This window comes from Aristolochia californica, unplaced genomic scaffold (genome assembly GCF_029961685.1).
Source record: "Aristolochia californica isolate CCGP_79_NKW_82.1479 unplaced genomic scaffold, dmAriCali1.0.hap1 SCAF_5, whole genome shotgun sequence".
NCBI lineage: Eukaryota > Viridiplantae > Streptophyta > Magnoliopsida > Piperales > Aristolochiaceae > Aristolochia > Aristolochia californica.
The window spans coordinates 39,492,974-39,563,850 of NW_027182214.1; the positions used below are offsets into that span (position 1 = coordinate 39,492,974).

The 70,877-nt window shown below is 39.6% G+C and overlaps 5 protein-coding genes and 3 non-coding genes across 15 annotated transcripts; 3 read left to right on the plus strand and 5 right to left on the minus strand.

Annotated features, from left to right (window-relative positions):
- The first annotated feature begins 10,788 nt into the window (after positions 1-10,788).
- LOC137966019 (laccase-7-like) lies at positions 10,789-13,907 on the plus strand. Its single transcript, XM_068812458.1, has 6 exons — positions 10,789-10,872; positions 11,480-11,631; positions 12,065-12,309; positions 12,392-12,517; positions 12,634-13,578; positions 13,682-13,907. The coding sequence occupies exons 1-6, from the start codon at positions 10,789-10,791 to the stop codon at positions 13,810-13,812; spliced, it is 1,683 nt and encodes a 560-aa protein (XP_068668559.1). The 3' UTR covers positions 13,813-13,907.
- Positions 13,908-25,918: 12,011 nt separating this feature from the next.
- Positions 25,919-28,012, plus strand: LOC137966028 (fructose-1,6-bisphosphatase, chloroplastic). Its single transcript, XM_068812470.1, has 4 exons — positions 25,919-26,656; positions 26,903-27,130; positions 27,230-27,736; positions 27,860-28,012. The coding sequence occupies exons 1-4, from the start codon at positions 26,231-26,233 to the stop codon at positions 27,929-27,931; spliced, it is 1,233 nt and encodes a 410-aa protein (XP_068668571.1). The 5' UTR covers positions 25,919-26,230; the 3' UTR covers positions 27,932-28,012.
- On the minus strand, positions 27,975-31,460 carry LOC137966027 (uncharacterized). Of its 3 annotated transcripts, none has more exons than XM_068812469.1 (7): positions 31,250-31,460; positions 30,925-31,174; positions 30,045-30,248; positions 29,337-29,964; positions 29,145-29,242; positions 28,987-29,046; positions 27,975-28,853 (listed from the first exon to the last, which is right to left on the minus strand). In XM_068812469.1, exons 1-7 carry the CDS (start codon positions 31,424-31,426, stop codon positions 28,819-28,821), a joined length of 1,452 nt encoding a protein of 483 aa, XP_068668570.1. In that variant the 5' UTR covers positions 31,427-31,460; the 3' UTR covers positions 27,975-28,818. The 3 variants fall into 3 exon arrangements, with proteins under 3 accessions (XP_068668570.1, XP_068668568.1, XP_068668567.1); XM_068812467.1 differs by having other exon boundaries at positions 29,337-29,958; positions 30,045-30,257; XM_068812466.1 differs by having other exon boundaries at positions 30,045-30,257.
- Positions 31,461-32,193: 733 nt separating this feature from the next.
- On the plus strand, positions 32,194-33,240 carry LOC137965322 (lectin-like protein At1g53070). Its single transcript, XM_068811634.1, has one exon. It carries the CDS (start codon positions 32,194-32,196, stop codon positions 33,238-33,240), a length of 1,047 nt encoding a protein of 348 aa, XP_068667735.1.
- A 2,169-nt stretch (positions 33,241-35,409) lies between these two features.
- Positions 35,410-35,500, minus strand: LOC137966772 (small nucleolar RNA snoR27). Its single transcript, XR_011116263.1, has one exon. It is a non-coding gene; the product is annotated as a small nucleolar RNA snoR27 (small nucleolar RNA).
- A 36-nt stretch (positions 35,501-35,536) lies between these two features.
- On the minus strand, positions 35,537-35,622 carry LOC137966771 (small nucleolar RNA snoR26). The gene has a single exon (XR_011116262.1). It is a non-coding gene; the product is annotated as a small nucleolar RNA snoR26 (small nucleolar RNA).
- Positions 35,623-35,921: 299 nt separating this feature from the next.
- LOC137966770 (small nucleolar RNA snoR26) lies at positions 35,922-36,012 on the minus strand. The gene has a single exon (XR_011116261.1). It is a non-coding gene; the product is annotated as a small nucleolar RNA snoR26 (small nucleolar RNA).
- A 2,277-nt stretch (positions 36,013-38,289) lies between these two features.
- Positions 38,290-54,718, minus strand: LOC137965577 (uncharacterized). 6 transcript variants are annotated; one of them, XR_011116104.1, is made up of 8 exons: positions 54,552-54,718; positions 53,052-53,316; positions 52,742-52,957; positions 48,796-52,653; positions 48,301-48,488; positions 48,022-48,180; positions 47,879-47,952; positions 38,290-39,451 (listed from the first exon to the last, which is right to left on the minus strand). XR_011116104.1 is itself a non-coding variant. In XM_068811844.1 (6 exons), the coding sequence occupies exons 2-6, from the start codon at positions 53,262-53,264 to the stop codon at positions 48,108-48,110; spliced, it is 4,548 nt and encodes a 1,515-aa protein (XP_068667945.1). In that variant the 5' UTR covers positions 53,265-53,311; positions 54,552-54,718; the 3' UTR covers positions 47,845-48,107. The 6 variants fall into 6 exon arrangements, 2 of the variants coding, with proteins under 2 accessions (XP_068667945.1, XP_068667944.1); XR_011116105.1 differs by lacking the exon at positions 47,879-47,952; XR_011116102.1 differs by having other exon boundaries at positions 47,879-48,180.
- Between the last annotated feature and the right edge of the window lie 16,159 nt (positions 54,719-70,877).

Genomic DNA, 70,877 nt, shown 5'->3' on the forward strand with positions numbered 1-70,877 from the left:
TATGTAAGGAGATATTTATATTGGACTCAGAAAGGGTCATACGACAGAATGAAACAACTCAAATGGTCATAATGGATTCTAGAACGAAGTTTTATGCCAAATTGGATATCAAATTAAAGCTTTTTGAGTTTAGTTTCTTGAATAATAAACCATTAAAATTTCCTTTTTCTCTCCTATTATCTCTCCACGTATTGACGTGAATTGAGTTTACTTTACTCTTAGAATCTTAGTTTTTTAGCCAAATTTCTCGTATAATCATAGAGTTTTGGTCAAACTTAATCATTCAATGACGTGTTCGTTCAAGGTATGATATATCCTGCTTCGATGTTGTTTTCAAGTTGTGTTGTTGTTACTTGGTTGTGTATCTTCTGCATTGTCAACTCCGAAAAAATATGGTCACCCCAAAAAATTTATACTTGATTAAATTTATTAAGTTCTATTGTTGAAGTCACCCCTATTTTTTCAAAAAAAAAAAAAAAAAAAGAGTCTCATTCTAGATTCGTTTGGAAGTATGAGTGTTGCATAGTCGCCTCCTTTTTGTTAAAATTATTTTCCTCTAGTATTTATTTAGTTTATCATCTTGTATTTTTCTCACTTCTGAGCAATGCTCCCACTACCTAAAAAGTGTTGATTTTTTAGGACTCCATGAAGAAAGGGAGACAATGCATGTTGGAGAGAAAACAGGAGGAAGAATGAGGTTATGGACTTGTGTCCTAACCTCCACAGAAGCTCTATTTATAGATGAATAAAAGTAGAATATTATAATTATACATTTGAAACTTAAACCAATTACATCAATGCCATTTTTATGAGACAATTCTTTATTTACCATCAAGCCATCACTCTTGGACGTGGGCCTTCCTTGGTCTATGGGCTTGAGCCCATCTTCCACCTTTCTTGGACATGTGAGTCTTCCTTGGTCGTATGGGCGTGGACCTATCTTCTAACACACCTCTCTTGGACGTGTGGGTCTTCCTTGGTCATGTGGGCTTGAGCCCATCTTCCAACACTCCCCCTCAAGTTGGGGGTGAGAGAACATTATATACACCCAACTTGCTACAAATGGTAGATAGGATCTTCTTGTATAAAATGACAGTCGACTATATTTTCCAACTTTCCCCCTCAAACTGGTGATCTCTTCGTTCTTTACCAAGAGACCCAATTGGCATAATATAAGAGTGAGAGAAGAAAAATCACTCCTAGTCGGGTGACAAAGCTCCATACTCCAGGCAAATGGTCATAGTCTGAAATACTCTCCGCTCAATTTCAAAGGCAAAAAGTAGCCCAACTGTGAGGCACAATGTTTACTCACTTTCTGAGGGTAACTCTAAATATACCTCTTGGGTGAATAACAGACATGACTCACATAGGATATTGGGTACACTCATATCCTTTGTAGGTAGTGGGTTTATAGGCATTGCTCGAAAGTGATTTTAACAAATAATAAGAGTGTAATGGGGAAGCATCAGAAGATAATATGTTAAGGCCACCATGTGCTTTCTTCTTCATCAAAATAACCAATGTTGAAAACTGTCAGCAACTGAGGAGTCATTCGTCAATAATAATGTCTCAGTTAAAGAGACACAATAACAGCAGGGGAAATGGTCCTGGGCCAAAATAACACGTACCAAAGAATGAAAGACCTTAATAAGGACACAAAATAATCCACACAGAGTCCATCCTTGAATAAGGAACCGAGTAATAAGCTTTCAAAAAGTCTAAGATAATAATCCCACCAGAGCCAAGGGACCCTAGTCAAACTGAGGTAAGAGAACAAGTTGAGTCTAGTCAAGAATAAAAAAAAATATAGTTGAGTCACTGAAGGAATTGGTATAGGATTTGGGACCCAAACTAGTATAACAGAAGCATCAAGCCAATGGACCGAGTCAAACTAACTCGGACCGAGTTGACAAGGGTGAACCGGAGTGGAACAGAACAAAATCATTGGGTTGACTCGACTAATTAAATACCCGCTCGCAAAACCATGGTAGATTAGACCATATGCAGTAATAACAACACCTTTCTTCTCTCCCAGCGAGATAAAACAAAAACTTGGCAAAGTCTCACAACTGGGTCATCTTCTCTAGCAACAGCAATGGAGTTGTCGTTAGGGAAATAACTAGTGAACAAAAACTCGAAGATAAGAGTAGTAAGGATCTTCCAAAAAAATTACCAAGATCATTGAGATCAATTAACGATGGTACTCTTTTGTCGATGCCTTGGAAGAGATTCAAAATAATGACAAAGCTCGCGTTGCTGAGATTGGCAAGATGACAGCCAAACCAGTAGAGAGACAACAAAGCGGGAAACAACAGGAGAGAACTAGGATAGAAACAGTACAATGCAGCAGCAGCTTGGATTGACGACTTTCCTGATTAATATCCAAAATAATAGCAAGGTGTTTTCAAGATTTACAACAAGTGAAATATTGCCAGCTCTGCTTGATCTTCCTTGACTGAAACAAAAACTTCCAAACAAGAAAGAAATCAATTGTCAATATTGCAATAGATTGACGATAACTCTTCTCAATCAATGAAAGTCTTTATCCCAAGATCTTAGTAGTTTTTTTTTGTGCCCAACTTCATCAAGTCATGAGTTTTGAAGAGAGACGTAAGATAAAAATAATGGAGATGAAAACAACAACGAAGGCTGAGGTGCCAAATCAATGACAATGCCAGCTAGAAGATTTGTAGCTAAACGAGATCACTTATCATTTTATTGGAAGATTGGCCACACATGCAAGTGTGTGGAAGATGGGCTCAAGCCCCCAGACCAAGGAGAAGGGCAACAGGCCCACACAATGGTAGCATGATGGTAAATAAAGAGTCATCTCATAAAGATGCCACTAAATTAATTAGATTATGATTTATGTCTCTTATTTACTCTTACTAAGGTGAAGAGTATGCCTGTAATATTAGTACTTTTGATATCTATAAATACAATTTAAGGGGAAGGGTTTGGACAAGTCCATTATCCTTATCTTCGACCTCTTTTTCTCCAAAATCGTCACTCATCCTCTGCTCCTCCTAAAACTCTTGGCAACTCTTCTTCTTCTTCTCACCCTTTAATCTTCTTCTACTGTGATTACATATCATAGAATCCTAAGTTTCAATATTAATTATTAATTTAGGAGTAAGAAGAAGAAAGCACATGGTGGCCCTAGAATATCATCTTCCGGTGATTACTTTTTACCCCTTTAATTAGCAGTTTTACTCCTACCATTTGAGAGTCGTTATCCTGTGTTGGAACACCGTGATGGGGGAGTTTATTACTACACTTTTGAGCAATGCCTATAGACCCACTATCTACAAAGGATAAGAGTGTGCCCGACATCCAACATGAGTCAAGTCTATTATTCACCCAAGAGGTATTTTTTTTAGCTACCCTGAGAAAGCGGGTAGACTATGTGCTCCACAACATGAGTCAAGTCTATTATTCACCCAAACTATGCTATAAATCATGATTGATCTACCCAAGTGAACTGATCTATCAATATTGTCTAGGCAAAGCAAAATTATGTTGATTGATCGATCAACCTCTAGAGATTGATCGATCATACAAAATTTTGTCAATCAGGGACATAAAACATGATCAATCATAGAAAAGTCATAGATCTATCATACTTGTTATGCATTGCCTGTAGGAATTTTGAATGATCGATCATACCAAAAACATTGATCGATGAACTTAAAATGTTAGACTCAATGGGAAGATATTGATTGATCAAACCATAGATTAATAAGTCACTTTCTAACAGAAATATAGTCATCACACATGAGTGATCGATTAGTCATTTTACACTGATCGGTCAATGTACAATCAACTTGTTGCAAAAAGGCAAAAGATGGCTAGTTTGTCTTGGGGAACTTATAAATGTCCCACCAAACCTCTCATTTAGAAGTTAATGATATTTTATTAGTATACCTATAACTATTCATTAGGATTCTCTTGAAATTCCTTTCTAAGTTCTATTTTGAGAAAGAGAGAGCCTATTTTTTAAAACTTTGATATTCCTTTCTGAAGTCCAACTCCTTGTATTCATATTAGTCAAGTTTCTATCTACTCCATTGTGCATCAAAGGCTCGAAGCTTGGTAATCTCAAATAGAAGGTTATCACTCCACGTTTTAAAGGGTGTAAGTTTAACTTTTTTTTGTAATTTTTTTTCTAATAAATAGAAAAACCTGCTAGAGCTAAAATCTAGCTAATTGCTTGGAGAGATTAAGTTAAACTCATGTATATGAACATACATGTGGCTTGAAGGAGAGTCAGAACCTCTTTGTTGTAATTCCAAGCTAATTGAGCTATTATTAGAGGAATTTCCCAAGCACGAGTTCTTGGGTTGTGAATATTAATAGGGAAATATTCATAAAAAAAATATTTGGTGTAGAATTTTGGTGTGTGAATTTTGTCTCTTTTTTCATGTTTGTTTTCTTTATTTTTCACACACTTTTAGTTTAAAATTGCAAAAACTCAATTCACCCCACCCCATCTTGAGAAGCCACCTGGGCTAACAAAAAGCTAACAAAACAATTTAGTTTTTTTGCTAGTTGGGTTACAAAAAGAAAACACTATGGGAATGGAGGAACAAAGAAAACATTTAAAATGGGAGAGATGAGGATATAGTAGAAGTATTAGTACCATGAACCCTTATTTGGGTCCTATCTATAATGGATACAAATCGGTCCACAGTACAAGAATATGGAGAGGACAAGTTTCTAATTTACCAGTAAGGTGTTCAGATGCTCCGAAAATCAATCATCCAATACCCTAAACCCTTGTTTGGGGGTCCTATCTGCAATAGATACAAATTGGTCCATAGCACAAGGAGACGGAGATGATAAGTTTCTAATTTTACCAATAAGGTGTTTAAAAGCTCCATAAAGAGATTTTCCAACAGCTAACTAGGCTACACAAGCCTAGACCCACACATATTTTTTCAGCAACTCACAAGGCGTTCCAGCCTAGACTCACAAAGGTATTTCTAGCACCACCTACCTACACTAGATCTTACGACTCATTCAGTGTAAATACAACTCTCAACTTCTACTCCTCAGCCACAACAACTTCTCACAAACAATTTCAGGTGAGGATGTCTTGCCTACTCAAGGCTTCACCAAAATGCAAGGATTATGTATTTATAATATAGTCCAATGTAAATGGCCTTTTAATAGGCATATTTATAACAATATAAGCACATGCAAATAGGTACACAAATCATAAGTACCTACCCAATGTAATAGGAGCTCTAAATAATCTTTAACGACTTGATTTTTAAATAAGATTACCTCATATAGTCCTTAATGTTTTGATTTGAAAATATAAGTAGCTCAAGATGACTTGATTTAAAAGAACGGGCAAAATTTAAATTTGAGATTAGTTTTTTTTAACTTGAGGAATGGACACATCGCAGCTCAATGTAATATTTGATTTCAAAATATGGCCCATGAGTAATCTAAACTTTTATAAATGATTTCAAAGTGTTATGACACTAGTTTGGAGTATTCGACCAAGTATTATAAATATATCTCAAAGTATACACTTGTGAATACTTGGATTTGAAATTTTATCCTCAACTTTAAATAATACTTTGTAAAAGCTTTTTCAAATGTACTAATGAATCAGAATACTAGCATATAAGTATAAGATGCTATTAATATTGATTTCAAGTGGGTGTCAAACATGCATCAACTCAAAATACATTTGCTGAATCAGTATAATATTAAAACATGTGACACATGTTTAGCAAACTCAAATCTAAGTATTCAATAGAGATTTGAATAGACAAGTATTAAACTACTTAGCTCAATAAAGAAAACTATCTGATTTTGCTTCCTTTTAAGCCTTGGAGGAGGCAGAAACTTTCCAAAACGTCCACGAGGGCTAGAGAGTCTTATTTTTCACTATGACAAGGAGATGGTTTCGTTTTTTATGATTTTGGGTTAAATTGCATGATTTTCAATGTTAAAAAGATTAGTCGTTATAAATGGATAAGGCTATCTTGTTATTTTATAAAAGTAGGTAAAAATTAGGTAAAAAAATTATGAAAAAATAAATCAGAAATCATATTTGTATTGTTGAACATTTTGGTAGGTTGTTTACAAGATTTAGAGACCGGCCGGTTTTGGATCTAAGTCTACCATTTTAAAATTTTGAATTCTGTAGAGAGTGGTCTACTTATTTCCATGAGGTAGACTCTTTTTTGGTTCACACAACTTGATTCTATGAGCACATGTAGTAGACTATTCTCGTGTGGTTAATTGGTTCTTTTTTTCTACCGACTTTTTGTGCTAGTCGTAGTGGTCAATTACTTCTCTTCTACTATTTCTTCGTGTGGTCGACTACTTTGTAAAATGTTGTTGAATGATTTTCTTTACTATTTCTTCAAGTGATCGACTAGTTTCCTAGTGGTCAACTGCTTTTGTTCACTATATCTCATGTATTAGTTTACTTTTCAAAATGTGGTCGACTTGTTTCTTTTTGTGTATCTTATGTAGTAAATTGTTTTTCAAAAAATGGTTAACTACTTCCTTCTCTATATCTCAAAGTAGTTGAGTCCTCGCTTCTTTCTTTTATGATGAGGGATCAACTCTATCCTTGGGGGTCGGCTCTTTTTACTCCTTTTTCATCGTGTGATCAACTCCTTCTTTTATATTTTTTTTAGTTTAGGCTTCGTCTTTCTCGATGCGCTTGACTTCTATTCGTGAACTCTACTCTTTTACTCTTCTTGCTTCTCTAGGGTGGTTGTTTGTTTCTTTTTTTTCTTTTTTTGATATGTCAAATAGTGTTGTTAGGACTTTTAATAATGTTCTTCTTAACATGAGCTACTTGTTCCCTTTTTATATATGGGGTCTTTCAGAAATTTCCTTTAAGGGCTTTACCAAGCTGCATAACATATTTCATATATGTTATTAGTAACTTGGCATTTGTTATCATCAAAATTATCACAATAAGGATCCTGAGACCAACGTCGACACAGCCCATATAGTCCTCCATACTTGATCTAGCCACCTTTCATTAACTTCTACTTCTACATTTTACAAAGATTCTAGCTTGCAAGATGTGGTGTGCTGTGAAAAAACTTAACAACTTGATCTCATTGCTCTTAAAGACCTCTTAGTTATTGCAAGCACTATTCAGATTATTTAGTAGATGTGAGTTTGCAGATTGGTTGATGTTAATTTACAATCTTTAGTCTGTTAGTCTTATTTATATGGGCAATGACTACTCTGAAGAAATAGAATTTAGTCTAGTACATCTGCGAATCAAGTAACTGAGGTACATAATGGTGGAGACGACTTACCTCTGTTCCTTTTGAAAGCGTATTAAGAGTGATGAATTTAGCTCTGTCATCTGGTTTTACAACTGATGAAATGGGTTCTACTTTCTGCTAATGAGAAATGACACACAGGAGTAATTGTTTCGAAGGTCAAAGTTAAACAATTGCATCTCGTGTTTTCAGAGAAGTTATGAAAATATTTGAGAAAATTAGATTGGTTAGCAACGTCTAGAAGGGGGTAGTGAACAAGGATTAACGACACAAAAAGCGATCTCTTCATTTCTTTCCTTTGTCCACCAAATCTATACCTAACGTAGCAGATACCATAGATTCCGTGCAATTCTTTCCGTATACAGTGTTCAAATAGCAGAAGAAACTGATCCTCCGCGCGTGAATTTAAGTGTTTCCTCCATTCCCGTCCCCACGCATCATGCCAGATAATTTCTTCTCTTTCCAAGTAGCTTTTCAAAGGATTCAACCGTCCATCAAGCTTGGACACCTACCGCCGTTCGTATTATGAAAATAAGTAGCAGAAGGGACGAAAACATCAACCTCTTCCATACGATCTTTTTGAGTTTAATCGCTTGCTTCAACCAATAACCTACATCAATCTTCCACGTGGAAAGTTTCTGAGTCAGTTCTCATTATTTGATTAGAAGTTGGTAGATGAGATGTTGAACGAGAGTGATAACGATGTTAACTAATTAACATGTCGATACAGATAGACAACCTCTGCTTGTTTTTTCTTTCCTCGTCTTCATGCGCTTTCGTTCTGATATCTGGGGTATAAAAGCCGTTATCTCTCTTCAGAAAATGAGATTTAGGAACGTAATCTGACGTCCACTGGGTTTTTCTCTTTTGATGCCGTCGCGGACATTAGAAGGACGGACTGCCATGTGCAGTTGTAAACTTATAGAAGAGGGGAAGTCAAGACAGAGGAGATATCTCCACAATGTTACGTAGGGAAGGAAGTCAAATCTGGATCCCGTCTTTGCTCAAAGATGAATCTTCTATTGTTCTGAAATGCCTTTATTTTATTCTGGCATTCTTCGTCCATCCAAGTGAAAGTTTTCTGGGGAGATACGGAAACGGATTCTGGGCTTGAAGAAAGGGAACATATGTTTAAAGTATATCAACTCGGGAAGATTAAGAAAACGCGCAAGCAATGTGCTTTCTTTGTTAAAGAACGCCGACTTCAGCGTGTTCAACTCGTGACAGTGAATCTCCTCTCTTTTTCTTTTTAAAATCATAAAAAAGCTAACTAACATATGTTTAAATATTTTGGTTTCAGATCCTGTGAAATCTATTTGCTGCATCTGATTGTAGTTCAAAGTCTTGTTGGCCGATTTGGTAATCTGCAGTTGCATCTTTAAAAAAACACAAAAAAATGAAGAAGTCTCTTGACCCAAGCAAAAGAATTCTATTAACCAAATACGCTAACGTAAAATATATACTTTTTTTAATATAGGCAATTCAATCAAGCTCAACAGTCATTTTCCATGGCGAAATGGTCACAAAACACTGCCTAAGTGCAAGCATGGAGCCTACTATAAGTTAAAATTTTATTGGTCCATGAAAAATATAGAGAGAGAGAGAGAGAGAGAGTCAAATGTTTCAAGCACATTAAGTTCAACTCATATGCATTAATACTGAGAAAATTGTTTGAATTTGATGTTAATTAGAGACTCCAAAAGAAAATAATATCGTAAGTTCAAGTGGCACTTTCGAAGAACTTTCAGCTTTCTGAGTTTCTTCTTCTCATCCTAAACTGAAGTTCTGCCATAAACATATAGGCTTCAAAACGAAGAAGACTTCTGTTAACGTAACTAGGAAGACGAGGTCTGCTAATCCCTTGCAGGTGTACAAGTTACAGCTATCAAAGTGGAATACATTTAATTTCAAAAAGTTGACCGCGATTTTAACGTTCTGAATAGTTTTCTTTCCCTTGCAGAGTATAAACTCTGTTCCAACTCTGTCAACAATTAAAATTAGGATCCAATCCATCTCATCCTAATCCCTTTACTGCTATCTGTTGCAAGGAAGAACTCGACTTAACGAAAAGTTGATGATAACGAAAGCGACGACAAAAGCATCTTTTTTTTTTTTATAGTTTTGCTCCCTTGGGCTTACGTTAGCTTCAAAAGGGTGGTGTCGTCAAGATTCACCGGCGAAGAAAGATCTTACGAGTTTGTGCATAGCATTTAATCTCAAAGATGGGTACCTAATCCTCCACTTTTGACTCGGTTACTACCTTTGGGTTTTCAGAAAAATCAACCCGTGGAAAACCGTCGTCTGGTTGTAGTAGAAAGTAAGAAGGAAGAGAGAAGAACTGTTAGCAGGTAGAGCCAGTCAAGAGACCAGGAAGAACAATCTGGTTTTGTTTTTGTTACATCTGAAAGACTACATTATCTTGCGTCTCAAACTCTTCTAGAAAACAGAAAGCAATATTTTCGATCTCAAACATTTCCACTCGTTTCTGAAGCGGTCATGGTTACAATGGCCGACTTCCAAATTTTACCTACTCCGTGGAAGATAATGAAGGAGGAGATTTAAGCATAAAAAAGAAGAGCAGGCTTGATTCACAAGGCACCATGGGTTGAATGTATCAATCAAATAAAAACTATAATCTATACCAAACGCTTAACGACCAAGCTAACTGAAGAAAACCGACTAAGAAGGAAAGAGCAACAAGCATCCGATCAAGGCACACGGCTTTGACGCAGAAAACGATCAGGACCACTCAAACCGAGATCAATTAAATTAGCAAAAGCCGAGGTATTTCATCAACCGTTAATTCGGTCTAAGAAATCACAAGTTTCAGGAAACAGATGAAAATGGGAATACGTTGTCTCGCCGGTCAAATGAAGGATGAGTGAAGCTGAGGTTGGACAACTAATCTCACATGGTGTCGAGTAACGAATCAACTCACATGACTGCATTCAAACAGTCTTCAAGCACTAAATGAAACTATCTTGACCTAGCTGTAATGGGATAACAGCTGAGAATGGTCTATCAACCAAGATACAGAGTCCAATTACGTATCAAAACTCGCTAAAAAAGCCGTGGCCGGACCAGGATATTAGCACATTAACCTCATGGTAATAGTTTTTTTCTCATTATCTGAAACGGTGGATTTTCAATCGTAGAAAGCAGTTCGCACTTTTGTTTGTTCCAGCAAATCTCAACCCAGGCTGGGCCCTGGGGCGATTTGGTGACAGTTTGGTCGCGGCGTGTTGCTTGCAAAGCTGGATTTCTTAGGCGTTTATCTATTTTCCTTGCGACGACTATTGAGCCATTTCATCTATTTAATTGACTATCCAATTACGCGACCTGGAGGAGCTCCCAGTCTATAAATACGGGTATTATGCGTCTCATCAGTCAAGGACACGAGCTCATAGCATCACACAAACGTTTTGGACATAGCCCGTGGCCATCTCACAGAATACGGGAATCTCTCTTTCCTTCCTTTGTATTGATTGTCTTCGTTTCTCCTTTCGAGCTCGCCATCGACATGGCTCGTTCATTCCTCCTGCTTCTGTGCGCATTAGCGCTAACGTCAATGGCTTCCGCAGCAGTCGTCAAGCACACCTTCCATGTAATTGAAAACTTCCTTCTCTCTCTCTCTCTCGCGATTTTTACATTGAAAGTTTAGGCCCTGCACTTAGAATGGCTGAGATGCCATAAGAAGATGGTGCAGTTTCGGTCAGTAACCGAAGCTGGCGATCTCCATTCTCGTATTTCTCATATGCAGCCTGATCGTTAATCAGACTGCTATGTAAGAGATATCAGGTGACTTGGAATCAACAGTTGAGATTGTAGAAAACAATGTCTAATGATTACGATTTTTTTCAACTTCTCAATGTGAACCGGGGAGGACCCATTTAGCTTTTTTCGCACACACTGGATCAGAAATGGTCGTAAAGGTGTTAGGAGGTAGCCTGCCATTGGAGGGTAAGGTTGGAGGAATCTTGAAAGAGCAAGTAATGTCTTCTTTGTTCAGGATTTGAGTGTTCTTCTGTAATACTGTTCCTATCTTGAACAAGTTAGGTCGGTTTTCTCATTCATCGAGCATTTCCACAAGATGAATAAAGTTATAGGCCAAGCATATACCAACCAGTCAGCTGTGAAACTTCCATAGCTGATAAATTTAGCATGTTCTGACTGATCGTTTAGGCTTATCTTTATTTGCTATTGCTTCTCAGGTTGGGAATCACACAGTTAAACCATTGTGCAAGGAGCTAGTAGTGGTTGCAGTGAACAAGAAGCTCCCTGGTCCTACAATTCGCGTCCATGAAGGCGACACACTCGTCGTCGATGTTTTCAATGACTCACCTTACAATATCACCATTCACTGGTAATCTAGCCGTTCATTACTTGTTTTCCATATTCTTCCTCTGCTATAGCTACAGATTTCATGGAACCACTTCCATTTTTTCTCACATTGAATTATATATAACACCATCTTTCCAAAAGGTTTCCTATTGTTAAGGGTTGTTGCCCCATCCATTGTTGTGGGCGTTGCTACGTTCACTACAGTGAGGATTAGAGCTCTGATACCATAAAGAATAATCGGAGGAAGAAATAAGTAATTTGCGATACTTTTCATTGATGTGGAATAAAGTATTTATAAACGAATATAAAGATTTACGACTCTTCAGCTACGTGTCATAGCTGGATAGAAGATTTATAGTTTGAGTTAGAGTCTGTCTCGAACTCGATCAACTCGTATCCTTATCTCTATCGATTTAATTTCATAAAAAACTAATACATCGTTTGATGATTTTTAGGCATGGAATATTTCAGCTACTGAGTGGGTGGGCAGATGGACCGAGTCTTGTGACCCAGTGTCCGATTCGCCCCGGCAACAAGTATACTTACAGGTTCAACATCACTGGTCAGGAGGGTACACTTTGGTGGCACGCCCATTTTTCAGTGCTCCGAGCTACAGTCTACGGTGCCCTCATCATCCGCCCAAGAAACTCTATGCCTTATCCATTCCCAAAACCATACAGAGAAGTCCCCATTTTATTAGGTATCTACTGCTTCTCTCTGAATCCTATCCCTTTTCTTGCTTCTCTTCACTGAAGCACAACGATTGTTCCTCCTTTGAGCAGGTGAATGGTGGGATGCCAACGTGGTAGATGTAGAGAACGAGGCCCTCGCATCTGGGGGAGGTCCAAACATCACCGATGCCTACACTATAAACGGGAAACCTGGTCGTCTCTACTCATGTTCCAAAGGTGCATAAAACAATTCTTTATTACAGTATCAGATTGATTTTAGACAGGTTCGCGTTGGAAAATTTTACCGATATCAGATTTGCTGATGTTTTTCTTTTGCTATATACCAAAATCAGACACGTTCAAGATGAAGGTGACCCCTGGGAAAACTTATCTCCTCCGAATCATCAACGCTGCCCTCAATAACCAGTTATTCTTCAAAGTTGCCGGACACAACTTCACCGTCGTCGCCGCTGATGCCGCCTACACCAACCCCTACCACACCGATGTTGTCGTTATTGCTCCCGGTCAGACCACTGATGTTCTCCTCACAGCTGATCAGGCGCCGGCATCGTACTACATGGCGGCACACCCGTACATTTCTGCTCCTATCGCACCATTCGACAATACCACCACCGTTGGCATCATCCAGTACGAAAATGCCTCCTCATCAGCGCCCATCATGCCTGTCCTGCCGGCCTTCACTGATACTCCAACAGCCCACAAGTTCTACACTAATCTCACCGGGTTGGTCCGTAGCCGGGGTTACAAAGTCATCCCTCACGGTATAGATGAGCGAATGTTTATCACTTTCGGTCTGGGACTCGACCAATGTCCTGCCAACGCCAATTGCGGCGGCCCCAACAACACACGATTAACAGCCAACATGAACAACATCTCCTTCCAGTTCCCGACCAGGTTGTCGTTGCTTCAGGCACACTTCAGTGGAGTCAACGGCATCTTCACGGAGGATTTCCCCGATAATCCACCGATTGTCTATGACTACACAAACGCAACGGTGGCTGCTGCTTTCTTGGCGTCACAGAAGGGGACGCGGTTGAAGAGGCTGGCTTACAACGCTACAGTGGAGATTGTTCTGCAGAACACGGCTGTGGTCAGCACGGAGAACCACCCCATTCATCTACATGGCTTCAATTTCTTTGTTGTGGCGCAAGGTTTCGGTAATTTCAATAGAGAGACGGACGAGAACAAGTTCAACTTGGTGAATCCCCAGGAACGAAATACCATCGCTGTTCCCGTTGGTGGATGGGCTGTAATTCGATTCAAAGCCAATAATCCAGGTGAAATTCAAGACTTTTCTTTCCTTTCGTCTCCAAAACACTGAGATATTAAAAACGACAGTATAACAACTCTGGCTTACTGGAAAATGCTTTTTCATTACAGGAGTCTGGTTAATGCACTGCCACCTGGACGTCCATCTTCCGTTGGGTCTAGCAACTGCTTTCGTGGTGGAAAACGGGCCAACTCCTTCTTCCACTCTCCCTCCGCCTCCTAGAGATCTTCCTCGTTGCTAGAATAAAGAAGCCGGCCAGAAGCTTCAAAATTATTTCCTTTCTTATGTTCACCCGTCCGTTGAATTAAACCGCGCCCACCTCTCACCGTCTCAGTCGTCCAGTTAACATCTGTTCTTTCAAGTATCCAACTCTTGGAGATTAGAATTCTTTCGTAGCTTCAAAATTGTTTATTTCTTGTCTGTTGAAATGATAAAAACAATGCTACTTCCTTTCTTTCACTCTATATTGTGAATCTGTGATTGTTGTTCAAAATTTCAAATGTGTATCTCAAGTATGACAATAATTAAATGAAATAAGGCACCGCCTGTCCAATCTCTCTCCACTTCCACCAGTTTCGCAAAATGGTATTCATCTCCAAAGACTTTAAACTGAAGGAATCGCAAAAGCCATTGATGAAACAACGAAGTCAAGACAACGTTAGATGAACAAAAATGAAGGAATACGAGAAGATTTTATTGTAAAAAAATTATGATCTTTTGGAGTCTCAAAGATGGCTTTTGCACTATGAGCCATTTATGTTTTAAACGAAACTAAATCGCTCTAATTTGACCAGTCTTAGAAGAATAATTGCGCCTACCAACTCACTGTAAACTTTCTTCAAACGAAGGAGAGGCTGTAACTGAACACGTTTTTGACTTTTTCCTTCATTATTGTTATGGGTAGACTTTGATTTCATCCAATTCTCTTCATCGCGCAGTTTAGTAAAAGTCGAAGTAACTTTGAGATAAAAAGTCCCAATGTCTTCGTTTCCATCTCTTCTCTGCTCTCTTCAGTCAGGCTAGAAGGAGAACTGGGATTCCCTCCGAACAAGGGAATTTTCCGGTTTGCCCACAATGACTAACAGGAGTTGTGAATTAATGGCTTCTATGGGCGGCGGATCCAGACCCAAAAAGGGTCTCCTTCTAGCCAACAGAAACGGGTTACAGAGAGAACGAGGGTGTGTTCCAGTTAGTTTCTGATAGCAATCTACCACTTTCTAATCATAACGTTCAGAAGCGGAGAACAGGTGTATGATGGACCTTAATCTGAAACGGTTTCGCTTGATTTGTTAACAAACAAGTGAAAATTGAAGGTCCACCTTGTCCGTTTATCTGATTTCGTATTCAAGAAAGAGGGAAAGATTAAAGAATAACAATGACAATTAAAAATAGATAGAACTCAACAAAAGGAGCTCATCCAGAAGCTGAAAGTGAAGGATCACCTCCTAAACCACTCCTCTAGGTCTGTTAAAGGTGCCCGACGCAGAGCCGACTGGAAAGGATTTATATTGGGGAATCCATATTCTCATATATCGATAACTGTATTCTACGCTTCTGGAACCCCTTTCCTTAATGGAGCCGCATACCTTTACATGAAAGAGAGAAACGAATTTATTAACTTGTTCTGTGAATCCCAAAATACTTAAAAGCTATCAGAACTACCAGAAAAAACTAAGAATGGAAAATTAAAATAACATATTAACTTATGGGCACAAGAATGGAAGGGGAAACGAGCACAACAGCAGCCTACTCATCTGCTTCAGATCATCTTCTCCTACACAAACTCGGCGCATTTTCTGCTTTCATCCTCATCTATGATAAAGCTGTAAATTTGATATGTTCCCCACTTGCTCTTGCGTCTTAATAGGAATGCTGAAGAGAAACAGCAGCATATGTAACAGATTCTCCATCCAAATGATCTCCGAGGACCATTTTCCATTCTGTAATCACACTAAAATGCAAGAACCATCAGGAGCAGTAGCCCACGACGACCCTTAATCTTCAAAGAGGATGTATGAGCTCATCCTTCTCACAGCAGAAAAGTCTTGGAGGAAACTAAAGTTGCAGACACGGAGATCTGCCTATGCCCTTGTCGCGCGCATTCATGGTACAAGAACAGCTCTGAGGAGGACCACTGAGTGGAAGAGAGAGGCATAGTGAAGCACCCTCTCTGTCACAGACCCCACCAACATAATTGATAGTCGACAATGGAGAGAAGAGTAGCGTTCAAGGCCTCTCCATGGAAAACGACAGAGAGGGAGCAGCATATTGCAGGTTTAATGAAAGTACTTGGGATTATACAGGCCGGGTGACACAGACTGGTGGGAAACACATTCATGTCCATTATAGAAGTGACCAGATATCCATAGAAATGCCGCCCCTATGAATTCAGATGAACACAACAAAGAGTACCACGAATCCTCATTTCAAATCACTCCCCTCGACCCTCCCCCACTTCACCTGCCCCACCCCCTTTACCGTACTCTTTCTTCCCTCAAAGAAAAATATATGGAGAATTTAAACAAGTTCTGGCAATGGAGTTTGATAATCTGTCATTTCAGCTCCTTCAACTCCATTGACAGACTTCTCTCAGAAAGGTGGAAGCCCATCTTTGTCATTTCAATGGCCAATTACCAAGTTACAGACCCAATCTTGGAACAAAAAAAAAATTCACATGAACTAGGAAACTAATTGGGGATAAATAGAATGAATGATTGGCACCATGATTGGGTGATTTTAAGAGGTGAGACTCCCAACATCTTTAGAAATATAAAAATGTAAAGAAGAAACGCCGTTTTCCCTTGAAAGTTTAGAAGCCATCGAATGAAATGAAGGAATTACTTCCTTGTATCAAATTGAGTGAAACTGGAGATTCCAATTTTTGGCAACTAGTTCCAGTGGCGTAGAGCATGACCTATTGTGGGTCCAGATATCATGGACGCCTTTGATATCTGGACCTACAATAGATACTCGGCATCCCCAAAATCATGGTGGTTGGATTATCTATCATTACTATATTAATGCCCTTAATTAATCCCTAGTCTCCAATTACTTGAACGTGAACCAATGGAGAGTGGGTTCCCCTTTACTTGGACATGCCTCTGAAAAAAAAAAGTGAAATTAATAGTACTGGGACTCCCTTGGCTCTTTTATATTCCTGGCTCTCTCGGAGCTTCCTTTGCGTTGTTTTGGTTTCAGAGAGGCAGAGAAAAGAGACGGTGGTGGTGGTGGTGGCGAGTTGAGGAAGCTTCCAAAGGGATCGCATTGATCCGGGTATACTCAGCAGCCTCGGTGATATGGATCATGCAATCCTTTTGGAGTCTTCCTCTGCTTGCTTTTGTTTTCTTTTTTTTATTTTTCTTCTCCGGCTGGACTTGCTTCGTTTATCCTCCTGGACGTCCTTCCCCAACCCTGCCATTGCAAGCCTGGGTTCTGCACAAGTGGAAGCAGCGGTAAGTCATTCTCCTCCTCTTCCTCCTTGATAGGTTGTCTTTTTTTTTTGTGTGTTTTCAGCTCTATTTGTGATTATTATTCATTGCTACTTATCAGACTGGGCTGCGTGCCGATTCAGAATTCTTTTTTTTTTTATTTCCTAGCAATTTTTACCTCAATAATCTGGGTTTTGTCTTCTTCCACTGCTTCCGATCTGTTTCTCAAATTAATCAACAAAGGTTAGCATCTTGAAATTGCTCGTGGGTCCTCCATATCTCTCTTTCGATCAATGAAATGATCGTTCCTGCAAAAGAAGAAACAATGTAAATGATCAATATTAACGAGCATTATGTGTATTTTTTCACTTTTGTTTGAATAAACACGAATCCGATTGACGACTAGTATGCTTCAACTTGTTTCCTGCAGAGGAGTTAATTTGGAGAAGAAGAAAAAACCCAACAGTAGCTTGCAAGTGATTGAACGTGCTATCCACCGTTCTTCACAATGGTGAGCAGCTCCCTCTCTTTTCAGAGCCACCATCAACCATTCTTCATTCACAACACATTTGATCATCAACCGCCATGATTCCAAACCCATTTCAAATCAGTAGTCCTCCGCTTACGACAACAAAAATCATGTCCATGCCAGTTTCACAGAGTAAGAAAGCGTTAGAAACATGTTTGCCAAAGATAATGAAAGTTAATTATGATTGATCCTCCTCACTTTAGCATTCCATCTTTGATTGATTGAAGATAAGAAAAGAGACGGGGAGAGCGTCTGTGGTCTGATTTCTCTCCGTTTAAATAAGAAAGAAGAGAATTTCCCTTAAATACCCATTTAAAATAAAATATTTTCAAAAATACACGTCATCAAAATATTTCTAAAACTACCCAACTTTGACCGGTCAAATGCCTATGGGTGCAGTCAAAAGCGACACGTAAACTTTGATTGCTTATGTCTCCATGTCATCGGTACAATAAACATAGATCGACACGTCGTCTGCCACGTCATCTGCCACATAAGTTGTCATGTCATTTAATAAAAAATGAATATTTTAAAAAAAATAAAAAAATCAGATACATTTTTTATTACCTAATATCTACAATATTGGACATTTATCTTTGGGAAAAGTAATAAAATTTTATGTCTAGAAGCATAAAAAATATTTTAGAGTTTAAAAATACAATTTATTTGTATAATTTTTATCACATTATTTAAAAAATATTAAATTATTAAAAATATATATTATTTAATTAAAAATCTTACAACACCTTTTATTATCAATTAAAAATATTTATTAACTAAAAAAATATGAAAATTTTACTTGAGTTTAAAAAATAAATGTACAGGTACACTTTTTATTACCTTATATTTAAAATAATAGTTTATAAAAAATCTTATTCTTACCATTTTAACACCTTTTTATTATCGATTTTAAAATTATTTTAATAAAAAAATTTGAAAATTTTAGTTTTGGGTTTAAAAATCAAATTTATCAATACGTTTTTTTCAAATTTATTATTACCTTATATTTAAAATAATTAAAAATAAAATAAACATATAATTAATTAAAAAATCTTACTCTTACTAATTTAACATATTTCATTATCGATTTAAAATATTTTTTAATTTTTTAATTGAAAGGGGGGCATCAAGGGCGAGGTCTGAGGCCGAGCGGTGGGGAGCGGCGGCAGCAGGCACTGCGAGAGGGGAGGGGAGAGGAGAGGAGGCCGAGGCTGAGCGACGGCAGCGAGAGGAGAAAGGGCGAAACCAGAGGAGGCCGAGCGGCAGTGAGAGGGCGAGAGGAGAGGGGGAAAGAGGAGAGGAAAGGAGGTTGAGGCCAAGCAACGACAGCGAGAGGAGAGAAGGCAAGGCCAGAGGAGGCCAAGGCCGAGTGGTGGCGAGAGGGGGCGAGAGGAGAGGAGGCCGAGCGGCAGCGAGAGGGCGAGAGGAGAGGAGAGGAGAAAGATGAGAGGGGACACATAAGGCATTTAAAATAACTTATTTTGAAAAACAATGAGGTGGAATATGGTGAGGATTATTTAATTTTTTATTTAATGATGTGGCAGGTTATGTGGCAGATGACGTGGTAAAATAATGATGTGGCAGATGATGTGTCGATCTATGTTTACTGCTCTAATGACGTGGCGATACATAAGTAGTCAAAGCTTACGTGTAGCTTTTGACTGCACACATAGGCATTTGACCGGTCAAAATTGGGTAATTTTAGAAATATTTTGATGATGTCGGTATTTTTAAAAATATTTTATTTTAAATGGGTATTTAAGGGAAATTCCCAAGAAAGAATGGTGAGCCAGGAGCCATCTCTCATCACCACCAGATTTCCATTGGTCAATGATAAGATGTTACCAGTTGTCGGCATTCCAAATGGTTATGTCGAAGAAAATGGTTTCTCAGAGAAGCAGGGCAATGGCCGCCTTCAAGGGTCCGTCAAATAATTATTCTAATGACTATACTTAGAATCCAAAGCCAGGGGAAGGGATTTCTAAAGGCACTTTATGGACTCCATTGGTCCCAAAAAGACTTGTTTCCTATAGAAAAAGGTCAACTGATGGGAATCGGGACATATGGGAGAAAGATTTTTTTTTTTTTTTTGCTCTTTCTGCTTTGTATGATCATATGGAGCTACCTTTTACTGGCGTTCCTATTCTCCGGGATGGCCGGCCCAACTCTCTCTCTCTCTCAACCTACCACATGTCACCCCTTCCGGATGGAATTCGTTCAAGATAAGAAGCTTAATTTATCGTATTTTACATATTTTCATGATCGGATACATCACACAGTACGTCATCCAAATTAGAATCGAAAACAGGAGGCCTCCAATGGCACCCATGGCCTCTCGATAAGCACTGTTCGAGGTTTATTAAACCATTCTCGGGCACCCAATAAGGCTGATAAAAAATTTAACAAGATTTAAGAATGCTAGTTGGTCTTCTCAAAACAGTTAACCAGAGTAGCTCTGGTTATACGACTGAGATAGTAAGTAAATTAGAAAAGTAGATTTCAAGTTATTCGTATCTGATCGTCATGATCCATTGGAGAAAAAACTTTTCTTTCTTTCCATCGATCACATGCATCGACGTGTATCCAACTACAGCTTGATGTACGAGAAGAGGCATCAACGGGGAGTGATGACGAGAGGTGATACTGTGTCAAAAAACAGCCCAGAGGTGATGAACTTCCAAGTTTTGTAAGTTCCAACACGAGGGGAGGGGAGGAGAGGATGCTCCTTGCATAGGGAGAGAAGCTCCCATCGCCTGTGATGAAAGGATGTGCGGAGGAGAGGCAAAATGAAATTTTTGCATGTCTTGATCTGTATTACCACTGGAGAAAAACAAAAGAAAGAAATTAGGGCGATGGTTCAGCTTGAGATTAAAAGAGAGAAATCCATGGCGCATCTTTACTATTTGGACAGTGATGTCGTGAATTGTTTGGCAGTGCTCTTCCCGACTTACTGCCTGCATTAACATTTTCAATCCTGTTCTCAGAAACGAAACGGAACCATGTGGGAATCCAAGGTTAAATACTAGTATTAAATTGGTCACCTTCGGGGTAGGTTCTTGTCTATCACAGACGAATATTTTGGACCCTGGTTCGCCTTTCAAAGTCACTGACTCACTACGTGTGAGGTGATAAGAAGAGAGTATAGACAAGATCCATCATATTTGTTTTGTTGAGATGAAGATAGCATTTACCCGTGTCATAATGCCCACAGTTAACGGATGTAGAAGATGCTAAACAGCAAAAGAACAAAAATTAAATGGCTTGATTAAGAAAATACCAATATAAGCTTTTCAAAATCATATATTACGTTTCTTATATTATTAATATGGGACCGACCTAATGAATCACATATTGAGTTTATGGGATCTACCTAAGGGGGGGTTAGTCAACTTGACTCAAGACATGAACTTCAGCCGCATTACTCAGTTAATGTCCTGAGGTCGTTAGTGGAGAACTGGACGTCAAGTCATGTACATAACTAACATGACTCAGGAGATCAATGTTCAAAGCGTATACAATGGAAAGTGATTTCTGCCCATTTTTGGCATTAATGTACATGAAACGAGCGCGCCCCTCTCATTTCATTCCCGCACCCCCTCTCTAGGCTTCGACATCCATCTCTCTGCTCTCTCTCTCTCTCTCTCTCTCTCGACTTCGGCATCTCACTCTGGTCTCCCTATCACCGGTCTCCTTCTCGACCTCCGTCGCAGAGTATAGGAGGTCAAGAGGCTCTGCGACGGCTTCCCCCCCCCCCTCCCCCCTCGTCAGCCTTCCTCCCTCTCCTCTCCCTCTCGACCTCCATCGCAAAGCAGGGGAGGCCGAGCATCTGTTGCAGAGCCTTTCGGCCTCCCGACTTCTCTTCTCTCTCGGCGTATCGTCAAAGTGTCGCCTCTGTCGGCGTTGCCCGTTGGCTCGCCGTTGAGGAAGACGACGGGCAAGACGATGGTTTAATTTTTCCTAAGTTGGGAAAAATTAAACTATCGTCATAAAAATCACTAATTTATAATTTCTATTTATAAAATAATTATTTTTATTTATTTATTGTGTTTATTTTATAATTACTATATTAAAATAGTGATTTAATAGTCATAATTAAAATATTATTAAAATAAATATTTGATAAATTATTTTGGTTTAATTATCCCATTGCTATAATTAATTAAACCAATGGTTTTAAATTTTATGATAATATATTATTAATTAGTAATACATAAAATATATTATTTTATTGATAAATATATAAATTTATTTATTATATTAATTTTTTATTATTGTATTATATTAGTGGTTTTTAATAATATAAGATATCTTATGTTATTAAAAATAATTTATAATGTTATTTATTTATTACTTGTAATTAATCATGTGCGTATTTCATTGGCTCACGTAATTATCATATTAATGCACAATAAAATATCTAATTCAATTAATAAATATATTAATATATTTAATTATTCGTGTAGTAATAATGGTGTTTTACCTAATTTGGGGTCTAAGGATTATGTTGTAATTAAATATACTGTAAGGGTTTAGGCATTCTCTTGTTTTTTATGTTTTTCTCATGTTGGGGCACTAACAATGGAAACTGTTTTCCAGTGCACGTGTCAAAACTAACACCAAGTGTGAAGATGAAGATCATGTAGATGACTGACATGATCTTCATATTGGAGATGAACATGAACTTCAAAAATTCGTTTCGTTGACTAACCCCCCCTTAAAGGGATCGTGTATTGAAATAGATAGCTTACTTTTAAAATGTGCCCACCTTAGGTATGGAATCCATTTTATTGGATTTCCATTGCAAAATTTTAACATACATTCTATGTAGTATGAACTATTTCATAATTCTGAATACAATTAAGTTACAATTCCATTTAAGGAAAGGCAAACCACGTCGGGGGGGAGGTGTGTGACACAAGAGATGAACTTCAACCACATTATTCAGTTCATCCCCTGACGCCGTTAGTGGAGCACCAGTGACTGATTCATGTGTACAACATTTTTGTTGCTGCTCTAACCTTTTTTTTTTTTAATCTGACATTCGTTGCTTCAAATATCAATTTCTCTTTGTAGATAAATCCAAATAAAAATTGGTTGAATATGTAAGAGAATAGATTTATATATATTTTTTTTATAAAGTCTCATTCTTCATAGCATAAAATACCTCAAAAGTTGAAGTTTTCTGCTGCTGCTCGAACCTCTTTCGTAATTTGACATTTGCTCATTCAAATATCAATCTCTTCATAGATAACTCCAATTGGAAAAAATAATTTTTTCCTTGGATAATAGACTAAAATATCTTTCCGTCAATATATAATTTTCAATATTAAAATCTCATTATAGAGGTAAAAAAATGTAAAACAAACTACGGGTATAGGGACTGAAAAAAATAACTATGACCCTAGACTTAGGGTTTAGGGTTTAGAGAAAAGGATCTTATTATCTCTATGGGTTGACAAAGTCAACTTACAGAACCTGCTCTGATACCATGTTGAATTTATGGAAAGAGAAACACTTCATTGATTTCATTAACTTATTATAATCAAAGTACATGAACCTCTATGAACCTCTATTTATAATAAAGGAAGGTAGTAGAGTTCAATTATAGTAAAACTACCTTTGTCCCAATTACACCAAACTCTAACACTTAAAGATAAGTCCTAGCATAATTAAATAACTCAATATAGATAAAAGACAAACATAACTCAAACTGGAACTCTTTTAGGACATGACCATAAGATAAAGATGCTTTTATGAGTCCTTCTTGATCTTTCAACATATGTGATAAGGATGTCAGTTCATGGTAATCATAGTGGGTCCTACTTCTTATGGGTTTAGGCCCATCTTGTAGGTCTTCCTTGGTCGTGTGGTCTATCTTATAATACTCTTAGATATGTGGGTCATCCTTGGTCGGGTGGGTTTGGGCCCTATCTTCCAACACTCCCCCTCAAGTAGGTGGTGAGAGAACATCAAGAACTCCCAGCTTGCTACAAATGATGTATAAAATCTTTTTGTATAAAATGGCAGTCCTCCAATCTTTCAAAACTTCCCCTCACGCTAGTACTCTCTTCATGAGGCTCAGCTAGCCAATTCAAGGAGATATAACATAGATGTAATAATAAGTTCCTCCGTCATGGTGTCCCAACCGTTGACATTTGATATTTTTTACGGGGTATTAAGTTCCTCCGTCGTGGAATCCCAACCATTGACATTTTTTATATTTTTAAGGGGTATTAAGTTCCTCTGTCATGGAATCCCAACCATTGACATTTGATATTTTTCACGGGGTATTAAGTTCCTCCGTCAAGGAATCCCAACCATTGAGGAGATTTTGAATCAATAGTGTCGTCTTTCACGACCTCCAAAAACGGAAACAAATCTGTCGCAACGCCGACTTCTAAACAATCAACGTTGTCCGTAATGCAGACAAATAACTCAAAAACCAACATAGAAGTTTTCTAAACAAAGAGTTAGCACCGAAAAATTATAGTGTCGACAACTGGATAAAGAACAGAGTTCGTCCTCCACCAGAAACAGAACCAGAGTGGTCTTCTCTGACAACGTAATAATCGGCCACTGTGTCTATCCAACAAAGCAGCAACGTTGCAGACATAAACCTTCCGTTCTTGTCTCTCGACTGAGTGAGGATATATAGCGTGTTTTTCTTGGAATTCTGATCTTGGATGATATTTGTGTCAAATGCCTAGCCAATACAACTCAAAAGACCGGTCTGTTAAGTGCGGAAAGCCAAGTACCTAGCCCATCAGTGGTGGGCGGAACCACCTAGCTCTAACACCCACCGTTCTCATTCCTTATGGTTTCACCCGGGATTCGAATGCGGAATGTGGTGCCCAGCTCTGATACCATGTCAAACGCCTAGCCAATATAACTCAACAGACCGGTTTATTAAGTGTGAAAAGCCAAGTACCTAACCCATCAGTGATGGACGGAACCACCTAGCTTTGACAATTTGTGGCAGAGATCAAGGAGATACGAGATTAATGGCAACTTTGGACAGCAGTCAGAAGAACAACAACATCTGCTTGTTCCGCCGGCTGCTGCTAACGGTGGGAAGACTGAATAATAGGATGGCAGAGGAATATGGGCTGAACAAAGCAAACTATACTTCAACGACTCTGAGCAAAAAAAAAAAGAAAATCATGGACCAGCTAGACTTGGAAAAAAACAACTAATAAAATCAAACTGAACTCCAGCAACTATGCAAAAAGAGAATGAACCCTTAAAAAAAAAAAAACCATAGTCGGAGTCCTTAAAATCACAACTCTGATACCATGTTGAATTCCAGGACTCCATGAATTTAGCTCATGGAGAAAAAGGGAAGGGATATGGACTTGATTATTCCTAACCCTCTCCCTGAAGCAATTGTATTACAATAATACCCCTAAACTTAGGGTTTAGGGTATAGGGTTTTAACCCTGGAAGTTTAACTTAATTACATCAATAACATCTCTATGAGATGACCCTTTATTTACCATCCTACCATCAATGTATGTAGGCCTATGGGCTTTCTCCTTGATCTGTGGGCCTTGAGCCTATCTTCTATATCTCTTGGTTGCATGGATCTTCTTTGGTCCTATGGGCTTGGGCCCGTCTTTTAATGCACTTGGATATGTGAGTCTTCCTTGGTCGTGTGGGCTTGAGCCCTGTCTTCCAACACTATTTGAGTAAGAAAGGCTCTATAATTATTTCCACAAGCTCTAATATAAAATCTTTCATTCAAGCTATGTTCCAAGTATCTTTGCTAATTAATTGGCAATCATCTAATTGAATTCATTGATTGACATCACTTCTTCTCCAACTTAGCTTGAACTGAATCCAAGATCATGGAAAGAGCTTAAACTTTGAGGGGGATATATTGGGTATTATTCAATATAAAATTAATCAAGTTATGTTAAACTACAAAAATTTATATCGCTATTTTTTTTTATTTTTAATAGAATAATATTAAGGGATAGTTAAAAAAAGGGGGAATAAAAAATCATTTAAGAAAATACCAAACTTTGAAAAATATTTACAAAAATACCAAACTTTGAAAAATATTTAAAAAAAATACCGGATTTCAAATGTTGAAATCCACGTTGCATCGGTCAACATGCCATGTCAGCAAAACAGGTCCATGTGGTCCCACATCATTTTTTGTTTAAAATACAAAAAAAAAAAATTATCTTTCCTCTTTTCTCTTCATTTTCACTTGTTAAATTTTTTTCTTTCCACATGGCGAATGGCAGAAGAGAAAGGGAAGAGGGAGGAAAGAGAAATTTTTTGGATTTTAAACAAAAAATGATGTAATATAAACTTTTTTATGAAAAAAGTTGAGATCAAGAACCTGTCACGAATCAAGTTGCTTCAACATCTTCCTCCAAAATTCTTGTGTAGTTTTATGGACGGATGGCTCAGGTCCTACACAAACAACCCCTCCCGTCACCATGCGCCACTCTGCTGTTTAAATTCATCAAAAAGAAACATGCAACCACAGACAGAGACAAGGATAAGCAAGGTTGGTCCATTCAAAACTGAGAGCTTTTGCTAGCCTTACACTCCCCCTCCCCCTCGCCCTCACAACGCAATCCAGTAATTTGCTCAAAACAACAAAAATATCCTCACAGGGGACTCATGCCCAGATACATAGAATTGCGCAAACACTTGCTTGTCATCAGTGATTGGCTAACCGAAGCGCGAACATGGTGGCCGCCGCCGTTCCCACGTCATCCCAGCTCCTTCAACTCTCAAGTTCCCGTTGCATCTCCCGCCTGTCGCCGCTCCACCTCTCGGCTTTCACCCACAAGGAGCTCCGCTGTCGTATCAGGACAGGATCAGGAGGCAAGGCGGTGACTGTGCAGTGCGCGGCGATTGGGACGACGTCGGAAGTCGCGACGAAGAAGAAGAGTCGGTATGAGATTCAGACGTTGACAAACTGGCTACTAAAGCAGGAACTGGCGGGGGACATCGACGCGGAGATGACGATAGTTCTATCCAGCATATCCATGGCTTGCAAGCAGATCGCTTCGCTGGTGCAGAGAGCTAGTATTTCTAACTTGACAGGGGTCCAAGGCGCCGTTAACGTCCAAGGTGAAGATCAGAAGAAGCTGGATGTGATCTCTAACGAGGTCAGATCTTTCCCAATTCTTCAATGGCAAATTCAAGCCTTTTTTTATGGGTCTACTGTCAGGCACTTCTGAGGACCTACTATCTATATTGGTGTTATCGCACTCTCACCGGTATCTATACCGAGTCTCCGATCAAACCCATTCAAGTCGTCTTAATTAGATTTTCAGACTAGAGGTAGCTCATCAATTAGAATCAGAGTCGAGTCGAGCCAATATTGCTTTTGATTGAACAAGTTGCACATGCAGGTGTTCTCAAACTGCCTGAGATCCAGTGGACGAACAGGGATTATCGCATCAGAAGAAGAAGATGTGCCAGTAGCTGTAGAAGAGAGTTACTCAGGCAACTACATCGTCGTTTTTGATCCCTTGGATGGATCTTCCAACATCGACGCTGCCGTATCAACCGGCTCCATCTTCGGTATATACAGCCCCAACGACGAGTGTCTTGCAGACTTGGGCGATGATGACACTACGGTAATTGGGCGAATTGAACTGAATTTTTTTCACTCTTGAACAGCATTTGGCATTATGCGATGTCGAAGACCAAAACATTCAAACTCTTGTTTAATTCAGCTGGACCAAAGAGAACTGAAGTGCGTGGTCAGTGTCTGCCAACCGGGTAGCAATCTACTAGCTGCAGGCTACTGCATGTATTCGAGCTCCATCATCTTCGTCCTCTCCATCGGGAAAGGCGTGTACGCCTTCACACTGGATCCAATGTACGGTGAATTCGTTCTGACCCAGGAGAAAATTCAAATCCCCAAGGCAGGGAAGATCTACGCGTTCAATGAGGGCAATTACCAACTCTGGGATGACAAGCTGAAGAAGTACATCGATGATCTCAAAGACCCGGGACCTTCCGGCAAACCCTACTCGGCCAGATATATCGGCAGTTTGGTAGGAGACTTCCACCGAACGCTCTTGTACGGTGGCATTTATGGGTACCCAAGAGACAAGAAGAGCAAGAACGGGAAGCTGCGGCTCCTGTACGAGTGTGCGCCAATGAGCTACTTGGTGGAACAAGCCGGAGGAAAAGGCTCCGACGGACACGGGAGAATACTAGACATCCAACCGGAGGAGGTGAGAGAAAATGATACTCTTAAATTTGCAGCAAACATGCTCATGTTTCTCTTAGCTTTTATAGACAGTTAAGGTAGAGTACCTTGGTTTTCTGACGATTATGCACTTGTGATTGCTTGGCAGATTCATCAACGAGTTCCTCTTTACATCGGTAGCTTCGAGGAAGTGGAGAAACTAGAAAAGTATTTGGCATGATACCTGAACAGTCACAAGATTTGTAATTCTGCTACTGAAATGTATTATCATTCTAAGGTACACATTTGATTTTCTATTAATCTTTAGAGGCTGCATCAAACTTATTCCACTTCGATCACATTTTTTTTCCTGAAATTATACAGCACATAACCAGCTTTCTTGGATAAAAAAGAGACTTTAGAAAAATGAGTTGAGAAGGAAGCAAACTCGTTGATAGGTTTTTGGCTCACAAAAGTAATAAACTCAAACCTCACTTTTCTTCCAATCAATTCATAGTCTGAGATAGTGATTTAGGATAAAAGGAACAGCCCTAATAAATTGACAACCTCAAATACTAACTTGTTCCATAACCTTAAGTACTTGCTGAAAAACAACTCTTTCTTTTCCAATATTGAACAATGCTTAACAGAAAGTCCAATTGAACATTGGATAAGCATTCAACAGGAAGTTGCACCAAACTATAGAACATTTCACACAAATCCAACCACTTTAGGACCAAGTTAAAGCACAATGATGACATCAATAACTGTTTAGCCTTTTATTTATAATCCCAAAAGAGAGTGCAAAAGATCCAAAAATGATTCAGGGGAAAAACAAAAATATTTGGAACACTTTCCAGATCAGCACGTGTTAATGAATTTCAAAAGTATTTTTTTCAATATGGGCTTCAGATATTAAGAAAGACACAAGGTCTGCCACCACAAGAACAAATAAAACAATGAAGGTACTTGCACTAAAACTACGCAATTTTGTTAAAGCCATATAGTTAGAACTCTGCACAGGTGAATTTCTTGTGGTTAGGTCATTGCTATTGTGTCAAAGACTGAAGCTATGTAGCTACATATTGTTGATCTCATGCATGTAGATTTTTTCTGTTAGCCCCTCGCTTACAAATTCTCTTGCCCTGCTCTTCTGGGTTTTGCTGCCATTTAGTAAAAAACAAACAAAATCAGCATTTTCAAAATTTTAACAAGCAGAGGCAAAGAGAAGGAAAGAGACAACAGAAACATAGGGATCAAGAGCAAGCAAAGTAAAACAAGAAAAAGAGAATTTACCAGGACTCGAAATCTGGATGGGTCTTGTTACAGATTTAGCTGACACCAAGGGATCAGAGCCTGCAAGCAAAATGCGAGTAGATGATATACAACTGTTGAATACCAGATTCTGGGAGGAGAAAAAAAGCCCAAATTTTAACTTAGAGAAATCATTTCACCAAGTATGTTCATGTCTTTCTCAGAAAGAATTGCAGTTGCATCTGGAGGATTAAGTGCTTTAGGACCTGGAGCCACATTTCCTGATTCATGAATTGACCTACAATGATTCAAGAGAAAAAAACAATTACATTGAGAAGCACAAAGTAATTGCTATCAAAGTAGTTGGCAAGAAGATGGAAAGAGAAGAATACCCATTCAAAGAACAAGCAGTGGGATTCACATCTTGCACAGGTTGAGAGTGTTCAGTCTCAAAATCAATATCAACCAATAGTTCAGAAAGGGAGAAGTCATTTCCAAGGACATCAAAATTTGGGAAATCTATGTCAAACATCTCAGTGTCATGAATGTTCCCAATTGCCCTAGTCTCTGCCTCAACTGGCCTTTCAGCCTTTATGGATTCATTAGCATAATTGAAATCCAATCTGCCCTTTATCTTGCTAGACTTCTTTGGACTTAACTTCTGAGAAGTGAGGCCTCGATCAGGAGAAGAGCAAACAACATGCTTTAAAGGGCTGACAACAACTGTTTTGGAAGAAATTATGCAACAATTAACAGAAGAAATCTCTGGAGTTGTGATACTATTAGATGACTCAATTTGGGAAAAAGTCCCAGCTGGGGATACTGATTCATTAGGCTCAACTGTTAAGGCTTGTGGAGGCGTTTGAGGACAAGGTGAGTCAGTATTTGAATTAGGAGAGCTACTCATTGAGCCCCTTGCATCAGACGATCCTTGAACTAAACTCTGATTTGGAACATTATCATGAGACATCGACATCTGATTTTTCTTATTAGTTGCTTGATTTTCCTTGTTATCTGCAACTATCAATAAAGATCAAATCAGACAGTTAAAGGTGCACAAGAAGTAAATATGTACAAAGAGAAGGTAAAGAATCACTGACCTTCAGCCACTGAGGGATTAGTCAACACTCGAGTGCAATTTCTTTTAACTGTAGGGTTCACTCCTGTAAGAGGCCTTGAAGCTTTTCGCTTGCTCTTTGTGGAGACATCATGGTTTGGAGTTGAGATTCTGATGGGTTCAGATGGATTGTGAGGAAGCAGGGCAGGAAGTGAATTTGCAACAGGAAGCTTGTACATGGAGTGAGCTACATGCACTAGGAAGGAAATCGAAGGTTAAAAAAATCATCACATTAAGAAACTTAGAACCAGCACTTGAATCCTACATCCTATGAAATCTACTCAGGGAGAAATGTCAACTTATGCACCAAATATGAGGGGAGTTCAGCTTGTGTTATGCCTCCGCGACCTGGCTTATAGAGTTCACAAATGTTATCAACATGTCCAGACCTCACAAAAGTGAGGGTATTTCTGAGGGAACCAGATCAGGTGAGAACAAAACTAAGTTGTCCACCGCCTGATTTAGGTTGGCCCATTCCTCTGAATCAGACGGCTGCACCGCCTGATGTAGAGGGTTGTAACTCGAAAGTGCTAGGTCGTTAGACCTACTATACCTATCGCCAGGCTCCCCAGGAGCACGACCTTTCCTCCCCGAGGCAATGCAATCTTCAAAATCTTTTGCATTTAACGTGAGTGTGCAGTGAGACATGTGTGTTTCGTAATCAGCTCTACCGATCAAGTTGGAATGTCTTCAGAGCATTGTCAATCGAAAATAACAACAGAAAAACCTTTTAGACTTGATGAGCTAGATCTGTTCTGGTTTACTAAATGCTATGAAGTAAGACAATCACACAACATAAAGCGGCGAACAAGCGACACCAGTGTCAAGTTTATGAATCACATGAGTGGGTAGCAGAATCATACCAGCAGGGGTCCTGATTCTTGGGTCAACTTGAGAAACCTGTGTCATGGCTGGGGGCAGCGGAGAAACACCTGAGACAACCGGAGGCTGAGAAACAGAGGGCATGGCAGAGTTGTAAGCCCGCATCACATCCTGTACACCCTGTAACAACATCTCGACCCTGCACTTCTCCTGATACAACATCAGCTTTTGCTCCTTGAGAGAGATGTATTCATCCAGAATAGTCTCCAGACTCAGCAGATTTTTGGGCGCCTGCAAAAATAAGAAGAAAAAGATTTATCCATTTTTTTTTTTAAGAAACAGAAAGAGGGAAAGCCAAATCCATACCTCTTTGGCCTTCGTTTTGGAAATGAGAGGTGTAGCCTCAGATCTGAAAACGGAGAGAGTCCTGATACAGTTGTTGTCTGAGAGATATCGATCGACAATGAAGGCAACTTGAACCGGAGTGACTTTGCCTTTGACAGGACATTCTGAACTTCTCGCTCGATTGCATTGCTTCCCCATCTTTCACTCCTTGCGAGAGACAGACAGTGGAAAGGAAGAGAGAATAGCCAAAATGAAAAAAGGAATAGTTTCTAAAGGAGGGAAATGAAGCGGGAATTTTGAATTTTTGGGGGAAAAGCAGGACGGGGAGGAGGAACTCGATCCATGGCGGGGAGACCGTAGTTTTAGCGGTCAATTTTTAAAGCCTCCCTCCGTGTGTTTTTTACGGTTGGCGCAATCCAGCGGACAAAGTCGGTACACGTCTGAAGTCCAGGAATATTCATTTGGTCCGTAATAACCGGTCAGGATTCCACACGTAATTTTTATTCATCTATTTTTTATAATAAATTAATACACAGTTAATTATCACACTTAATTGTTGTATTAATTTACAATAAACTATAATCATTTATTAATGAAATCTCTTATTTAATTCATTAATATTTTAATTCTACATTAAATTACTTATTTAGTGTAATAATTATGTTTATTTTTATTAATTATGTTTATTTTTTATTAATATGTCCATCGACAAGGAAACGACAAAAGAATAAAGTGCACTGCGCACACAAGTGCATGTTAGGAAAGAGATCGTCTCTCCTACTCGCTGCCTTCTTTATTTATTCCGACAGACAGCCAGGACCGTCTGCAAAAGGCATTAACGCACCTCGACACTCGACACCCACCTTCGGATTAGGGTTTTCCTTCCTGTAAGAATTTCCGGAAGCTTCAGTCTCTCGATGTCAGCTGGTAATTTGATCTACGCTTAGCGCTCTCACGGTTCGAAAATGGCGATTGTGTCCACCTCCAGGTACTCCACTCTCTTGCTCTGTTTGGTTCTCTGCTTCCTACCCCTAGCCACAAGGACCATCTCGTCGTTCTCCTTTTCTAAGTTCGAGAACGACCTTTATTTCGATTCCCAAATTGCTCTGTACGGAGACGCGCAGATCAGTGGCAATGATGCTTCTGTTAGAGTCACTCGCCCTTCCCTCCCCAGCTTTGGTCGGATAATGTCCAGGACACCCATAACGATTTCTCCGAGAAACCCAACAAAGGTTGTTTCTTTCAGGAGCTACTTCTCCTTTGCCATCTCGCCGGGTAACACCGATGGCCTTGCTTTCTTCATGGTACCGAAAGATTTACTAGCAGAATCCCTCAATCACTCCTCCTTTGGAGTTTTGCCCGGGGTCGTTGCGGTTGAGTTCGATACCTTCGAGGACAAAAGTTGCAAGGATCCAAATGCGAACCATATTGGTCTGGATATCGGTAGTCTAGTTTCTGTGGCGTACAAAGATGCTTCAGAGAGTAAATTAGTACTGAACAGTGGGGAGAGATTACACTGTTGGATCGATTATGATCTAAATTCGAGACGACTGGAAGCTAGACTGAGCGAGTCCGGCGTTGTCAAGCCTCTCGATCCGTTGATTTCCTATCACATCAATTTGTCTGAAACATTTGGTCGCGGATTCTTTGTGGGTATAAGCTCTTCTAGTAGGAATACTACGCGAGCCACGAGTGTGTACTCCTGGAGTTTAGAGCTCAAACGCATTTCAAGCTTTACTCATTCTCAACCATTAGATCCTCGGATAGTCGTCCAGGGTACTGAACAGAAGCTTGTTCGCTGTAAGTGTGATTATCTTCTAAGAACTCTCGCTGGTATGATACTGGGTGCAGCTTGTGGTGCCATGATAGCTCTTCTTGTGTTATTTGTGTGGTCAATGCTTGAGAATAAGCATCATCTGGTTCTGTCTGAGTATCCTGTTTATCCTGTAGAGGAAGGGTACGAGAGGATTATTGTCAGCGGAGATAAAGGAACTCCCGACCCCAAGAAGTGAAAGGGACGGGTGATCAGCTTGTCCTGCTCGAACTGTAAATTTCGAGTTTGTTGTGCGTATGTTTGCCATGTTTATAGCCATTTTGTTAATTTTGATTGGCCATGCATCTGTTAATGCAAATTCGAATTTCATTTTTCTCATTTTGAACTAAAAAAAACAAAAAAATATCCTCGTGGATCATTAATGATTGGATGGATGTGAACAGGACAGTGTGTGCTCACTTGCGTTAAGAGTGGAGAGGCTCTTTCCCTCCGGTCATCCCCTGCAAGCCCACTATTCAATTCGCTTCTCTCAAACAAAATTTCTATTTTCTAAAAGAAACAAACATTTATGAGCAAACAAGCTAATGAATGCATGTGAAATCAAATTTTACAAAGAACCTACACTTGTTTTCTAACATTTTAAATCGTTTTCACATCCAAAGGCTGATATTTCTTCCATGAGGGCTAATCTAATACGAAAAGTATTTGGTGCGCAATACGAAAAGTATTTGGTGCGAAACATATGAAACGGTTACAACTATCTCAACCGTCCGATTAATGACTATCTCAACTGTTTTGTATTTTTTGTACCAAATGATTTTTCGTATTAGATCAGTCATGTCTCCTCCATATTTCAAACTTATGATAACAAAGACCAAGGATCTTACCGGGTTGTAGCGCTGAGACTACGAAAAACGAAACCAGTTAGAATGAATTGGAGGGCCAGGCACTCCACTCCCTTCTTCGCCTCTCAATAATGAGGGTGTCCCCCCTATATGTTCTCTTTGCCCATAGAGGCAGGTAAAGCCTCCCCTTGCCCCATTCTCTTATCATTCTTAATGCAACAGAGAACAGGAAGTTGGCATACCAACAGTCTCCGCCTACCTACACATTAGTAGAAATCCGAAACAGTTGAAGCAAATATCCATTATTTCCTAAAGCCAACCAGAAAAGCCTAACCAACTACGAAAGGCATCAACTTACTAATAGAAATTGATAACTAATACAAGCACAAACATACAATATGCAACACCAACCCTTCTTCCCCCAAGAAGTCATCATAAACTGGGAACTACATGACAGAGGCAAAGACCAAGATTTAGAAGAAGATGAAAATTAACCAATGTGTTCAATGGAAACGACTCCACAACCTGGTTATCGCCATCACATCTATTCTCATACCTATCTTAAATATCACCCCCTCAGGCTGAACATTATACCACCACGACTCTCTTGCAGAAGCCAACAATGTCCATCAATATGCAAATACAATTAGATGCTTTGCTAAAGAATTCAGCTTTACCGAACCGGAGTTATTTTCCATTCAACCACATGTTAATGTAACAGGTGAAATCAGCATCATCCAATTGTATCAGAAGTGTAACTACACTAGACAAACACATTTTGCTACACAAACTAAGCTTTTACTGAAACCTACAAGCATTTCCTAATCAACCAATGTTAAAGTAGCCAATGCAACACTCAAATGATACAAAGCTCTACCTCATCTAGGTTTACCATATCCTTAGTCACATATGCAATAAATAACCAGCGGTAATAATTGATTACTGTATCCTATGCTGCCAATAACTATAAAATTTAAAATGCAAATACTGCCCAAGAACATTTAGTGCCACCATCTCTTCAAGACAGGTTATGCTCAAAACAGCTAACAGAGACTTGAAATTCAAACCCCATGAATCGGCTAGATACAATAATCAAGCAAAACCACCAACATTTACTATACATCAATCTGGTAACCAACAGAGATACGTCTAAACAAATTCACATGCAGCCTTCAGAACAAAGGCATCCACAGATTGAAGTTAAATAAGTTCCCTACAACACCTATAGTACCTAATATGAGACCACTGACACCACACTAACCCTAAAAAAATGAACTAATCTAATGGCAGCACCAAAGCTAGAAAACCACATTGAGGCATTAAACTAACATCAGTAGATGAATGTTTTATGATTAACAACCCTCAGCAGTTATTTTTCCTTTTTCGGGTAGCTTCACTAAATAGAGTTATCACCTTAAAATATTGTTTTGCATTGGAGTTCTTGGGACCTTTTTTAGGGCCAATTGGATAATTAATCACTTCATTTTAAAACTACAATTATGTAGAGAATAACGCATTTGAGTAGTTAGAAAGGACAAAGAAAAAGTTAATAGAGGCAAGTTTCAGGATCTCAGAAAGTAATTAGGACTTTATCATCCTTCCAAGGAAAACTACAGAGAGATAACACAGAGTAATGCTCACCATTGATCCCAAAAAATAAAAAGAAGAACCAAAACGAAAACAGAAGATAAGCATCTCAGCTACTTCCTCACAAGTTTCTTCATTAACAGTCAAAGTGCAAGGATAACAAAGAGGTTACACATCATAGATGCTGACCTCCACTTTCAACGTTCACCTTCATTAGGACATAATGAAGTAAAAGAATGCCGATCGACATTCTTTTTTATCAACTAATGCCTATTGTCATTGTCATTTGCAAACACCACTTAGGCAAGAAAGAAAGGACAAAGAAGTCAACAAAAGAAATTAGTTAAAAAAAGCAGCTTTGGATCTCAAAAGGAGAATAGTATTCAAACCACACAAAAAGTATATACAATGTATTTAGTATAACTTGTGATTGGCTCCCAAAAATAGGGAAAGAACAAAAAGAAAAGCACGTTGAAATACTGCAAATAAGCATCTCAGTCTAATTTTCCCATATGTATCTTCATTGGCAATCAAAGTGCAAGGATAACAAAGAGGTAGTTACACATCATAGATGCTGAAATAAAAGAAGTATTACCCCCTTTACAAAAATGACCACTAATGAAGGCACTGATAGAAGTAAAGTTGAACACTACGCACAAGGCTGGTTTGACTAACACCTAAAAAAGATAGTGTTTTCAAAGAGGTAAAAAAAACACATTTTTTTTATTAGCACTAAAGTACAAAATAGTATGTACAATATGAAAATGGTTCAGGTAAAGAAACAGATAACAACATACAACAAGATCTAACTGAAACTAGCAGAATCATACACAGAGAGAACTTCAAGGATTACTTTATGTAAACCATACCACATGCTTTAGTCAACAGGAAAACTTCACTGTTCAGATAATCTGATTGACTTTCTTTTCGATCCTTAAACAAGCAATATAACTTTAGTGTTGTTACAAAAAAATGAGCATCTTTTCTTGTGATTTCACCTTATTTCCATATCTAAGAAAGAAGCTTCCTTTTTCAACAACAGATAGTGGACCCTCAAACAATATCTGGAAATGATTCAATAGAATCAACCTGTTGGAGCCTATTATGTTGGTTGAGTACATTAAGAACCCTAGTAAGAAGGGAAGTTGACAACAAGTGGATTTTTATGCATATATTGGATACTTTAGTGAATCATTCTCAAACTCAGAGGGTAGAATAATCTGATGTGCAACAGATTAATAATAAGGGATAGAGGGTCGAAACAAATAAGCTCAACCACTGAAACAAATAAGCTCGGCCACTGAATCCTCTGTGTCTCTCTCAAATCCTATCTTTTAATCTGATTTTGCATCTAAACAACTAATACAAAATTTTCAATAAAAAACCATGGTTATTTAATGTAGAGCAATATCCCTTTGAACTAAAAGCTCGAATAATATGTGCAAGTAATCACTATTTCCTGCTAAGTCATCTTTGAACTAAAAGCTCGAATAATATGTGCAAGTAATCACTATTTCCTGCTAACTCACCTTTGAACTAAAAGCTCAAACAATATGTGCAGGTAATCACTATTTCCTACTAATAGTTAGTATGAAAGTAACACAAACAACATCTCCAGAAAAGGATAGGGTAACCTTTGAGCGACTTGGCTGCAGATAGCAACATGCTTCATTAAGTCTGAAACAAAATGGTTTGCACTGATGCTTCCCGTACGAAGGTAACCAAAATCAGATCCTCAACATTCAGCACTATTAAGTAACTGAAATCATAAGAAGGGAAGCTCGAACTGTGGGACCCGAGAACAGCACTTCCCCAAACTTCCCCCTTCTATGTTCAACATGCCCAAAAATACTTGTTACCATGATTTTCGGACTCAAGTCTCCTGGAAATCCAAGTCAGTGGGGACCACCCAACTCGAAGGCAGGACTGTGGCCAAATACCCCACCCCTTCCAAAGGCCAATCAACTCCGTAACATCTATAGACGTATCGTATCAGCAATACGGACATTATAACACAGGTTAAACCGAGAGGGGTATAAATACCCATCTTCACCTTCAGAGAACAATTTCTTACAAACTACTCATCAAATTCCGGCGAAACTTCAGCCAGGTGTAAATCACCCGTCTCTGAGCAGATCCCAACAGGTATTATTGCCAGTTGACACCCTACTGCTCGTCTTCTTCATCTTTTTTTGCCAAATGATGACTCTAAATCATGTATTTTTGCATATTGGAGTTCCTAGGAGTTACAACATACAACCAACTCCTAGTCTGATTTGTCTTAAAAAAGGGATTTAGCTCTGTGAAGCTTTCCCCTGAAATCACACCTTATTCAGGTATTTGTGTCAATCGTGGATCAGTAATCGCGTTAGACCTTACATGTTCATTGTTTTATCAGTTTTAGGCTGAATAACTTAATTGTTGGGATAATATGTTATGGTTTGTGATAGATAGCAAAGAAGTTTGAACTTTACTCAGATGATTCATATATGCTACCGCGATGAGTTTTGTTAATTGTCACTTGATTTATATATATGAACTAATATAATACAAATAAGGTAACAAATTTGTAATATTAATGTAGAAATCTTTTTAAAAAAATTATGTGCAATAATCCCATGCCCCGAAGAACATAAAAAGAGCATTATTAAGCCTTTAACCATATCTTATTATTTCCTTTCTTTTGGAAAATAATTAAGTATTGATGATGAAAGAGAGGTATTAACAGTAAATAAAGAGTCATGAGTGATATCAACCCACTTTTTCATCTTGTCATGAGTAATGCATTTTTTGCCAGATCTACGCTCACCCAAGTGTCTTAGAGACAGAATCATAAACATAACAGGCCAGTTAAATTTTAGTAAAAAATAAGTACTAAATATTGTATAATATTTGATAACAATTATGAAAAATAGATACAGTTAGGCACCCAAGATCAAATCCTCAATCTCAAAGCAATTCTAGCCATCTTCGAACTGCTCTCTGGTCGGAAAGTCAATCAGCAATCCAGACCTTTAATCCTGGCCTCTATCCTCGGGTGCCAAGCAAAAGCAGCATCCCAGCCTCCCACCTCGGTCTCCCACTATTCACTTCCCCGGTGATTAAAAGAATAGGCAGGAAGACTAACGCTTATCAACTCATGCTTTAGCGGCATTCCTTCCTACTTTTCTCCACTGCCCAATGCGAGTCTCCTAGAAAATAGAAAAGCTCATGCAGAATTTCCTACAGAGGGGATCAGATGCTGGTTTCAAACATCACTTGGTTAAGTGGTTGGACATCATAAAGCACAAGAATCAGGGGGGTTCTTGGCATCAAACCAATCCAGTCAACAAATCAAACACTATTGGCAGTGTGTTGCTGGAAGTTAAATAAATGTAATGATGCTGTTTGGTGGAAAATGGAGTACAAGCTCAAGCTGGCGATCCGAGCAGGTGGTTCGGTGAAGGACACCCCCCCTCCCTGGCATAGGTTTGCCAGGGTCTTCCTCAAAATCTGTACTACCATCCACTTCCAAGTGGAGAATGGAAACTCGGTCAGATTTTGGCATGATACCTGGAATAGGCAGTAACCTCTCAAGACCCAATTCCCTAGTCTCTTCCGCAATGCAAGAGGTCCTAACTATTTCACTGGTAAAGACCATTTCAATTGACAGCAACAATACCCACAATTGGGAGCCAAGAAGAGCGATTAACGATGAGGAAGTAACAGCCACCTGAAGCCTTCTCTTCAGCTCAGCAACTACTAACTGCGAAGAAACATTGATGACACCACCATTTGGGCGTCAGAAGCAAACGAGGAATTCTCTGTGCCTAACTGCCTTTAAGCTCCTCTCGACAGTTGATACAACAATGTCATTCAGGCATGGACCTTCCTCAAATGCTGGCCTTCAATCTCCCCAAACTCAGAAAATCTTGATGAGGGTATGTACTTCGTGTTCTAAGATCATGGGAGTGTTCCTCCAATCCCTCATTGTTAGGCATTTTGGCCTTCGGGTACTTTGATGAAAAACACTTCTTTCTAAAAAAAAACAGAGAATTATATGACAACTAGGTGGGTAATCTGAAATGAATACATTGCTTGCTAATCATTCTCAATTCTTTAATTTGTCCCACTAATTGATGGATATTTCAAATTCCAATGCACAATATCATATGTTTTTCTTTTATTTCTACAATTTTTTGGGGCATTTTATCACACGCTTCCCTCGTTCTCCAATGCAAACAAGAAATTTATAAGGTTGTTCTGCTCAAATGGGTGTATCCCCTTTTTTTACTTATTTATGAAAATTTCAAATTTATATATATATGGATAAGTTGGAAATGAAGAGCTTTAATTATTACCATTTTCCCACATTTTTTATGCTTTTTTTTATGGCAGTCCCACGCCAACAACATCCGTCAAGGTGGCCATCTCCGGTAAGACATAAGATGACCTCTTTTTTGGGTAGCCAAGATTTCTTCAACAAAAAACAAAAAAAAACATGTAGGAAAATAAGACAACTTGGAAAAACGAATCTCCCATCCCTAAAGACAGCAGACATACTAAGAGGGAAGAGCTTCAAGAAACATAAACATAATAGTAGGTTGCACCATTGTAATACACAGTATACACAGCAGATTTACTAGTGCCTGTTCTAACATCAATCGACGACTACGATGACTACATACTGCCTTTCCTTATTATATGACAGTTGATGCAAGCAGCTCTATGGAACAAGGCCATACACCAAATAGCAAGTACATTGCATACTAAGAGCCGAGAGAGAGCTAATTTCTAGAAAAGAATTACAGTATACCAACAATTTTATTGGCAGAAGAGGAATCAGGAAGGAGCTCTATTTTTATGTCCAAAAAGTGTAAAAAAAAAAAAATACAATTCAGATGGACAGCACTAGGACAAAAAGAAAGATAATAAGACGAATGTGTAAAAATATACAGAAAAGAGAAGAACACAAGAATATGAACAAAGAGAAGAGGTAGGAAACGAGGGGAAAAAACGTAAGCAACAATATAAATGAGCAGAGGAAAGAGAATCAACAACAGCACTCAGTGGTGAAATTGAGATACAAAGAAATAAGTATTTTTCTTTTCGAATGCTGCTTACACAAACACACACATAGAGAAAACACTCGATGCCTTGGTGAGACCTCCCTCCACACACCTCCTCAAAAAAAATAAAAAAAGGCCATTGAGCCAAAAGCCCAATCCACAAAAGAGCAAGCAGAGTTTGTGTAGGAATTTTTTACCTTTTCCTCCTACCTTCTGAGTTAATTTGTTATTGTCCTACAAAGCATTCATTTCAAAACCACGAAAGAATGCTGGGTGGCAAAGACGAGGATGTCATCCCCTTAATGTTAGGTATGTAGCTGATATGCCAAAAACTAAAGAAAATGAAATATAAGGGTCAGGCCCTTCAACCTCTCTCAGACTAAGTTCACCAGGAACGTGGCATCATACCCTGGTTGAGCCCTATCATATGCATATAACACAACACCCCACTTCTGCACCAATGTTCACAACAGCCTTATGGTTGACTTCACTCGGGATAGGCAGCCCTTTTTCACCTTGCTAACAGCTTTCACTTTAACACCAGGAAGCAATTTCATAGATAGCCCCTCCAAGATTCAACAGGGTGCAGTGCTAGCAGCTGAAACTAGGCTTTTAAGCATATCTCATATTAGGCAGGCATAATTCAATGCCCACACCCTTTGATGGCCTCCTCAGGCACAAATCAGGCTATCATGTGTCTGTGCAGCAGCCCACCTCACAAAAGTTTTTAGTCCCAACCAGGGTATCCCTGATCACCTTGTAGCCGCTCTCATTCTAGCACTAGACAGCACTACTTGTTGGCTAAGTTGTAAAAAACCTGCCCACCCATCCACATCATGGCCTGTAATCAGTTCAATAGTTAGAATCGCTGAACCTTTCAACCACTTCAGCTACGACAGTTTTTTTTGAGAAGTCAACTACAATACTATTAAAACTAAAATAACTTTTATGTTAATCAGACCAGTTGGTTCACCTACTTGGTCGGATTTTTTTAGGCTTTTAACGACCCTGGCTTCAAGTACGCCTAACCTGCCTCATGCAGGTCAAGTAAACGTTTTTCTTCTAAAGTTGCTGCTGTGCAGGGCAGCAAAATGTATGTACATGTTCAATTTCAGTACTTTAAAATATCAGTAGTTAAAGGGTCCCACGGTAGTCACTAATAAGGGAATAGGATCCAGATCCAGCCAGTGATGGCTGCCTTGTCACCATACCCAAGAGAACCAGATAACTATTTCTTTTATCCATACTACGTGAAGCACCAGTGACACAGCTCAGTCCTTAGTTAGAAGCAGTATTATCAATCAATGCCTATACATGGGAAGTTCCCTTTCTAAGATAATTCTACTTTTGTTGCACTAGTTTTTTTACCATACACACTACCCAATAACCCCAGTGAGAATTGAAGCCAATCGTTCAACTGTTCTTTCTAATGTTATATGTTTTCTCATACCACTCAAGCAACGTTATATCTCTCCTGGGAGCCCCGTGACTTTTTCCTCTACATAAAAGCTTCTCTCCATTATCTTCAAAAATAATAATAACAAAACAAAAATGACAAAAACTCCAACTGAACCTCAAAGCCATAGGGTATATACCAGGTGCCCGTAAATTTTGCCATCTAAATTCCATCTTTAGTTTGAAAGCCAGAAGCTCCACCTAGTACTTTTGTCCTACAAAGTTGTAAATAGATAATAACATATGCTACATACAAATGTGGTTTGGTTTTATGGGTTATCAAATACGAACACTCCTACAATAGAATTAGTCTGATTGCGGTTGCAGCCAACATTTTAATGGTCAGATCCAGATTAAACCATAAGAAAACCTAAATTTTGAAAGACAGATGATATGCCACCCCTGACTACACAGAATCTAAATCTTGATCTCTTTACAGAGGAAAAAATAATAACAATAACATTATTTCCAACACAGCACATAAAGATTACAATCAAAGAAATTGCTGGAGCATAGATCATACAGGTGATAGCCATATGAAATTGCCTACCTAGATATGGAAATGCGGGAGGCTAAATGGAGAAACGCCCCCACCAAAACCACTTGACACATGAATGTGTTTCATCGTACAGGCAAGTTTTATATGAAAAACTGCCACAGTGTGAAGGCTGGGTAAGGTTTTCCCAACCACAATTTGAGGGGTTTCATTACCATTTAACCATTACATTAACATTAATGGCATAGGTAAAAAACACAAAAGAAATGATTTTTTTAAACAAGATAAGGCAATTAAAGAAAAAGAAAATTCTTGTAACAAAAGAAATTTACTTATACACCTTTATTTTAATTAAAATAATTTCTTATTTGTAAAAAGTAAAATAAGTGAGAGTATTTTAGGGAAATTACAAGGATCGGGTTGGGGATTCAAGAACTAGACAGGGATGGGCTTGGAAATCCGACACTATGAAGAGGTTTAACAGGGACAGGGTAGTAAGGTAGGGTCAGAAATCTTCAGAAGCCACCCAAACCTAACCCAGATCCATCCTTATGCCCACGCAAATACATAGAATTAAAACAATCAAATGCTAATGAATGAAAGGATCATTTGAGTATGGACATCACAAAGCAAACAATACCTATTAATAATTGAGTAAAATACATTAATGGCTGGGATTCGACGCAAAGGGAGCATGATATTCACTTTGTATGGCGTATTTGCTCACCTCCAAAGATAAAATTCTTCATGTGGAATGTTTGCCAAAGTAAGATTCTCATGAGTGATGTGCTTAGTAGAAGGGGTCAGCCAGCTATCGACCCCCTTTGTCCTCTCTACAGCACTAAAGCTGAAACTGTTAATCATATTCTTCTATATTGCTCCTTTGCATGGTATATGTGGACCTCTGTTCTAGGCAAGATGAGGCTGCAATTCTGTAAATCAGTTGATCTGATCTCCTTCAGCAAGTCGATCATTGGCCTCCCCCTCCCTGGTCTCGAAAAAGTGATGATATCTGCCTTGTGCCAGTTTCATACTGTGGGGCTATGGAATGAACGCAACCGAAGGCAGTTCGATGCTAAAAGTGAATCGGAAGTAAGAGTAGCGGACAAGGTGTCGGGGCAAATATCCTCTTGGCTTATAACTAAGAAGGTTTTTTCCTCCTTCAAAGGAACCTCTATCCGTGAAAATTGGAATATTTTGGCAAGGATGCACTTTGGGATCAAGGCTCCAACAATGCAGGAGTGGACCCCCCCGGAAGCTAGATAACTCAAGTTGAATTTTGATGGCTCTTCACTCGGCAATCCGGGGATTGCTGGTTTTGGGGGAGTTATTTCGGATCCATCTGGTAATCAATGTTTCTCTTACGCCGTTCCATTAGGCATATCTGATTCTACGTCGGTTGAACTCTATGGCCTACTCAATGGGCTTTGCATTTTCAGAGACAACTACAGTGGTCCCATTCACATTGAAGGAAACTCGAAGGTGGTCATTGGATGGTGTGAGCGTGCTTTCCCTCTACCATGGCGCCATTGGGACATCTTTCGGAAGATTTTAGATATTACCTCACTTTACTCTTGTATTTGGTCTCACATTCTGAGATCTACAAATTCGGCTGCAGATGTGCTAGCCAAGCAGGGAACATCCCTGCAATCTCTGGTTGTGAGGGATCTGCTCCCTCTTCCTTTGTAGTTTTTCTTGTTTATATATATAAATATATCTTTATCAAAAAAAATTTGAGTAAAATAAACCTTTGATGGCTCCCGACATGGCGATCGCATCTGCAAGCGAAACAACGCTGTTTGCGACAGGGCTTGTCTCCTACTCAAATAACTCCGATGTCAACCTTCCATCTCCCGCAACGAAGCCGACCTCTGGCACAACGATCCCCCACCCTTCGAGAAGTCTCAAAGATTAGCGAAAACTGTCTCCAGTGTGATTTTCCCGCTGGAGAAGACGACTTGACTTGCCATTTCGACCTGCATTCCTTGACAGGACATCGTCGACACAACGACAGCGAAAGATGCGACGAAAGGATGTTTTGTTTCTACTATACTAGAGAGATTGAGTGGTGTCGACGACTGTTTAGTTGTTGACTGATAAATCACAACCAGGAGAGATTGACAACGACGGAAGGGAATGGATATCCATTTCGAAGAAGAAACGATCGTCTCCAAAGCTGGTACCTCTACAGTGCGCCTACAAAAAGACCTTCACTCTGGAGAAGCTCCGACAACCCTCTGGCGACATCATTCACATTGTTTCAGCCAGCGGTAAGAAGAAGTCTTTCGTTGGTATCCCAACGGTGGCCCTTCACTCCAATAAACTTTTCTTCCGGGTTACCTCGGAAACAGTGACCTTCAATGTTTCTCGTGAACTTTGGACTAGGTCAGAAAACTTCAGGCCCTTCTGGGATTATTTGAGGTTTCCTCGAGTCAATTGATAAACTAGAGGAAAACTACCCTCTTTGGCTATCACATCGACCCTGAGACTTTGCAACATATGGCAAAAAAAATTTGTTGTTCTTTGAACGCTACTCCATCGACGTACCTAAGCCTCCAAGTTCAAGCCTATGGTGTCCTCTAATTGAAAAGTTTGAGCACCATTTGGCTACTTGGTGTGGCAAGCTACTCTCCACTACGGGAAGACTCTCTCATGAAATTTTGTCTGGCTGACATCCCAAATTATTATCTCTCCTTCATGCATTGCTCAGCCTTTGTTTGCAAAAGAATTGGTTCCATCAGAAAGTGCTTCTGATGGCAAGGATCCGAGGACTCCTTTCGCTATCATCTTGTCAATTGGAATGATGTTTGCTAACCTCGGTTACTGGGTGGGCTTGGTGTCCACCCCATAAAAGAAACGAACCAAACCTTCCTTCTCAAGTGGACATAGAAAGATAATGCTCAGTGTACCTCTTGTTGAAAACCCATGGTGGCTTACAAGCTACAATGCTCTTGTCCTTGGTTGTTTGAGGGGGGGAGACACAGACGCCTTTCCACCATATGGAAATCTCTTCTTCCCCTGCTTCCTCTTTTCAAGAGTGCCACCTCTTTCTATGCAGGTAATGAGCAGAGGCTTCTTTTCTAGCAAGATGCTTGGTGCGGCAACCAATCCTTTATGGATGCTTTTGGTTCTCTCTTTACCATCACTTCTCAGCAGGACGCCCTTATTGCGGATGTTTGGCATAACTGTTCCTGGGACTTCCACTTCAGACGGAATCTCCGAGACAGTGAGGTCAATGACCTATGTGCACTTCTTGATATTCTTGCCCCTATCGTGATTCGGGGAAACATACCAGATAAAATTATTTGGAAGCCGAACAACAGCGACCTCTTCTCGGTGGCCATTGCGTGCTCTCACATCTAAGTTTGGACAATCAGCCCCCCTGAGCACAATGTCGCCGCTGCATGGAAGCTTCCCACACCAAATAAAATCAAGTTTTTCATCTGGACAACCCTTAGAGGGATGATTCTTACTACCGACAACCTCCATAGGCGGGGGGTTTCAAGCCCTAATGCGGTTTGCCCTCTCTGTGATACGTGCGACGAGTCGGTCTAGTATGTCCTCCCCCATTGCAGCTATTCTTGGAAAGTCTGGATGGGTGTCTTCCAAAAAATCAATCTTCAGCTCACCCTCCCGCAAGACCTAATTGGAACTATTCGAATGTTAGAGGCACCCCTTTTCCCAAGCTTGGCAAGATCTTTTTATCCGTCTGTCTTACCCATGTTCCCTGGTGCATTTGGTTAGAGCACAATAACCAACGTTTTAATCACAAGTCCAACAGCATTAATTGTTCTATCGAGCTGGTTGTCGATCATATTGCCAGTTGGCTTCACTCTCGTTGAGAATTCTCTACCCTCAAGGGGGTGCTGCTTCGCATCAACTGGCGTATCCTCGCCCACATGGCAGGCCCATCAAAGACTAGCATTGTTGAATGGTACCCTCTCCTCCAAACAGCATCAAGCTGAACTCTGACGATAGTGCCTTGGGTTGCCCGGGTCCAACTATATTTGGAGGTATATTCCGCAACTCATCAAGTGAGACCATCTTATCCTACGCGGGACTGTTGGGTCTTGTTGACTCTACCACCGCTGAAGTCTGTTCTCCACCACGGTCAAAATATTTTTAAGGAGCGGCTCTCCGAGCATTTATTCATTGAAGGGGACTCTAGTGTCGTTATTAGCTGGGGATCAGGATTGGCTTCCCCTCTTGACACCATTGGCCTACTCTGCATTCAATTCCCGACATTGTATCCGCTATTTCATGCACTTGGAACCATGTAATCCGTTGAGTAAATTATTTTGCCGACAATTTAGTTAAATTTGGGACCTCCCTCCAATCTCTCACTGTTTGGGACGCCCCACCCCACCCCCTAGATGTAATTTTTCTCTGTTTAATACAATTCTCAACATTATTTAAAAAAAAAAAAAAAAAAGCCTATAGAATTTCACCTACCCAAACCTTGCACACATTTTTTTCTTTTTTGAAAGAAAAATGCTTTTTATTTCTAATTGTCAAACTTCCTCTCTCCTCATATTTTTGTTTCCCTTTGAGAATATCTGATTACACATATGCACTCAAATACCCCATCATCAGTAAGACTTGCACCCAAAAGTTAAGAAATATCCGAACTCCAAAGTGATCATTGAGCTATAAGGTTCAATCCAGACATATTTTGATATATCTTCAAAGAAACGAGGATCCTTCTATTAGCAACAAGAGCCAGGATTCATTGTTTATTCTTGACACAATTTGTTTTAGAAAAATTTGAGAGTTTCATAAGTTCCTATCAGGTCGATACTGGGCATGGAACTCACGGACTCCTAACAATGAACAGTTAACATCCCATTCCTCACAAGATTCCTACATTTTAAGTCAGAACAATTGATAGTATACTAGAATATCGGTCACTCCTAATTCCCACAGTGTTATTTGAAATGGCACCTCAAACTGGGTACTCAATGAAATGGAGATGCACAGATGAAGTAATCCATCCATTTTATATATTACAAATAATTAAAAAGATGCAATATATCAGCACTAGTGATTATCAGACGAGACTAAACTAAACCATCAGAATGGTGACACAAGTAAAGGGGCAGGTTTGAGATGAACACACACTCCATTGGTGGAAGAAAAATGGTGTTAACATAAGAGTCTTCATATAAAAGAATGTAAAAGTCCTTTAAAGGACAAAATGTTCAGAGAAACATTGTCGAGTAAATAAATAACAAAGCACCAAACATGGTTAACCAAAGAGCTCATAGGAACTGCAGCTTTTTTTTAACTTAGCATTCGTAGGAACTTTAACTACAAAAGGCATTGATCTAAAGTAAGCCATCAAAGCATTCAAAAATTATAGCACACTCAAGAAGCTTAACAGCACTAACCAAAAGGACAAGATATACAACATAAGACATAAACCTATTTATAAGCCAAAGAACTCACAATTATCAACAAAAAAACAGATGCCACAGTAACTTCGATACCTAAGAACCATCTTCACAAAATATGGCATTCACCTGAAAAACAAAAGCTCATGTAAACCAATATGAAATCTAAAAGTGGTTATATAGTGCTAAGACACCTACATGCCTCCTTGGAGAAAATAACGGAAGAAACAAATAGCAAGATCTCTGATGTGATTAGCTCCAAGCTGACTAAAACACGCTAATGTCTATTTCTTCATATCCAGTGTAGCTTTCCTGTTATTGTTCGCATCTTCCTTAAAGATGTGCTCCTCAGAAGATCTAATTAACAAAGTAATGAAGTGAATCAGTACATAGATAGACTACACAACCAATTCCATGAAACCAAAAAACGGATATTGGAAAGAACAAGGGGATTAAAAAAGAAACAACAACACTCACAATTTTTGTTTCTTGGCATTGCCCTGCTTGATCATCAGAACCATATCCATGGACATCTTTTGATGCTCTCGTGTCTGAGAATGTAGATCCAGACCCTCAACAGTCTCACAATCAATCTTGCATATGCGGCACCAACCCATGCTCCCAGGTTTTCTTCTCCTCAGATGGTCAAAAGACTCGGGGTCATTCTGAAAATGATAAGTCGATTAAGGCCACATACCCAAATTTTATACATTAATTGGTGTAATGAAGGCCATACACAAGCTAACATGAGCCATTACAGAAGAACAAGCACAAGCTTGTAAATATGTCCGTGTGCTTCATACAAACATATGCAAGTTATATATTCAGACTATTGGAAACATATATATATATAGATATATATATTATATGTAGATATATATATAAATTCACATGCCGTTGGACAATAAGAACAAATACAAATAACTGCATTTGTAGAGAGAGCAACAAGAAGCAACTGAAATAGATACTCACACGATCAAAAAATCCTCCTTCACTTGGATAGCCATGAGTTGGTAAGCCAAGTCCGGAATCACCCCTCCGCATACGGCTCGCAAAGTTACCACCTCCAATTGACTCACCAAATCTCGAATGACTTTGGAATCCACCAAAACTAGTTGGTTCACCGATACGCAGCAGATTTGAACCTAAGGGGTCACCTGCTCGCATATGACTAGGTAGGTTATGGGGAACCAGGTGTTCACCACCCCGCAGAAGAGGATGAGATTCGCTAGGCCGCGAATGACTAGGCAGAGCATCGGGAACCAAGTCACCACTCCTTAAAAAGGGAGGGACATTCACAAGGCCATCAAGCTCACCTCTTCGCAGGTGTGCGGGCAGCGAAAATCGACTTTCATGGAATGAACTGCTAATTGAATCAGGAATGTTAAAAGCTTTGGAACGATCACCAAACTCCTCTAAACGCAAACGACCACCTCGACCAAGACCACCAGAACTGCTACTAAATCTTCCAGCAGCAATTCCAGGATATTCTCTAGGACTTCTCAAAGAATGCCGACCAAATTCAGAAATGGAATGAATGAATTCTGCATTATCTACTTTTCTTCCCAGGCTATTATCACGGAACCTCAATCTTTCTCCAATATCTGTTGGGTGCATTCCTGGACCACCAGAAGAGTAGAAAGGTAGTGGCCTTGTATCAGTTTTTGCTGCACCATCATGACTAAATGCATGAGGTGCCCTATCAAAAGAATGTTGGCCCCGATCAAGGGACTTTGATAAGAAGTAGCCATCAGATTTTGGTGCATTTTCACCATCCAAATAAGCAGGGCGAGGAAACTGCTTGAGATCTTCATCGAACTCTCTTCTGTCAATGTGATGACTGGGATCTGCTGAAAATGCCTTAAAGCGTTCCTCTGGTGGTGGCCTGAACCCTTCCTCTGGGAAGGGTCTATATCTCTCTTCTGGTAGATGCTTGAACCTTTCTTCCGGAAAGCCATGCTGTAAGGATGCATCCTGGATCCCACCAGAAATTCCCTTATTTGGAGCCCCATTGACTTTCAGCATGCTCAACTGGCTACCGCTTGGATGTCCCAGTGGAACCTTCTCAGCAGATACAGCTTGATGTGGATCAGGTTGGTTACCATCAAATTTACCTGGCCTCTTGTGTGTAAATATCTCACCATCCATAGGATTAGCTGGAGGACGCACAATCTGAGAATGTGGACCACCAAGAGGAGGTCCTGATAAAGGTTCACCATGAGAAAAAAGGGGACCGGCAGCATATGGAGGGGGTATATTACCCTGGAGCCCTTGACTATGACCAACATTGCTAGATCCTCTACCGACTGGAGGAAAGCCTGGCCCTGGTAAAACACCTGGGACTGCTGGTGGTTGTGCAGGTCCTTGAGGCCTCAAGTGGCCAACTGCCTGCCCCTGCATTTGATTGGCATAAGGCTCTGGGAATCTGTCATGACTGGTACCAGCAAAAGGAATAGAATGTGGTACAATGTGATCGGGGGCAAGAGGCCGTTGTATAGTCCAGTCATGCATTTGGTGTGCAGTAGGACCAAAAGGTAACTGCTGTTGTTCAGGCATTAGAACCACAGGAGCAGGTTGTCCAATATTCTTGGCTAACATCTGACCAGATGGTGGCATCCCTCTCCACCCATGTGGCCTGGGTCCTGCCACACCTTGATGGGGGAGCTTAGGGAAATTTACTGAGTTCTCCTGAGTTGGAAGAGTATCATGGTGTGTGTTCCCCAAAATGTGTCCCTGGTGGGTTCCATTTGGAATTTCCTTCTCTGCAACTGGGCCCAATGCGTGTGCATGAACACCTGTTCCAACACCTTGAGAAGACTGACCAGATTCATTTGCATCCTGTTGATGTTCAGGAATCTCCTCTGATCGAGAATGAAGAGTCTTATCCACAGTACCGTCCTCTTTTTCTTTTGTTTCAAGAAGAGAATAACCATCAGAACTTTTGCCATCACGTAAACTGTGTGAATCTTCCTCAACTAACCTTTTAGCCACAAGGTCTTCTGCATTTTTACCATGTCTCGGCACATCTTCTGAGTGTCCTGTAGAACCAGAAGTTTCATCAACAGTGTAATTGTGAAGTGATCCCTGATCACTGAGCCCACTAGGTGGCTTTCCCTTGTCATCCAGAGGCTTTATAACAGCTTCATTATGTTCCTTATTTGAAACATGTGAATTGGTAGCATCTACCAGTTGAGAATTGCCAGCTGTAATTTCCTGTTTAACTACTGCATCTGAACCAGACTGTGGAGCCAAAGAAGATTGCAGGGTATTCTGGGTATCAGACTGTGATTGTGAAGTCTTCTGTACATATCCAGGCCTCTGATGCTGATGTAACTGATTTGGGCCAAAGGGACCCTGCTTAAATTGATCCTGTGTTGGTCCAGCAGATCCAACAGTAGGCTGTGGAAATGGCTGAGATTGGAATCCTTGATTCATCGACATGGGCCTTTGAGAGGGATGGGCTTGTGGACCTGACATGCTCTGCAGTAGCTGAGGATGAGCATAAGGATATTGCGGGCCCTGAGGCCGTAAGGATTGTTGAGTCTGTTTTGTTTGCTGCATCATGAAAGGTGGACCTTGACTACTAGGAAACCCCCCAAAGGACCCCTGAATTTGATGAGGTTGAGGTGGCTGCTGTGTCATCGGCAACAGTGGAGTCGGATAAGATACTGGTTGACCTGGATGAGGATGATTAGGGACAGTAGAATGCTGTCCTTGGGGAGGTAGCATACTTGGTTGTTGTGCACGGGGGGTTAGTATAGGGGACTGAAGTGGAGGGTTGCTTGGACGCATCTGAGATGACTGATGTGAAGGGAACTGTCCTGCCACTTGATTAGGGGCATGCTGAGGTAAGCCTTGTTGCTGGGGGGGATTGTGCAGAGGAATCGGGGGAGGGTGTGGAGCAACAGATGATGCCTGTTGGTGAGCTTGAGGCTGAGGATAGGACTGGTGGCCCGTAACAGCCTGCAATGATGGATTTGGGAGCTGAAATTGAGGATGAGGATTTTGCTGTACTGGGGCTTGATGCATATAGGGTGGACGATGATGGGACTGGGTCTGAGGATGGGCATGTGGTCGAGGCTGAAGAAGAACATGTGGCTGGGGATTTGTTGGACCCACAGGTGGTGCTACAGGAGGATGAGTTTGTGGCTGTACCAGAGGAAGGGGCTGTACCGATGAGTGCAGTTGTTGTTGTTGTTGTTGTTGTTGATTAGGTTGACCTTGAATTTGAGACTGTGCCACTATCTGAGACTGTAGAGGTAGGTGTGCCTGAGAGTGAGAAACATTCTGTGGTTGAACCTGGGAATGAGCCTGGACCTGCGATGCAGGCTGAGGCTGAGGCTGTGTTTGACCCTGAGACTGAGGCTGAGGCTGAGGCTGAGGATGAATGTAAGGCTGACTCTGAGGATAACCCTGAACTACAGGTTGCTGGTGGGGCTGTAGATGCTGCTGCTGTTGCAAATGTTGCTGTTGATATAGATCATACTGCTGATACTGCTGCTGATAAGGGTCATATCCAGGATACTGCTGATAATATTGCTGGTACTGCTGTTGCTGATGCTGCTGCTGTTGCTGATACCATTGCTCCAGAGTAGGGGAATGTTGCAATGTTTGTGGAGCCTGCACAACAGCTTGAGGAGCTACAGAAACGATTTGGGGCTGTGCAGCAACGACTTGGGGCTGTGCAGCATTTGCGTTGGTCTGGCTTTGTCCTTGCATGGCCGCCAAAGTTGTCATACCCTGAGAAACTGGCTCCTGTGTACTAGCCTGAGTCTGCTCTGCAGTAGTGGCTGGCATAGTTTCAGGCTGCTGCATCTGAGGCTGCACACCCTATCAACACTCATCCAACCATTCATCAGACATCCACAATGAGTAAAATCATGAAACTACATGAACAGTGAAGGTTCATTTAGATTACCGGGCAGTTTAGTGCATGTTCTTGAACTTGACGATGCACAATTTGTGTCCCACATCTATTGCATACAACAGGGGATTCACCAAAGACACATCCAGTACAATGTGTAGTACAATCTGACAATGACCCCTGCCAAGTGCACCCACTCCTATGATAGAGACAGTGGACTTGTATACTACCAATAGCTTCAGCAACTGGTTTGTTTACTTCAACCAGAGGCTGCCAAAGTCAAACCACATGCTATTAGACAAACTGAGGGTGGGTAGCTTTTTAAGATATAAACTGACAAGAATATCAGGGAGAGAAATGGAACCTTAGAATCGGCTTCTGTCACCAGGTAACCATCGTATGGGCAAGCACGGGTGGATCCCACAATATATGTTAAACAAGGTTTACAGTAGAGATGAGTACACTGTGTTTGTAAAGCTTCATTGGGATAGACAAGCAACCGGCACACAGGACAGAAATACTCTCCAGGTAGAGATTGCATGTTTATTATGCACTCATTATCAAAACCCATCTTCATTCTGAGTAGAGAGCCTCCACACAGGACAAAAGGATGTTAGCACGTGGCTGTCCTGCATAACACAAGCATATGTAAGCAGAAGGAAATTACAAATCCAATGAAACAATTACACATCAAAAAGTGCCTATGCGGCCCTAGAATGATGTATCAAAATGGGAACACAGTTGAACAAAAATTTGCTTCACACTTCAGCTTTACATATCCTACAAGAACAAAAACTATCATTTACACGAATTACAGATTTAGTAAATTTGCACATCGCAATACAGAGCATGCCTAATATTATGATACGCTGTAACTTCACAAAGAAACTTGGAGAAAATATTTAAAAAATGAACAGCATGAGAATGATAAAATTTTCCATGAATACTGAGAATGTAAACTCTCCAAAGAAATCAGGAGCACATGCAGATTAAGTCTCTTTCAACACAACCGGAAGGAACATAAACTAGCAAATAAATTTACAAGCGTGCCTAACGGGAGAGAGAGAGAGAGAGAGAGTTGTCTTCAGAATAGTCAAAACGGATACATTGTGAAGAACATAAAAGCAGATCACGGCGGATCATCAATGTCAAGAAATCCTTCACTTCACCGATTTACTCAAAATCTTTAACTACAAATTTATACAAGTGACTTGATTAAAGAATCACACCAGTGAAGGATTATTCCAATGACAACACCAACTGTGATTAATAAGGACGATACTAAAACTCAGGTAACGTCTAAGCAATGTCAAAGAGAGAGTCATCTAATTAAAATCTTTCACGAATCTTTTGATGGTACTAAAGACGACTGCACATAAAATCCATAGTAACTGATGCGAACGACCAAAAATGTAAGAGCCAAAACTGCAGCTTAATTTAGATTTTTTATTTGCCCCAGATTGCCGAAAGTCTGGTGGCACCAGAGATTTAGTGAATATTGTTTGACAAATCAAGGAAAAAACGACTAATAGGCTTATAATGCGCAAAATCATTTCTCATTTCGTAAGTAGATTGAAAGTAAAACTCGATAGAAACTAAAATCACTGGGATTTCTAGATATATATATATATATCCATCTAATAAATTCTGTCGTAGCAAAATAACTTCAGAATGAAATTATTATTTTTTTGCGGAAGAAGAAACACTTTGAACGGTTAACAAGGAAAGTAAAGGGAACCGACACAAATAACTTCTATTAATCGAGGAAATTAACAAAACATGGGAAGGAAACGAAATGTAACTACAACAAAACGAACAGAAAAAAGGAAGGCTAACTCGATAATAACTCGATAAGAGATTGTACCCTAAAAATTATACGGCCGAATCCCTGGGGCAATGGCGATGGTTCAATAGGATTTCAGATGTTAAATGAAGAGGCAAGATTTATAGAAGCTGACCACTCTTTGGTCTTCGAATCGACAAACCTCGACTGGAAAACTCTTCAGCGGGCTTCCAAAGAGGAGTGAAACCCGAAAGAGAAACCCGACTGAGGTTTTCGTTGGAGGCGGTGCTTTATACAAAAAAGAAGCTCTGTAGCTCATCCTATGCAAAACTGACGGCGCGCGGGTCCTGACCCTAACGGCTGCAAATGTGCCAAAGAATATGAGATATTGAATATCCGGTATATCTTTCCTAATTATCTACTACCTTGTGTTCCCCATGTACCATATTTGGTTTTCCGTACTTAACCGACCCGTTGAATTGGTCCGGCATTTGACACATTGGGTCTAGTAAGAATAATTTTAAAATATTATTTTTTTAGATACTATATTTTTGGACTAGATTACATAACTTTGATTAAATTTAAAAGATAATTAAGCTTTTTAAAAATCAAATTATTAAAATATATAATTTATTATTGTATTTGTCTTATAATTTGTCAAAAAAAAATACACATGAAATAAAAGTACCACCACACATTATGTTCTCCTTCAAACAAAGTAGATAGGAGGAAAATCCAAATTATATCAACACGAATGCATAGGATAATAAATAAGAACATAACTAGAATCAAATAATTTCTAAGCTATTCAATTCAAATTAGATGATAAATTTGGTAATAAAATATATAGAAACCTATATGGATTTAGGTATATACTCCTTTTATACTATAATTAACTATTAGTCATATAACTCTAATTTTTAATTAGTAAAAATATACAAACATAAGATACCTATAATAACTCGATTGATCCAATACGAAAAGCCATTTGGTGTGAAACATGCAAAACGGTTATCTCAGCCCTCATGATCGGACGGTTGAGATAGTCGTTGAACGGACAGCTAAGATAGCGTTTTGCACCAAATGACTTTTCGTATTGGATCAGACATCCCTATAATAATAGCATAACTGAATTATATTTTATATTTATGAATTATTTCTCAGGCCTATAAAATTAAAATGGAACTATCTTAATATGGTTAAAAAAATAACGTTCCACCATAGGTTAATTTACATGGACCCTGTATAACAATTCTAAGCATACATGGTTAGCTTATATGTATATAAATCTAATAAGTATTTCGTGGGAGCATTTTTATCTTTCTATAATCAAAATTAACGTTAAATAACAATACATAATGACTAGCATATAGCACGAATTTGAAAATAAGGGGAATCCAAATAATTTGTTATATTTTAGATGTGTAACTATTTACCCTAACTCTTTACTAGACCTAAGAACAGTAATTGAACTATCCCTTTATAAAGACAATAATTGACTCATTTGTACTCAAATTCTTGCTTTTCTTTAAATGATTTAAAAGAAGTTCAAGTTCATTATATTAGCTTTATTTAAATTACAGATCAATACAATACAAATTAACATCGAAATGAAAACAAAAGTATGGACAACTTGTAGTTATTATTTTTATTTCAAGTTTATAATACATTTTTAATAATTATTTTCTATCTTCCCTTGGTATCTAAATTTCTTCACGCTTGTTTTTTTCCACTTTGGAGAAAAAACAATAATATAATTTTACATTTCTCAAATATATATGGTGGGTCCGTGTTGAAAGACATAAACAAGCTTAGGTGACATTATTGTAAATATCTTATATTTTTTGTCTCTTCTTCACTCTCTCTAGGGTGAAGGGTATACTTGTAATTTAAATATTCTTGACTAGCAGTGGCATCGAGCAGATCCGAGCCGAGCCGTGCTCGAACCTGCCTATGTTCGAGCTGAGCTCGAGCTTCAACATACATTTAAAACTTTTTAAAAAATACATGATAAATAAATTGTATATAAAATTATGCATACATATTACATAAAATTGGGAATGACCTCTACTTAAAATTTGGCATAATGGTGGCATCGAATCCAGCTGAGTCTGAACCTTGTTCAAGCTGAACTTGATTTAAATATTTTGAACTCGAGCTTGAGCCATCCCTAGCCTTGAACCTAAAATTGCAATCGAACTCAAGCCTAATAATTTTAACTGAGTTCGAGTTTAACCTACATTTAATACTCTATATAAAATATATGTCAAATAAATTATATATAAAATTATACATAAATTAAAAAAAAAAAAAGAATGATAGGGGAGGTTCATGATTGAATTTCAATAATGGATTAAAACACATCAATATTAATCTTTTTTCCTCCAAATGTTGTCTAACTTGTTTTGTAATTTTTGAATCTGGCCATAAATTTACTATGGTCTCCTTAGTGCCTCTGGTTGAAACTTTTATTCTAGGAAAGACTATAAATGTTTTACCTATGATACATATTTCCAAAATAATTTTTAAATAAAATCCTATTACTATTAGTGACTTATTAGAAAATTACAAGAAATATTTTAAATTTTTTTAGGAAAGTTACATGGACCTCTAGCTCTTCTAGGGAAATAACAAAAAATTAATAATCAATCTAATATATTACTATACTTATCGATAAATTATTAATCAAATAAAATGTCATACACAAAATTACAATAAAAATTGCTTCATGCTAAAAGTATTATAGCATCAATTGTCAAATACTTATTCAAAAATTTTCTATACGGTTTTCTAACCCATCTTGGCAGGAAAATCTTACTTAGAAAATTATTTCTCCCCTGAACTTAGGTATTCCGTCAAGACGACGTGGAGGAAGGGGGTTATGACGTCGTTGTCGTCGAGGATGACGGCTACAACAGAAGTTGTTGTGACAAAAGCGGCGGTGACGAAAACAGAGGCGAAGGCAAGGGGAAGAAGAAATTGAACGATCGGCGACAGAGGCGGTCGGCGAGCAGACGGGAGGGGCTCGACGGTGATGAAGGAAGCAAGAATTCCCCCCCCCCCCTCGCTCCCGCTCCCCCGATCCCGCTCCCGACTCAGTTCGTTAACGAACCAGCTCGCGAGTCATCGAGTCCAACCTGAATTCGGTCGAGCTCGGCTCGTTAATTTAAACGAGCCAATTCCGGATCTCAAGCTCGGCTCGAGCTTGAGAGACACCAAGAGCTCGAGCCGCTGGCGAGCCGGCTCGGTTTGAAGCTACCCCTACTCTTGACATCTATAAATAAAAGTGAAGGGGGAGGGTTTGGATATCTTGGAAAACCCTAATTCTCTTTTCTCTCTCTCTCTCTCTCTCTCTATATATATATATATATATATATATATATATATTAGCCATTCTCTTCTTTTCTTTTCTTTTCCTTCTTCATTCTTCTCTCTGACACTTTAGTTGAAGATTAGTATAGAATTCTAAAATCAACAATATCAGAGTAGTGATTTCAGGATTCCAATTATTTGTTGATCTATTTGAATTATGATTCATGAAGGAACTGATCGGCATGGAGGAGTCGTATGACAAAAATAAGTTTTTTTCTCTTGTTCATGGATCTGAAGCAGTAGATACCGCATACTTCCCATTGATATTATAACTATTTTTCATTGCTACTGCTAATCTGCAATTTCTTGCCGATCGTTGTTGCAACTAATCTGTTGCTGGTATAGATACTATTGTTGGTTGTTGAACATGCTAATTTGTTGCTCATCTATAACTCTGAACTCGTATTATGTTCTTTTGCTATCATTTACTACTGTTATCTGCCATGGCTCTTCAATAAAGTTTTTTTTCCAGGAGAATCCTACGTTGAGTTTGCTGATTCTTGGTATTATTCATTCCGAACAAGTAGTATTATTCTTGGTATTCCTGGTATTCGTTCAGCAATCAGTCAGCCTTAGCTGGATCGTACTTTGGTTGAGCTTGAACATCCTTTCCCATTGATCGAGTAAACTTCTCTATACTCACCTACTAATTCAATGAGGAATGCTTATTGCATCGGGGACTTTGTTCCCATTTGATGATGCTGGAATGAGCTTTAAGGCTGGTTGAAGCCAATCTGAATGAGTAGGCCAGGCGCAAGCGCAAGCCCAAGTCGAAGTAGATTTGATTCCAGAGCGGCGATCAGTTGAGAAGAACACTTTCATTTTGGAAACAGCATTGCTGTCCACAAAGGGGGTTGTCCTCTGGTGCCAGTGCTGATTGTTCATAGCAGTGTTATCTCTTCTCTGAATCTCTGGCGTGAGATGTTAGGAAAAGTTGGTATCTCTACGTGATTGGCATCGACAACAAGATCCAACGTTTGTTGATGATTCTTGCAACTGATTCTAAGTGGTTGTTGTTGCTTGATCCAGCCCAACATAACAGGAAAGAATTGATTCTTGTAGCTGGCGTAGTCGTTGGGTAGCAGCAGAGTACGAGTAATCTCAATAGGGGGCATGGTATATGATGTAATCTTGACAACATTTTGAATCATTATCCAACATTTTGGAAGTCCCCATATTGAACCAGAATTACTCTCTTACTGGCAACATATTCCAATCTCGTAGCTCTCTCGAGTGCCGATTACAACTAAATTGCTGCATATACAGCCATACCGAATCTCTTTTAGCAACAGATTTTCGTTGATGTTGCCAGCCAGACTTCGTTGTTGGTGGCTTACAGTCTGGGTATCTCAGTATCTTTTTTAGCAGCAGACATTTGGTCTTGTTTTCGGATGTCTCCAACTGTTTTCGGTGCAAATTTTCTCTCCTACTATTTTTGGACATCTCCAACTATGTTTTGGACGTCAATTTGCTAACTGTAGAGTCGTGACTGAGATTGAACAGATTGTTTTTGCCTGTTGTTGTTTGGACATCCGAAGTATATGGTTTCGATTATTTGATATATTAACCTGTATATGGTTCTGTATATGGAAAGTTACAATAGATTTCCTAATCATTCCAAAATCATCAGCAATCATTCCTGGTATCACGTGTTGGCTCGTCTTCATTCTGACATCAACAATCGCATTCCAACAGCATCTGGCTTGACTCTGCAGTCTGGCTTAATGATACTGGCTCATCAAAATAATTTATTATCTTGATATTTGCTTGATTATTATATAGTCTGCTTGGTTTGCCAATTACAAAGACTTCCACTTAACTATGTACGACTCGGTCTTTTAACTCGGGTTGACTCACACTTGACTCGGTCCCTTGACTCGGCTTAACTCGGGATCTTAACTAGGTTGGACTCGTTCCTTATTGAAGTTGCTATTGTGTCTCATACCATCGTTGCTGCATATTGGGTCCCTTTAATTGAAACATTTGTGTTGAAGATGAAAAATCTTCAAATTGATTACCCTGGATTATTACTCACAAACTGTTGTCAGCTTGCACTACAATGGCTCTAAAAAACACCAAAGGCCAGAAGACTGTCTCTATTGACGAATTTGCACTACTTCAGAAGATAAGGCGTTTGATGGCTTATACAAACAACCAGGCCACTCCTAACAAAATTTCTCCTATTGTGGCTACTTTTATAACTGATATGGTATCAGCTACTTCTCCATCCTGAAACATTGATTATGGGGATTCTGATCACATATAGGTAATGGTATCCTCTTGAGTTCTATATCTCCTTGTTTACCTGACAAGTTTGTTTTTGTAGCGGAAGGATCCCAAACCAAGGTACGTGGGGTGGGATCCATATTTGCTACACATACTCTTCATTTAAAAGATGTCCTATTTGTTCATGAGTTTCCATTAAACTTTTTTATTCGTTAGGCAACTCACAAAAAAATTTAATTGCTCCATCATTTGTTTCCCACTTGTGTTCTTCAGGATTTGAAGACAAAGTAGGTTATTGGTGGAGGCCGTGAAAGAGGAGGGCTCTACTGTCTTGATTCACCAGCACTAATAGCTACCACAAGTGCTCAACATATGGCTCTTCAATGGCACAATAGGTTAGGACATCCATCGCTTCAGTTTCTCAAACAAATTATTCCCACATTACAGTCCATTTCCAGTCTCAATTGTGGAGACTGTCAAGTGAGTAAACACCAATGGAGTACTTACTCTCCTCGCAGTGAACCCAAAAGTGTTGCCCCATTTTCTTTAGTTCATACTGATATATGGGGCCCTATGAACATCTCAAATGTTTCTTGGTCAAAGTATTTCGTTACATTTGTGAATGATTTCTCTTAGGCTACATGGTTGTTCTTATTAGGTGTGGCATCGAATCGAGCCGAGCCCGAACCTACCTATGTTCGAGTCGAGCCTAGCCTCGAGCCTAAAATTGTAATCGAGCTCCAACCCAATGTATTGGAAGATGGACTCCAACCCACACGACCAATGAAGGCCAACATATCTAAGTTATAAGATGGGCCACACGACCAAGAAAGACCCACAAGATGGGCCCAAACCTATAAGAAGTGGGACCCACCATGATTACCACGAGCTGACATCCTTATCGCATAAGTTGCAAGATCAAGAATGACTCACAAAGGCATCTTTATCTTATGGTCACGTCCTAGAAGAGTTCTAGTTTGAGTTATGTTTGTCTTTTATCTATATTGAATTATTTAATTATGTTAGGACTTATCTTTAAGTGTTAGAGTTTGGGTGTAATTGGGACAAATGTAGTTTTATTGTAATTGGACTCTACTATCTTCCTCTATTATAAATAGAGGTTCGTGTACTCTGATTATAATAAGTTAATGAAGTATTTCTCTTTTTATAAATTCAACACAATGATTTTAACTGAGTTTGAGCTCGAGCTCGAGCCGAGTTCGAGCGTCCACCTATATTTAAAACTTTGGATAAAATATATGTCAAATAAATTGTATATAAAATTATCTATACACTCTGCATAAAATTATTCATAAAAGCTACATAACTATGCATAGATTTTATTCAATAATTAAATGAAAAAAATCATTGAAATATCAATATCAATATCAATATAAAATGGTTGATGTCTCCTCTAAAATTGAGAGCTTGAAACACAACGCGATTAAGCTACGGTCAACAGATATCTAATAGTGCTAATTGTTGAAGATTGACGATTCATTTGGCAAACAGTTAAAACGGTCAACAAATTAATACAATGGAAAAACAGAAAAATCAAAATGGTAAGAGCTAAAAACAGAAAAATCAACAGTAGGGTGAGAGCCATTACCTCTTAGAAATGAGTAGAAAAAAACTCCTAAAACAACATGAGGCGTTTGTCCATAGCACTTTTAATGCGAGATCAAAGATAAATAAAGGAATACAGAAGATAAAAATGAAAAAAAAATCACTGTTAGTCTGTTACGTTGGCAAAGAAAAAAAAACCAGAAGATTAAGATTAAGAGAGAGGAAAATAGGGGCATAAGAGAGACAAGGGAAGCAGAGAAGTGGTTGGGCTTGAAATGTGTTGGATGGTTACCGAACCAGATAAGTTTTCTTCCCCTTGTTTGCCTTCTTGTCCATCTATAAACCTGGATAATTAAATGCCAAACACCCAGTCAACTGGGACAATCCTTTTGTACCTGTTTCTCTCATTTGGTTTCTCTCTGTAGGGTTCCTTCTGTCCACTTTACTCAAGGCAAGGAGAATCTCGCCTTTTGAGCTTCTCTCCAGCTCTCGTCTTTTCCCCTTTAATAAATTTCCCTTAAATCATTGATCGATATCCATTGGGACCATTGATGAAATTTATTTTAATTTTGGTGTACATTGATGAAAATATTAAATGGCATAAATTCCCACCTCCCATCTCCTTTTTTACCAAATTTTCTTCCTCAAGCAAAGAACTTTCCCTTTGCAACTTTCGTCTCTTTTCTTTCTTCTGTGTTCTCTCTATTCTCGTTTCATCATTCTTCTCCTAATTTCTTCAAATGGGGTGCGTTCATAGCAGCTATAGTGAGTCAAACGAAGCAGAGATGGGGGAGAAGGCTTGAAAAAGTCAAATGGGTTGTGTGATTGATGAGAAGAAAATGTTATAGGGTTTGAGCTTGATGATTCTTCTGGGTTTGAGTCGAAGGCAAATGAAGAAGGAGGGAGAGAACAACCAGGCGTGGCTCTTGGCGGACTCTACTCTAGCAGTTGCAGACATCGCAGACCCAAAATCTCAAGAACTTACCTCTGTCTCGTCGGCGAGGAAAAAGTTTGGAGGAAGAAATTAGAGAAGTGTATTAAATCAGAGACTGAGACCGAGAGTAAGAAATCAAAGAGGAAAAATGAAAATAAGAACATGAAAGACGAAGATTTTCCCCCATTTTTACTTAATCATCGTTGTCGAGCGTCCTTCCCACTGATTCCCGAGAGAACGAATGACGAAGAGTTTCCACTTGAACTCGAAGAGTCGAAGACCTCCTGTTCTCTGTTCCCACCTCCTGAACGTTCATTAAGTTAACGAGCCGACTCGTGAGCTTTTGAATCGAACCATGGTTCGGTTGAGCTCAACTCGTTATCTTAAATTAGCTTCATCTGAATCTCGAACTCTATTCGAGATCCTTATAAATCGAATCAAACTGAGTCGCTAGCGAACCGGCTTGGTTCGATGCCACCCCTAATTCCTATTACAAGAGAGATCAAAAGTATTACCTCTTTTTATTCCACGGTGTCTACCTAGTTGAACACTACCTTAAAGATTCTTCACTCAGATAATGCCAAGGAATATCTGTCTACATATTTTCAAATTTTTTCCAAGACAAAAGGCATTATTCTCCGAACCTCTTGTGTCTACACACCACAAAAAAATGGTGTCGTTGAAAGAAAAAATAGATACCTACTTGAGATTGCCCGTGCTCTACTCAATCATATGCATGTGCCTCATTTCTACTGGCCCATGCCATCCTCACGCCCTAATATCTTATTAGCAGGTCACCTTCTTTAGTGCTTGGTAACTGTTACATTGTGGGACCCACCATGGTGCACGAGCTGGTGGGACCCACCATGAGGATGTGGGATACAAAGAAGAGTCATAACCTAAGCTAGTACGAGTTAAGAAGATAAGAAGCACAAGTTGAAATAAGTTAGAAGACTTGAAGATTAAGTGGGACCCACAAAGATACCACAAGTTGTAATCTTATCAATATGATCTGGAAGATCATGTGAGACCCACAAGGATAAGGCTACGAGTTGACCTTCTCCATTATATTCATGTTATTGAAGAAGAGTTCTAGTTCAACTTATATTAGACCTCTAGTAGATTGTGTTATCTTTTCATGATGGACTTATCTTAGAGAGTTAGGGTTGGAATGTAATTAGGAGATTGAAAGGTTAATTGCGTAAGGACTCTATCACTTCCTCTACTAAAAATAGAGGTGTTTTAATTCAGAATTAATCAAGTCACACATCTCCTTCTTGAGTAAATCTCTCTCTCTTTACTTGGCACACATCTCTCTTTTCTTTTTTTCTTCTCTCTACCTGATAGCTCTTCTTCCCTTTTCTTCTTTTTCTTTCTCCTTTCTCTTGCTCAGAATATTGGAAAAGGGATCCTAAATTCAATAGTAAGCAACCACCGTATTCTCATCTTTTTCCTAGTTCTCTCTTCCTTTGAGAGTTTTTGGGTGTACCTATTTTGTTCACAATACTTCCCCCATACTACTAAATTGGATCCTTAGGCAATTAAATGCATTTTCTTGGGGTACTCTCGTACTAAAAAAGGATATGTATTATTAGAAGATGGTCTCAAGCCCACATGTCCAAGGTAAGAAAGCCCACACATCCAAGATGTGTTATATTGGTAAATAAGAAGACTTCTCATAAAGATGGCATGAAGTTGTAATTACTTGTCTCTTTTATGTCTCTTCTCTTGTATTGTTGTAGCCCAAAGGGCATTGTAAAAAGCTATAAATAGAGGCTCTTGGATAAGAGGTAGGGTATCAAGACTTCTCCTCCTTTTCTCAAATTCGTCTAAGCTCTCTCCCTCTTTGGTAGGCGCTCTCTCTTCTCTCTCATCCAAGCTCTCTCCCTTTGGTAGTAGATCTCTCCTCTCTCTCTTCTCCTTCGTCTTTTTACTTTGGTTGAAGTTCTTATCATGGGATCCTAAATTCTCCATGGTATCAGAGCTTAGAGTTTAGGACCCCCCATGTTAAGGTATACGTGAAAAAAAAAATTATGAAGATCTCACAAAAGTTACTCGCAAAGGAAGGTATCCAGCCTTGAAGAGATAAGTTATCTCTGGTTATTACTTACACATTTTCTTTGCTAGATGTTGAGCTTTTAATCTCTGGATTACATTAAGAAAATATGGCCTTCATATGAGATATTGTGAAGGTTCATCTTTTAGTTAAGAAAATGTTATTATCTTGGTCTTCTTGTAGCTAAATTACAAGTTTGATCAAGATCGATTGTCACAAGTTTTTTTATCAAGATTGATGATTTGAGAAAAAGATGTTTATGTGAACGAAATGATTTGAGCTTCAGTTACTTACATGAGACTGGGCTCGATTTCCTAATGTTCAAGATCCTTTCTTTGGTAACTTGGATTCAAGACAAGTTGTTTATACTCGGATTAGTCTACAAAGCATGAGACAAGTTCTCACTTTGAATTTTTTCGAGTTAAAGTGATTGATAATATGTTATTTGGAGGTTCAATTTTTTCCCTATGAGATGAGATTTATAAGATACCTTATTTGCCACAAAGGATCTCAAAGAAAGTTAAAAAAACTTGTGGTTCTTAAGTGATTAGCCACGGTTTTGGAATTTTGGGTTAAGGCACGAGTTTTCACTCTATATCTTCTTGAGGTTTTTTTTTTTGCTTTAAGGGTATAAGAGAATTTGATTCATTACTAGATGGCGACTCTACTTGACATAGGCCTGAAGTTTTCGATGATTTAGTGTCCGATTTTGTGGATAAGGTACTATATCTCAATTTGAAAGTGGCTGATTTGGTACAAGGATTTTTCAAGTTTGAATTAGTGGATTTTTTTTTTTTGAGAAGATCTTTCCTTATTTGGTCTATTTTGGAAATTCGGATTGACCTATTTGGCAGCCTATGCATGATTTTAAAGTGACTTTCGACCTCGGTTTTATTCACTCTTAGATTTGGAGATTCTATAATTGGATCTTGGGTGTGGTTTAAGCATTTGTTTGATTCAAGATAGATGCAAGAAATACAAATAGTAAGAGTGACATACTCAAAATTACTACTATTCCCTTAACGGGACTATCAAATTATTTTATTTGGTATCAATTGGTAGGAAGTGTTCTTATTACTCGAGATCATCTTGGTCACTTAACCAAACCTTGTCCACCAATTGATGAAGAAAGTCAATCCTATATCAAGTGGGTTAAGGATGACAATTTGTTTATTAGTTGACTTATTAATAGTATAGAAGAGCATGTAGCCAACAATGTTGTCCACTTAGAATCAGCCAAAGAAATTTGGGATACTTGTGCTAAGTTATATTCTTGTACGACTTCTTTACAAAAGTTATTTGATGTATTGCAAAACATGCTTCACACTAAGCAAGGGAACAATATTCATGAATTTTTAGCTCAGTTTTGGGGTCTCCTTCAAGAGTGGAAGAACACTAAACCATACTCCACCGTTATTTCGGTTCAAGAGAGGCAAAGGGAAGCTTTAGCGACAACAATTTGTTAGACAAATATCAAGCCATACCTTGAAGTTGCTATGGCTCAACTCCTTAGCTCCTCTGCACTACTGTCCTTTGATGAAATAAGTGCAACCTTGCTGCGAATCCCTGATCCTTCTCTTAGCTCAAATAATGATGCTCCATCTGCTATGTATTCAGGTCATAGAGGTACTATTAGGGAAAAACCGGATGACAAGGTAATCACGCACGGCACAATTTTTATGTGGTTCGGCAAATTGCCTATGTCCACGTGAGAGCTGCATAGGATTTTATTTCAAATCTTTGAAGGATCACAATACAATAGATATGCTTTTCAGTTACAGCAGCAATGTCGTTCCATTGTCTCTCACAACAACAACACTGTCTCTCATAGCAACGACTCCCTGCTACCTCTACCAGCAACACCTGCAACACCTCCCTGCTGTCTCTACCAACAGCACCTGGAACGCCTCCCTGCTGCCTCTACCAGTAGCACCTGCAACACCTCCCTGTTGCCTCTACCAGCAACACCTACAACACCTCTCTGTTGCCTCTACCAGCAGCACCTGGAACGCCTCCCTGTTGCCTCTACCAGCAGCACCTGCAATGGCTCCCTGCTGCCTCTACCAATGGCACTGTCGAGTCCCGACCTGACCTCTTCCGGCAACAACGTCGAGTCCCGACTTGACCTCTTTCAGCACAAACGCCGAGTCCGAGTTCTCACTCTTTCGAATCCAGAGAGCTTCTCTTCCGGTAATAGCGTCGGGTCTGAGCTCTCACTCTTTCGAGTCCAGAGAAGGGCTTCTCTTCCGGTAACAGCATCAGGTCCGAGCTCTCACTCTTCCGAGTCCAGAGAGCTTCTCTTCTAGAAACAATCCCAAGTTCGAGCTCTCACTCTTTCGAGTCTAGAAAGCTTCTCTTCCGGCAATGGCGCTGAGTCCGAGCTCTCACTCTTTCAAGTCCAGAGAGCTTCTCTTCCGACAACTGCACCGTACTCCAGAGCTGCTCTGTTATGACAACAATGACGATTACCGAGGGCATCTCTGCAGCGTCGATGCTCTCTCTGTGGCATCGTCTCTATGAGAGTCCAAAGCCTCTCTCTGCAACATCGTCTCGACGAGAGTCTGAGGCCAAAGCCTCTCAGTTTCTCTCTTCTGCAACTGCCACTGACGTCGATACCAGGTCTCGAACTTACCCTCTTCTGACAACGGAGAAGCAGTCCCGAGAGCTCCTTTTCTGGCAGGGGTGACGCAGTCCTGAAAGCTCTATTTTTCTCCCAGCGCCGAGAGTCCCGAGCTTCCTTTGTTTTTCTCTCGGCACCGAGAGTCCCGAGACTTTCTCAAAAAACCTTCTCTCTGTAAGTTCCGAGAGTTACTCTATTTTTCGCTCCTTCTCCATAAGTTCCGAAGAGGGGATTTAATCAATAGAAATGAAAGCCCCTTCATTTATTTGATTGAGTGCAGCACACGCTAGGGCAAAGGGAATGGTCCTTTGAGTCCCTAGGGCCCACCTCTCTCTGATAGTGGTCCCATCTACTCAAGTGGTTTGGATCAGACTCCACCACTCAACAATTCTCCCACTTGGAGACTGGTACACTCACTGTATCACCCTCTTCCTCAAACATGATGTCCGCTACCTTTGTAACTCACTACCCCTGTCTTCATGCTAGAAGAGCTACTGAAGTTGCGCACAACTTCAGTTTCTCAAGGGTAACACCCTTCATGGCCAGCTCCCACTTGCTAGAATTTTCATCTGGCAAAGTTTTTTTGTAACTCCTCGAACTGCAGCTGCAGGAGTGGACGGCTCTGGATCTAACTGCGGAATAATAAAAGTGGGTGCACTAGACCCACTCTCCCCTTCACTTGCATCTCTGCATTGCATGGTAGCCTCTGGTAGGTCATCCAATCTTCTCATCTCTCTCCAGCCATCATTTTCCCTCAGACCCGAACCTCAGCTCTGATGCTAGTTATTAGGGAAAAATTGGATGACAACAAGACAAGGTAATCACACACGACACAATTTTTACGTGGTTCGAAAAATAGCCTACGTCCACGGGAGCTACATAGGATTTTATTTCAAATATTTCAGAAATCACAATACAATAGAGAGACTTCTCAGTTATAGCAGCAACATTCTCCCATTGTCTCTCACAGCAACAACACTGTCTCTCACAACAACGACTCCCTGTTGCCTCCACCAGCAGCACCTGAACGCCTCCATGCTGCCTCTACCAGCAGCACCTGCAACACCTCCCTGCTGCCTCTACCAGCAGCGCCTACAATGGCTCCATGCTGCTTCTACCAGCAACACTTGCATTGCCTCTCTGTTGCCTCTACCAGCAACACCTGTAATGGCTCCCTACTACCTCTACTAGCAGCACCTGGAACGCCTCCATGCTGCCTCTACCAGCAGCACCTACAACACCTCCCTGTTGCGTCTACCAACATCACCTGCAACTGCTCCTTGCTGCCTCTACCAACTACACCTGGAACGCTTCCCTACCTCTACCAGTAGCACCTGCAATGGCTCCCTGTTGCCTCTACCAGCAGCACCACTGAGTCTTGACCTGACCTCTTCCGACAATAGCGTCGAGTTTGAGCTCTCACTCTTTCGAGTCCAGAGAGCTTCTCTTCCGGCAACGGCGCTGAGTCCGAGCTCTCACTCTTCCGAGTCTAGAGAGATTCTCTTCTAGCAAAGACACCACACTCCCGAGATGCTTTGTTCCGGCAGCAGCGACGAATACCGAGGGCTTCTTTTACAACGTCTGCATCGACGCTCTCTTAGTGGCATCGTCTCGACGTGAGTCGAAAACCTCTCTCTGCGGTGGCGTCCCGACAAGAGTCAGAGGCTGAAGCCTCTCAGTTTCTCTCTTCCGTAACTCCCACTCATGCCGATACAAAGTCCCGAGCTTACCCTCTTCCAATGGCGGTGACGTAGTCCCGAGAGCTCCTTTTCCGGTAGCGACGACATAGTCCTGAGAGCTCTATTTTTCATCGACGCTGAGAGTCCCGAGACTTTCTCAAAAAACCTTCTCTTTGTAAGTCTTGAGTCTTACTCTGTTTTTCGCTCCTTCTACGTAAGTTCTGAAGAGGGGATTTAATCAACAGAAATGAAAGCCCCTTCATTTCTTTGATTGAGTGTAGCGCACGCTAGGGCAAAGGGAATGGTCCTCCGGGTCCCTAGGGCCCACCTCTCTATGACAGTGGCTCCATCTACTCAAGTGGTGTGGACTAGACTCCATCACTCAACAGGTACATCATTCTCTAACTGAGGTCACAGAAATTCTAGAGGAGGCTGGACAAGATGTTGTAGAACCGGTTCTAGCTACTCTCGCACAGTGTTCGCAATTAGATGTCCTAATTTTAAACTAACGAGAGCAATAATAATAATTACAGAAGAAAAAAAAGCATGCACAAGAGCAAACAACAAAATTTATACAAGTTCGCCTTAAGGTGAGACTACGTCTTGTCTTTCACCGCTGTAGTAATCTACTATAAAGATGAAATAGTTTACAAGAGAAATCGCACACACTTATAGGTGTTTTCTCTAATCTCTATCGGGCTACAACTCCAACTCCTTCTAGGTGATGATCAAACCCTATAGCAGCACCCCTCAATTATAAAGAGAAAATTAGGGCAACCACGATACAAGAGTATAATTCCCAAACTACCCTTAATGAAACAACAATTAATATATCATGGACTGAGCGGGGGCTCCGCCTCCACACCCATGGGAGGGGCCTTCTCGCCCCCCTTTCAACCCCCACGCCAACCTTACCGTGAAAGTCAATCCGCGTACCGACTCAACATAGGCCGTTGATTAAGCTCCACAACTTAACACACGGAGCCTCGCATATGCACCTATTGTGGTGGTCCAAACACCTTGTGCAAAATTGTTGGAAGCTTCATGGCAATCCGGAATGGGCCATGGCTACTCCAACCTTTGTTAAAAATGATAAACGGGAAGAAAAAGCTGAATCACAAATTGGGAAGATGACTCTCATTCATGAAGACTATGCAACATTTCAGAAAATGAAGTAATTTATGGAGTCTTCTCTTCCATCTTTACCCACGACTGCTACCACTATTGTTTCAGGTATACTTTCTTCCACTTCTTCCTCTTCATCTTGGATAATAGATCCTGAGGCCTCCGAACATCTATCAGGTAACAAACATATGTTAAATTCTTTATCTCCGTGTATTCCCGATAAGTTTGTTAGTATCTCTAATGGTACCCAAACCAAAGTACTTGACAAAGGATCATCTTCTATTACACCCTCTATCCGACTTCGAGATTTCCTATTTGTTCCTCAATTCCCTTTACACATACTCTCGGTAAGTCAGTTCACAAAACATCTAAATTGTTTTGTCACCTTCTCACCATCTTCTTGTGTATTTTAGGATCTAACAACGAAGTGGGTGATTGATGGAGGCCATGAAAGGAGGGGCTTGTATTAATTTGACCTTCCTCCGTTAACTGCACTTTCATCCTCCCCATCAGTGGAGCAGTTTTGACACAACCGGCTTGGCCATCCGTCTACATCTTCTCTTTGACATTTATTTCCTTATTTAAAGTCTTTTTCTACTTTAAATTGTGAGTTTGTCAGTTAAGCAAACACCAACAAAGTACTTATTCTCCTCGGCCTAAAAATAAAAGCGTTACTCCTTTTTCTCTAGTACATTCTGATGTATGGGGGTCCTTGAGTGTCTCTAATATTTCTCAAGGTAAATATTTTGTTAATTTTGTTGATGATTTTACCCTGGTTACTTGGTTATATCTGTTTTAAGAAAGATCTGACATATTTCCTATCTTTAAG

What these genes read in the sequence shown, in the direction of transcription:
- LOC137966028 (XM_068812470.1), top strand. Translation starts at nt 26,231, where the DNA reads ATGGTGGCCGCCGCCGTTCCCACGTCATCCCAGCTCCTTCAACTCTCA. An exon ending in TGGATGTGATCTCTAACGAG is followed by an intron (nt 26,657 to 26,902) that starts GTCAGATCTTTC and finishes TTGCACATGCAG; the next exon opens with GTGTTCTCAAACTGCCTGAG. An exon ending in TAGACATCCAACCGGAGGAG is followed by an intron (nt 27,737 to 27,859) that starts GTGAGAGAAAAT and finishes ATTGCTTGGCAG; the next exon opens with ATTCATCAACGAGTTCCTCT.
- LOC137966019 (XM_068812458.1), top strand. Translation starts at nt 10,789, where the DNA reads ATGGCTCGTTCATTCCTCCTGCTTCTGTGCGCATTAGCGCTAACGTCA. An exon ending in TCGTCAAGCACACCTTCCAT is followed by an intron (nt 10,873 to 11,479) that starts GTAATTGAAAAC and finishes ATTGCTTCTCAG; the next exon opens with GTTGGGAATCACACAGTTAA. An exon ending in TCTCTACTCATGTTCCAAAG is followed by an intron (nt 12,518 to 12,633) that starts GTGCATAAAACA and finishes TACCAAAATCAG; the next exon opens with ACACGTTCAAGATGAAGGTG.
- LOC137966027 (XM_068812466.1), bottom strand. Translation starts at nt 31,426, where the DNA reads ATGGGGAAGCAATGCAATCGAGCGAGAAGTTCAGAATGTCCTGTCAAA. An exon ending in CCAAAACGAAGGCCAAAGAG is followed by an intron (nt 31,175 to 31,249) that starts GTATGGATTTGG and finishes TTATTTTTGCAG; the next exon opens with GCGCCCAAAAATCTGCTGAG. An exon ending in AAGAATCAGGACCCCTGCTG is followed by an intron (nt 30,258 to 30,924) that starts GTATGATTCTGC and finishes TTTCCTTCCTAG; the next exon opens with TGCATGTAGCTCACTCCATG.
- LOC137965322 (XM_068811634.1), top strand. Translation starts at nt 32,194, where the DNA reads ATGGCGATTGTGTCCACCTCCAGGTACTCCACTCTCTTGCTCTGTTTG.
- LOC137965577 (XM_068811844.1), bottom strand. Translation starts at nt 53,264, where the DNA reads ATGAAGATGGGTTTTGATAATGAGTGCATAATAAACATGCAATCTCTA. An exon ending in TGACAGAAGCCGATTCTAAG is followed by an intron (nt 52,958 to 53,051) that starts GTTCCATTTCTC and finishes TGACTTTGGCAG; the next exon opens with CCTCTGGTTGAAGTAAACAA. An exon ending in AATGCCAAGAAACAAAAATT is followed by an intron (nt 48,181 to 48,300) that starts GTGAGTGTTGTT and finishes TTTGTTAATTAG; the next exon opens with ATCTTCTGAGGAGCACATCT.